Source organism: Lathyrus oleraceus, chromosome 6, assembly GCF_024323335.1.
Source record: "Lathyrus oleraceus cultivar Zhongwan6 chromosome 6, CAAS_Psat_ZW6_1.0, whole genome shotgun sequence".
NCBI lineage: Eukaryota > Viridiplantae > Streptophyta > Magnoliopsida > Fabales > Fabaceae > Lathyrus > Lathyrus oleraceus.
In genome coordinates, this window is record NC_066584.1 from 443,070,592 (window position 1) to 443,141,776 (window position 71,185).

Consider the following 71,185-nt stretch of genomic DNA (forward strand, 5'->3'; position numbering starts at 1 on the left):
GTATGAGATGTGTATGATGTTGTTTTGTGTTGTTACATGATGACAATATGATTAACATTGTTGTGAAATACATTATTATATGGTGATTAATTATATATTTGTTGGTGTACATTTTTGTTATTATTGATGAATAGTAATTCATAAAGGGGGATTATCATTGTGTGTCAATGCATGTTATTTATGGTCAGAAGGGGGACCATAAGCATTATTGTTGTTATTGCATTGATTTGTATGGACATGCACCATTGTGTCGTATCGTTGAAAGAGGCATGTTTGCTAGTTCAGAAGGGGGGGATCAGTGGTTTGTCCCAAGCTCAGAAAGGGGAGCTTCGAGCTCAGAATGAGGGGGTCTCATGGGCTCATAAGGGGACTCCGTTCTAGAGAGAACCAAATATTGAGTTGGTACCATATACAGAGTGTCACATTGTGTCATGAGTCGTATTCCATATACTTGCATATTATTGTGAATGAGTGTGAGATTATGGTGACATTGGTTGTGTATTAAATGTATGGCTTGTTGTATGTTTCTCTACTTTTGCATTCTTTACGCTGTTTATATTGAAGTTTATTTCTCATCCCTTTTGCTTAATCTTGTCCATCATGGGCATCTTGCAGATACTCAGGAGTAAAGTTGTTGTGTGTGGAAGATGACTTGTTGGAACAATTCTTCGTTTTTTAGTTTTAACTTTATCCCTATTTAGTGGTTCTAGTGCTCTGATCTTGTAACATAAAGAACGAGACGTTTGTTATGTTTTGAGTCAATGTTGAGATTGATGTTTTAGAGCTAATACTTTATTTGTTGAAGTTTAAATTGAAGTTGTTATAATATGATTTCTGATGCATGTTGCTAATATGTTGAAAACTGTTGTTGGGTTGTCGTTGGTGACACCTTAAGTTGTCGAATAATTCTTCTTATATAAGTTTTGGGGTTTAGGATGTTACATTAGTTGTATCAAAGCATGTCAACACTAGTTTATAACTCATAAACTACAAATATAATATTTAAAAAATATATTATAAACCGATCAATCAAAATTGAAACAAACCAATTAACTTAGTTCGATCAACGGTTCAAACCTTTTTTTTTAAAACCGATCCAATCCAAATAGATTACACCCCTAAAAACAACAACTCAACCAAAATTAATCTAATCATTAAATATTCATTGAAAATATTGAAAGTGTTAATACAAATATTGATAAATGCGACAGGTTGTCTCGTGCTTATCTTATCTTTTAAAATTAAGAAATCTAAAAGGAGTTCAACCGAGTACGTATGTTTATAGGTTCACTTGTCATGCTTAGGTCTCATAAAATATTGGAAGTCATTTTAACAAATAAATTGTCTCATTTTGTCTACTACTATTATTTTTATTCAGGAAAGATACGTTTCCCTTTTCGGTAGGGGTGGCAAAACGGGCCCAACCCGCTGGTCATGTCCGTTTTGTCCGCACTTTAGTGCAGGACGGATCAAAGATTTAGGCATTCATCATATAATGTGTCTGTTCCGTCCCACTTCGTTTTTGTCGCAGACTTTTGTGAGCATGTCCGCTTACATAATTTTTTGCATTTTTAGACTTAAAAAGCGCAATGCCCGCGGACTTTCCCGTCCCGTCCTCACTTTTTGTGGGGTGGGCCTAAGTTTTAGACACACATTAACCCCATTTTTTTTGGACTTTTGCGAGACGGACATGCCCGTTTGCCACCTCATCGTATGATCTTCCCTTCTCCCCTTTAATAAACTAGTCTAACAACAAAAATCTAACACATGTGAAAGAAGAAGAAAAACATTACATGTTCATTTCATTATAATCAAACTTTTAATATAAATTTTTGTTTTACCTTTTATTATATAAATATAAAGAGAAACAAAATAAAATGAAAATCTTTAAAAACTATTATCTCTACTCCTTTATACATAAGACGATTTATTTTTCAAATTCATTAAATCATTAATATATTTAACCGATTTATAGATTAAATATATTAATTATTCAATCAATTTAAAAAATAAATTATCTCTTAAAAATAGGAAAGAATGTATTAAATAATAAAATATAAATACTTAGGAGGGCGTTTGTTTCTTGGATAGCTGGAATATTTTTCATTTTCATATTTATTTCAAATTTTAATAAATTATACCAAATAACTTTTTATTCCCAGAAACTTATTTTTCGCTTGATTTTGCCATTTTTTATTCCCATGTTATTTCACACTTGGTTTTGTCATTTATTATTTCCATATTATAGGTTTGGAATCTTATTCCATGGAATAAAAAATAACCATCCATAATTCCTCACACCCACATATTTTACATCATTTATTTTATGAGACATAAATAATTTATTAAAAATAAACATTAAATAAATAAATAACTTTAAAACTACATAAAGGCTTATTATTTTTAAACTTTAATCATTGTTAAGGAATTAGTTAGCATTTGCAAAAAAAAAAATTAAGGTGAGTAAATAATATTTGATGATACATAGTTAATAAAGGAGAAATTAGTATTAATTTGAACTGATTTAATATAACCCTAAATATGAATCAACAAATGATTTATGACTTTAGCCCTATAACAGAAAAAAATAAAATGTAACAACATATTCTCAAATAAATATTAAAGAGAAGAAAGAAGCATATTTAACAACATATTCTCAAAAAACCATCTTCTGTTCCAATAAGAAACAATCGAGAGAAAGGAAGTATACTGATACTTGATAATGCCGATAAGCTTCTCATTCCATTATCAGAAACATAGAGTTTCTGGGGGATAATGTGATGCTGCCCATCCTGTGTCATGAAACCACATAATCATCACCAAAATTTTGAGAAATCAATATCATCATTCAACAATGACATCAAGAACAAAGGAATGCAAGCCTACAAGGCTGTTAACACATGCAACTGAATTTGGAAACTGAGCTTTACCACATCTTGGTAAGAAATTTTCAGTATTCCTTTGGTATATAATTCTTAAAAAAATTTACTTCCACTGCTCTCTCCAAATTTTAAAATAACATAAAAAGCGATGTGTCATGATTTCACTGTGTTAATATATTATCTCCACATTGCCGTAGGTTGCCTTCATCAAAGCCTCCAAAATTTCACTGTGTTACGTGTCAAGGGATGAATTTAGTTCCACGTTATTGCCCGGAGATATAGCATGTGAGGTGTTTATAAAACTTGGACAATTCTCAGCTCACAAGCCGATTTTGTAAGATTGAGTTAAGTCAATCCAAATTCTAAAAGGTATTAAGAGTCAATCCTAGATCAGTTGTTGGCCTTCCACATCCCTCAGACTTCAAACTCATTGGGCCTAAGTGTGAGTGTGTGTGTTGGAAATTGTCTTCACCGCGGTCTGCCCCTAGACGCCTAACCACGACATTTAGGCTGTCTTTGCTGCAACCTCCAACACCTTCACTGTGTTGTGTGTGAGGGGGTGGATTAGTACCCCATTGTCTAGAGAAATGGTTTGTGTAGTGTTTATAAAACTTGGCAATCCTCGCCTTACAAGCCGATTTTGTAAAGTTGAATAGACCAATCCAAATTTTAAGATTATATAAGAGTTTAATTTTAAGATTATATAAGAGTTTATCCTATACCTGTTGTTGGGTTTCCCGCATCTTACACGCTTCAGGCTCATTGGACTCGAACCCAAGGGGTGTATTGGAAATTTCGCATTCATTCAGCCCATAACCGCCTAATTGCGGAAATTAGGTTACCTTCATTGAAACCTCCAACACTTTCATTGTGTTGGTGCGAAGGAATTTAGTCTTACATTACCTAGAGATATGGTTTGTGTAGTGTCTATAGAATTTGGAGAGCATTCAACTTAAAAGCCGGTTTTGAAATGATGAATTAGGTCCGATTTCATATCTAAAAGCTTTTGTTGCAACCTCCAACACACTGTGTTGGGTGTAAAAGAGTGGATTTAGCCCCATATTGCCTAGAGATATACAGTGTTTATAAAATTTGGATAACACTCACCTTACAAGTCAGTTTTGAAAGGATGATGTCATATTTTATATCTAAAAGCTTTTGTTACAATCTCCAACACTCTCATGTGTAAAAGAGTGGATTAGCCTCATGTTGCCTAGAGATATGGCTTGTGTAGTGTTTATAATGCTTGTGTATCATAGAGTATTCTAGCTCTGTCAGGTTTCCACATCGTCCATGCTTGAGGCTCAGTGGGGATGAGAGTGAGGGGGTGTTGGAAATTCAGCCTTCATTGCTGTCTCTAGCCACCCAATTACATTTAGGCTATCTTCATTGCAAACTCCAACACCTTAATTGTGCTGGGTGTGAAGGGATTTAGCCCCACATTGTCTAGAGATATGGCTTGTGTAATGTTTATTAGGTCGTCCTCACCTTACAAGCTAGTTTTGTAAGGATGAGTAATATATCAAAGAGCTTTGGTTGCAGTCTCCAACACCTAACTTTAATGTGTTTAGTGTGAAAGAGTGGACTTAGCCCCCACATTGCCTACAAATATGGCACGTGTATTGTTTATAATGTTTGGACAGCTCTCGCCTTACAAGTCGATTTTATAAGGTTGAGTTAGACTTATCCCAAATGCTAAAAAATAGTTATTTTGACATTTATAATTAGGTGCTAGACATGCAAAATATACAAACCCTCTCTAATTCCTATCCACATCACGCTAGTAGCCTCCAAAAAAGAAATACATACCATTTCATTGGTAGACTTAGACAAGGAAAGAAGCCCAATCCTATTCCGGGAAATTGAAATAACGTCTTGGCCCCAAATGGAGAAACTGGATATGCCATCTGAATGACCTCTGAAAATAATGGGTTGTGACGGTAAATTCCTGCATGAGTAATAAAGAGATGAGCTACAGGATATATCTATATCCAGAAATCAGAAAGAAAGCATGTCATTTTCATTTAGGTTCTTCTTTCAGAATGCATCTTCGAATAACATGTACTATATACCAAGCAAAATGAAGGACTCAAAAGCATGAAAACATACAAGAGTGTAGATCAAACAAGATTTTTTTTAATCATTTTAATTACTAGGAAATTAAAGATTTTCCTAGAGTGCAAGTATATGCATCTACATCTTGTAAAACATTCTTACTGAGGAGATTAAAAAGGGGATAAGATAGGAACAGGTATGAGTACAGATGCACTTACATTCTTAAGTCCCAGACTCGTAAAGTTCTATCCAGAGAGCTGGAAATGAGTAGATGTTCTTCAGGTGATGCCAACTGTAAACAAAGACATTGATGAAGCTGTGAGTAAAATCAAATTGTGTAGTCCTTAATATTTTGAAATTTGAACTTAACTGATACCTTCGTCACATATCCGTCATGAGCACGCCATGAAGAAATAACATTTCCACTCTTTGCATCAAATAATTTACAGTGACCAGAGCTTAGTCCAGTTGCAATTAAAGATGGTGAGTTGGAAATTCCACCTGCTTGAGTCTTGTTAGAACCAGAGGAACAAATGGCAGAAATAAGCGAATGAAAGCTAGGTTCATTAGATTCCCCCCTCCAGATATGAAGCTTTTGACCTCGAGCAACATCAATGAACCTGTACAATACAGCAAAAAATTTAAGTTGAAGGGCATCAACATATTTTCTAATTTGTATCCGATTGAAATGGAGATTAAAACAGAATTAATTCACCTGAGAGAACCATTTCCAGTGCCAACTACGAGAGTTTCAGCAGAGTCCAACAGATGCATACAAGTATAAAGACTTGAATCAAATGCGCTAGACAACATTCCATTTGATAGAGTATTCAAATTAAGGACATTTGCCTGGTCACTGCTAACTTTTGGTACAGATGTTGGATGGCTCGTGGGATGGCCAGATTCAGTTTCGGATTCGGCAAATACAGATATTTGCTTTCCTGTTTGACTATTCCAAATATGAATTGTGCCATCACAAGATGCCACTCTTCCACTAGATGATAAAATGCAAATATCGTTCACAACCTAAAATTTGAGATGAGTAACAAGTATCATATTCATAGGAAATGTTGCTGTAGAATAATGAAATTGGAAAGCTATTTGAAGCAGAAAAAACATGTAAGCATAACTCAACTCAAGGTCAAGAGTAATTGTCATTGGCTATACTAATAGTTGTATTTTATTTCACTAGTACCTAATACATCAAATTATACCACAGCCCCTTTTGTTTAAAACCTTCATCCATCACGCTTCACTTTGTAGTTATTATATTCAATACCACAGATGAAAAAACCTATAAGCATCGCTCAACTTAGGGTCAAGGGTAACTGTTACGATTGGCTATACTATCGGTTGTATTTTACTGATCTAGTTCCTAATACATCAAATTATACCACAGCCCATTTTGTTTAAAATCATCATCTATGATGCTTCGCTTTGTAGTTAGCATATCGATACCATAGTTGAAACTTGACAGTACTGAATAGCTCTCTGCTGTAGAAATATATAAATACTACAGGGATGTAGAATTACTTCTGCATGGTTGAAGAGTTTTATATTCAGAAAGAATGAAGAAACAAACCTCCTCGTGGCCATAATAGCCGGACAGACAGTCCGTTCGGCTCAATTCCCACTTCAGAACAGTTCCTTTATATCCTTGGCCAATTCCAGCAGTAAAAATGGTAGATTCATCCTGATGTACCGCCATAGACCTCACTGCTCCATGATGTGCACGTATAGAGTGGATTACAGATGCTCTGATCTTCCAAGGAAGATCATCTTTTTGGATCCCCACCCGCCCAAGAAATGAAGGCCCATCCCAGATGGTGGCTGGACTAGGGAACCAAAACCATGGTTCAAGGTTCACTTGGTTTGGCGTTCCTTCTTGCATTACTACTGGGCTATGATGAACTTTGAATGATCTTCTCTGAATCAAATTTTTGGCACCTCTACTACCCTGGGATTGTGGAATTGACCAGCCAACCCCATTAAGCAACAACTTTGCGGGATTGTATTCAGATGCGAGTCCCTGGCAAATTGCAGGTCTTCTAGCAATGTTATTTTCTGAGCCATTTCTTGATGATTCTCCTGCATATTCCCACTGAACCACAACAGGTTTAGAAAGAACAAAAAAGAAAGACGTACACAAGGCTATGCAACAGAAATTATCGCATCAACAAAAACTCTTATATGGGATGAAGAAAAAACAAATGTAAAGCAAGATACCTTCCAGTTATGACGGCGTAGAAGTAACTGTTCAAGAAGCAACCATGTAGCACAACATTGACGAAGCTTCTCAATCCCAAGAAGAGACGCAAACAAGGTATAGAGAAGCAACCTGCATATTACCCATTAAAATTTATGCATACTAAGAAAATAAAGGAAGAAAATAAGGCAAATAAATCATGCATAGTTTGAAATAAAACAAAGTTGGAAATGGGCCTAGGATGACATGAATATTTATAGTAGAGAATTAGTTTCACTTTGACGACATCGTATAACTCCAATTTCTCATTCCCTTAAATTTACAAAATTAAGGACCTATCCATCCGATTTAATGACCTTTTGCAATACCCGGCCTAATGTGGAAAACAGCACAACTCTCTGGTTTCAGGTGAATTTGTAGAGTATGTGACTTTTTGGATTAAAAAACATGTCATTGATGTGTGTTTTCAAGGCTGAGCTCTAATACATTAAGTACTGCTCCTATGCTTCTCAAATTAAGAGTTATTTTGACGACAGTTGGAACACTAGAACATGCAATATCAGGTAGTAATGTGCATAACCTTAGTAAATTAGGATGAAATTGCAGCTGGGTTGAGATACCAGGGTAGAGTAGTTAAATGATGCTTATGGTGATTGTATGTAGGGCATGAGGATATTTAAGGAATACTGATTCTATATATACAGTGATATTCAAAGAAGGGTCATGGTAATGAGTACTCCAAGGGCATTGTTTAAGGAATCTAAAAAAGGAAAATGTGTTTTGGAATACAAGTCAAATACCTCTAAAAAAGGAAAATGTGTTTTGGAATAAGCCAAGGGAATGTATTATATTATATTTCATTTAGTTAAGCCTATTAAGAAATACATTTAATTTTGTATTCGGTGTTATGAATATGGATTATGACCATTAGTCCTAACAGAAAAAAGATCAAAAGAAAAGCAAAGAATGGAGTATGTGTCTTGTTCAGACACTAAGCTTTGAATTTTGTTAAGACGGAAGAGATCTTGGTTTATAGAAAATAACAACCCAAGAAGGTAAAGATTCAAAGCTAAAACACCAATAATAAAGAAAACAGTCCCGCATATAATACAAAGATTCCCACCACCTACATCTAACAAATAGATTTTCCTAGCCACACATATTGTCTTTGTCTATCCGCTCTAGCATTTTGGGGAGGTAGGTGGTGGGAATCTTCGTATTATATTTATGCGGGATAGCGTGCCTTTCACTATAAAGAGGGGCTTAGTACAACTGACTTTTAGAACTTGATATTAACAACTAATATGACTCAAAATAAACCTAATCATTTATGTTTATCCTATAATCTTAGTCTGACTTCCTTTCCGTTCCCTTTTATTACATACCATTTTCTCCACTTTTTTACCTAGAGTTATTTTAGTTTTGCATTAAATAGCCAAGGAAAGTGATTTCTCCCAGCATAAAACCAACTCCAGAATTCAGTTTTGAGTCTTATGACACTCACACAAGATCCATACGACTCTCAATTTGGAAGTCCCCTCCAATTTTTAATTTGGAAACCTTGAAGTTTCTGCCGACAGTAGTCGAACCTTTAGAAATTTCCTGGGAGAAAGCAAGCTCATCAAATAGTTCTTTAAGTTTTGGAAGAATATGCAATGCCGTCAAATCTGCTCCCATCCGCTGACAAATTCCAAAGAGAGTACTAGCAGCAACCTGACAACAGAAGGCAACTAAGAATTATTTAACAATTTAAGTAAAGCATTTGAAGAATAACTTCGGAAAATGGCACAACATTCACAAACAATTTGGAAGAAGTGCTATATAGTGTGTTAATCTATTTTAGTGCAATGCTCAGTTTCAAAACCTGTAAGCCAAGGCACAACCCTGAATCATTGATACACCATAATAACTATTCATCTTGATCATTCTAATTAAAACAAGGCAGAAAAGAAAATCCTAGCATATTCATGTAAAACTGTAAATCCATAGTGACTTGTGATTGAAAAGAAAAACACCCTTGGTTAAGGGTAAAGCTTAGATGTCTGTTAAAGCCAATGGATCCAAGAAAAGGGTGACAGATTCAAAACAAACCAATGAAGAATTTGAAGAACCTGAAGCACAGCAAATTCCATATGTTTCTGCATAAGAACCCCAATGTGTATGCCACTTATGTCCTGTGTATTCATAATGCATTCAACAATTAGTTTTTGTAAATATATATAGTCAATTAAAGCATTTTGAAGCGAAAAGAGAATAAAAAACATACTTCAAGCAGCTCCTTTACAATGACTTCTTCTGACAAGAAAGCTACAAGGCCATCTATAGTCATCATACAATCAATAAGTGCTAAAGCACTCCAACTCTGGACAGGATCAGGCTTATTCATGCATGACACATCAATGAAGGACCGAACAACATTTTTTAGTAATGGTAGCATCTGTTTAATAATAAACGTTTCCCCAAAAATACCCCCTGAGAAGTCAAAAAATGAAAGGGGATTAAAACTGAAGATCTCAGTAACAAAATATGGAAAAATATGAAAATCAATTAGTTAAGAATACCGATTCTGACCAGCACATCAATGCCATCTACACACAGTCCTTTCCCAAAGCAGTGAACAAGAGGCAAGATAGTCTGATTCAATAATATAAGGTTAATAAAACAATAACGATTGCACCTATGTGGGGGTGCATGTATGTGGACATCGGAAAACATACTACTGAAGGTTGTTGCAAAACTAAAATTACCTGATGGATGGTAATTGGTACGCCAATCTCTTCACTGGAGCCAATTAGAAGCACCGAAGCAGATGCAGCTGAATTTTTATCCGGAGAAATATACAAGTTTGATAAGACCAATGGGTGAATAGTTTCCAGATATGCTTGTTTACCAACTCGGTTCCATATTTCACGTACAAATGAATCTTGTAAAAGGGAAACCTTTAAATGTAAATAACCTGTGTTCTGCAAAAAGATGTCTAAATATAAAGTCTGAAGAATTTTTCAAAAAAATAAAATAAAAGCTAGAAAAGACATCTGCAGACTAAATAAAAGTCACAATGAAATTAGCAACTAGCCTGTAAAATTTTCTGTATGGTTGGTAGTATTAATGTTTTCACTGCTTGTGCTGTTAGGCATTTTATCAATTCCTTCAGTAATATATATGCCCATTCAGCTTCAGTATCACTCACAGCATTCAGTATAAGTGGTAGGCAATAAGTAGCACACATTTCAGTTGCGAATGCACCCACTTGCCTGAGAGCTCCCTGCTTTGCAAGATTCGCAGCAAAACGAAGGCGAGATTCATCTCTAGCAACAAGCTGAAGTGGAGCAAGAAACAAGTAGGAGGACTTGATTGTTTTTGGAAAATAAGGTGATTCCAGAAGAATTTTGGCCGATGGCCTCCTATATAGAAAAAAAGTTACATTTCAATAACCTGATAGAAAAAACAAGCCCAGAAAAAGCATACCTAATAGGACAAACACATGCATTCAGTTGCAGAATGCAGATGTGCGCGTGTACGCTGATACCTCATCCAATCCTTTTGGATGCATGCTTCAACGAGTATTCTAACATGAGGAGGTAGTTCCTGCAGAAATCCCGGTAATGTTCCATCCTCCAAGTATATTTCCAATGAGATTGAATCAAAGAGCGGCCTGCAAAGATGAAGTTCTGCCAAGAGACAACCGACAGAAAATATGTCCCTTGCAATATCTTCAGAGGCAAGTCTTGAAGACGACAACTTCTGCCTCCAGAGAAGCAAGTCTGGATATCCTGAGGAGCCTTCATCTTCCTCTTTCATATGTTGAAGAAAGGATATATGATTCATTTTATACGGCACCCAGTAATTTCTGTCAATCAAAGATACATCACTTATATTTTTATTAAATGTCCCTGCTGTTGGATCTCCCAGTGATGAGATGTTCTTTCTTTTCATCTGACTTAATGGGTAACGGTAACAAGCATTCAAATGCCTAGCATGTTCTGAAAATGCAGATGCTTGTTCCAGTTCTTGTAGATAAGCAGTTTCGGATAGAAGAGATGTCTCTCGCTGCATTTCATTTGTTTGGGTCAAAACTTTGGCATATTTATTGGACCCATTACGTGTTATTCTGGCAGTGGCGTGACGAATGGGATGTGGTCGCATAAAGAGCTGACGACGTCCAGTTGATCTCGGTATAGTGGATTCTGATTGAGTAAGCATAACATTCTTAGCAACAATTGCAGCCTGGCCAGACATTTTGTACCCAAAGATTATATCTATCCAGTGATGGAGTTGAAATGACACCCTATTACTTTCCAATGCATCACGATGCAATTTAATGAAATCCTCGGGGCTCTCTGCCCAAGAAGGTATAGCCAAATCAGTCATACCATCATGTATCGACCTAAAAATTTGGCCATCACAATAAAACTCTGGAATGCATTCATCGGGCGTCCATTGATAGAGCCTCTGCATTGAAGAAGGATATTCATTAGGTTCATACACTGAACGAACAGCCATCCGAAGAACACTCAAAGGCAACCTTCTTGCTTTATAGCTGCACACGGCCAATTCCGACAGACATTCATCTGATACATGATGAGGGATTTCAGACGTTGAATAGGTGAAATCCAACTGTTCATCACCTTTAGCCAAGCGCCATTTGCTCTTGCTTAAGTCTCGCCACCCTGCATCACAATTATCATCCGGTTTTGAGCTAAAATCAACAACCCAAGGCATTACGGGATGAAATGTATGGTCCCCCCACCTTCTTCCAGCTAATCTGTTTAAGATGAGTAAATACTCAAAATTACTTAGCTCTCCTCTCCACCACTGATGAAAGCTGGAATGCCAATCAATTTGTGCAGAAAGCTTTAGATCAGCATAAAGGTCATTAGAGTGACAGCTACCATTACTACAACCAACTTTTGCAGGTTTTGAATTAACACTCTCACTCTCTTGCAAAGTTAAATTAGATTCCAATACAGGTTCATTCCATAATCTCAGCCAAGACCATAATGAGTCCGTCAACATAATATTGGACGGGCATATATTACCATGGGAAACCCCTAAACCATGCATGTACAATAAGGCCGAGAGTAGCTGATACATAAGAAATCTTCTATTCCAATCAGACTTTATTGCATTGGGGTTAAAATGAAGAATAGTTTCCAAGTTGTATGGAGTCTTCGGAAGCACTATGTTAGTATAGTCAGACGCTTTTAGAATTGTGAGTACAGGAGCTATATTTGGATGCCTCAAAGTGCCTGGAAAGGTGTGTTCTTCAAATGATGGAAACCCAATTAAACTAAGGAAATTCATACTGTCCCGCCCAGATGCTTTCCCATCAATGAAAAGACCCAGTGATTCTAACACGTGACATTCAGTTAACCCGGACAAGAAATCATTGGCAGCCTCTTGAAGTACAGAAAAGGAACACTTGTCAACACGAGCGTTCGGGGCAAGCGAAGCGATTGTCCTCAAGCAAGAAACCCTTCCAGAATGATTACAAGTCATATTCCTAGACGGATCTTTTCCAGTTTCAGACTCATCAGATAAAGAAAATCCATTTCCACCATTAACTATATCATTGTACTGGTCACAACCATTATCGTGATCATCACTCCTAGTGCTTTCACTACTATCCAAAATATATTCATTTCTGCAAACAGTACAAGAGTTTATTACTTATAAGTAATAACCAACCGTTAATTAATCTCACAACAATAAAGCTAAACAATAAATAAAACATCAATATTTTATTATAACTTATTGTAAATAATAATTTTCTTAGTTACTTTTATATTATAGTATGTGGCCCGTTAAACAAAGTTTATTAGATCTAGAATTTGCTTCGTTTAAACAGATTAGATATTGTATTGTTACATAGCATCAAAATATATTAGAAACACTTTTCTACATGGTATTAAGTCTATCCATGATCGGTTAAACCACCTGCTATCAGGTTTTTGTTATTGAGATGTTCAATCTTGAACGTGATTGGGACGTCCAATCTTGAAGGATGTGTTAAGAGTCTCACATTGGACAATGTTTGTAAGTGAGAGCAATTATCACCTACAAGCTGGTTTTTCAAGGTTGAGTTAATCCCAACCCATGTTCTAAGATAATATGAGAGTCTACCGATTTGGATCACCCACCATTTATATCCATGCACCAAGCTAAATAGTCTGAAGCGTGTGGGGATGTTAAGAGTACACATTGGATGAGAGATGACCCGAACCTATGTTTATAAGTGGAGGACAATCATCATCTTACAAATAAGTTTTATAATATAAGGAATGAGTTAGGCTCAACCCAAATTTTGAAATGATATCAGAGTTTATCCATACCATACTCCGTTGGACCACCTGCTATCAGATTTCCGCTAGTAGGTCCTAGATCAAGATGTGAGCAGATGTGTTAAGATTCTCAAATTAAATAAGAGATGGTCTTACTAAGTGGGGGCAATCCTCACTTTATAAGTAATATTGTAAGGTTGAGTTGCAACTCGAATTCCAAGATAACTACTATACAAGAACGCATAAAATCACAAACAAATCAAAAGACATCTCAAATAGTAAGTCACAAAACCATTAAGTTTGAACTAAACTAAAAAGTGCAATTAACGGGAAAAAAACACAGTAAATGTATTAAAAAAAAAGAGCATGAAACTTACACATAATTGGTAAAACAAGTGTTCTCACGACAAGACATGTACTGCAATATAAATTGACCACTTGAAGATTCACCCTCTGCTGAACCAGCAATCTAATTTCCAAAACCCAAAACATAAGAAAATCAAAAAATAAAATTGATTCGAAAATGAAAAACTAGAGAAAGAGAGAAAGATACATCGAGAATAGCTGAGGATCCGAAAGGAAAAGGATAATCGGAAATGGCATGATTGAAGACGAGTTGATCGGAGAAGTCCGAGTTGATTCGAAGTTGGAGGCACTCGAAGCACTCGCTTTCGCCCTTCATTGAATCAATTAACTGAGTCAACTCGGCGATTTTCTCATGCTATGGTTATTTGTTCTTCTCCAATAGCACAATTTGACAGCAATTACTGATCTAGCCTTTTGTATTTTTGTTGATTAAGAGGAAAGAAAGGTATCGCTCACTCTCCACACTGTTCTGTGCGAAATTACACCTAACAGTCTAAGCTGAACACATCATGGTTGAGGGAGTGGGTTTCACCCTTTCATAGTTTGCAACTTGGGCAAGTAGTAATTTTTTAAGTGACTTTTTATACTTTTAATATCTAAAACAAAGTCATATTAAGAGAAAGAAATAACTAAAATAAGAATCTATGAAAAGTTATTTAAACCAAATTTTTATTTTAAATTTAAAAAATATATAATTGTGTTTTAATAAAAAATTTATTGGAGATGCAGGGGATCGAACCCTGTACCTCTCGCATGCAAAGCGAGCGCTCTACCATTTGAGCTACATCCCTATATAAATGCAATTTTAAATTAAATATATTTAGATAAACTTAACATATTTTGAAAATTATCATGTTTCTTCATTTGAGTACCGTAAATTTTCTATTTTTCTTCTCTTGGACACAAATTCAAATATTAAGTGTATACATCCCTGATTATGATTATGATAAGAAGATTATCTCAAGAGATAATTGTTGAAAAAATCAACATAATTAGGTAGCTAATTATCAGAAGCAACAAAATATGTTCAATTTTGCTTAAATGTACTTCCAATCATGAGTCATAAAGTACACACGATAGACGTTGTACATTTTATCTTTGATTTTTTTACGGAATTCTCAGTGTTCGATTATATCCTATAGACATTGTTACCCTAACCTTTGTCGTGAAATCTGCATTTCCTTCTTTTTGTCATTGGGGCCTAACTTTATGGGTGAATCACCTAAGTTAATATGTGACATATTATTTTTACGAAAACTATAAACAAATGTATGGTTTTATTAAAGAATAATACTTTTAGATATGACATGGTGTTTATATACTTTTTTTGTTTGCGGATTCTTAGATACTCGGCTTTCAACCGTTGGATTCACAAGATTTTCACTTTCTTGAATCGGTTGAGCGTGTGGTTTTATAGTTAAGGACTTGAAATAGTTCCTTTCTAACCTTTTTCATCTTTTCTTCCTTTCCTCTTTGATTTCTCTAACTTCTCTTTTAGGATCAAAACATCATGGTTTCCATAATGATTTAGTTTATGTTTTATCGCATAACAACTTTTATCCAGTTATCTTTATATATTATATTTATATACTAGTGAATTTTAATTTTTTTTGTTTCGAAATTAATGGGAATGAAATAACCTCAACCTTTCACGCAAAGTGAGATGGTGGTTAGATGAGTATTTTTCTCGTACTCACCCTTTCTCTTTATGTGGACAAGTAGAAAGTAGTCATAAAAATCAAGTATCAACTTGTTGGTCTGGTCGTGAACCCCAAGATGGTCGGGCAATATAGTTATGTGAACTTAGATGACTTGGGGACACACTCAGCTTACTCTGAGTTGAGCAGTTTGTCTCTATATCTTCCATTAGTGAATGTGGGCACTCTAAAGACTATGCAGTTAATGCTCTTTCGATCTCTGATAGGATCTGCAATTTGGATTTTGGATATTTATTTCCCCATGTTCACCGTAGTACTTAAGGAGATGGGGATTTTTCTTCCTTTAATTTCATTTGAATTGAATATCTTGCACCACCTTGTTGTAGTGCATTTTTGCTTAGTTATGTATGTGTAAGTATACACAATTAAACTAATAATAGGTGATAAGAAAGACATTGATTCTACAAGGAATTGGATTAAACATTTAGATAAATAATACCAAAGTTTTTTTAAGTAATGCATGATAAATGTTATAAAAAAATAATGTGTGATATGTTATGAAATCAGAAAAGTTTATAAAGTAATGCAAAGAGTTAACATCGAGCATGGAAATATTTTGGACAATGATTCATTTCATGAATTCTTCTAATGTTTGTATATGATGTGTGGTGTTGTGTCAGATGAGATCATAACTAAACTTTGTAGTACTTTTAAACATTGCAAAAGTATGTAATAAGTACCTATAAAGATTATGTGTAAGTCTCACCATACCACCAATACACTTTAAGTAAAATTTATTCTATTTACCCTTATGACCCATATTCGCTACTTTACAATATTATTTATTTAAATATATTTTTAAATGATAGTGTAACCTAGATTTTTTTTATCTAACTCTAACATAACACATGAACTAAACATTACACATCATCATGTTCATTAACATTCAAAAAACTATAATTCCATGAGATTTCACATTATCCAACCTACAAGATTTAAATAATTTTGAGAAAAGTAAATACAACATATTGAAATCCCAAGTTTCACATTTTCAAAAAGTGATAATGAAAATGATAAACCTAAGAAAGCATTTTAATCCCTTGCAATCACTCAACTGGAAGTGACATGAGGTATCGCGCCTTTCAGTATTAGATTCCTTCACAACTGACTTGGTGAAGGAAAAATGATATGGATACTCTAATTTCTTGTTCTTCTTTTATGGGTAATTTTCTACCTTCAAACCTTGGTTTATTTTCGACGTGGGTTCTATATATGGTAGGATATTTCTTATTGTAAAAAAAAGCTTCATTTTTTGTCCTCGGGCTCTTACAAATTATCCATAAACATGCCCCAAGAATAAAGCATATTATCTATGATAATAAATTTACTAGGATAGTACAATGCACATGAGAGACATCACAACATTTTTCCATGTTTTATCAATTCTTATCCTTAAACATGATAGATAACTCATCCTTATACTGATTTACTAAAATATTATCAATTTTAATGCTAACTTCAAATATCATAGCAAAAACTAGAATCTTCTAACTTAAAATCTAATAGAGATCAACATTTCATATTTGCCATGACAATGTTCATCAAACTTTTGTTTGTTTTTGTTTATTTAAAATATTTATATTTAAAAATAAGTAAAAGAAAATAAAAATCCAACATGGCATTAAAAAAATAATCAAAGAGAAATGCCAACTAAGGAGTCCACATCATATTTAGAAACATAAAAAAAACATCTTCCCTTAACTTAAAAGAACCACCTTAGACTCTAAAATCGGACCCCCTATTCATTAAACATGTTCTTCTATGTATAAGAAATTATGAATATTTGCAACTGTGTCACGTCTTGCCCTAGCCACATCATGATTTATCATTTAAAACACTTTCATGATTGGGCAGAGAGTTGAGATTGAGTTTTTGTGCTTTGGGCATAAAGCTTGGATTGCTTCATTGTCTTGTGATCGGTCCATTTTGGCCTTTTGCCGTTGAATCATCTTGTTCTAAGGTTTTGGTACTTTGGATTTGCACGTCTTGGGTAGGTTTCTCTAATTTTCCCATGTTCTTTGTGTTCCATCCTGCTCCTTGCTTCTTCATATGACTTTCACGGTAAAACACTTAAAATTGTTTGGTTAGGATGATTTCCACATAATTTGGTCTTTTCCACGAATCTTCAATTCTTTATGAAAACCTTCAAAACAAAACAAAAATGCATTTATAATAAAATTGATCAAAAAATAGAAAATTTAGGTACTAAAAACATAATGTGACAAATTCTCATAAATGAGCCTAATGTACTACTCGGAGATACCACCTATTGCTCCTCTAATTTTTGGTACACGAACTTTATTCATTATTTTTGTTCTTTTTCTACACTTTTCTCTTTTCTCTTTTCCCCTTCCCTAAACTTAACCTTAAAACAAGTTTTTCCATAATCTAAAACAAAGTAACTAGCCTATGTACTAAACACTTTTCAGACTCCTAGAGTTATGAAAAGGGTCATCACTAAAAGCTTTATTAGTGTTACGAAGTAGTCCCTTAACTAACATTTTGTTATCTGAAATGATCATTTTCGTTAGGTTTTGTATAAAAAAATGTTAAGTTTTGTCTTGCTGGACATTTAGAATCTGACCTTGAATTTGTTAAATTTATTTTAATTTAAAATTTTGAAATAAAAAAGGAAATGAAGTTGAAACGTATTAGGGCATAATTTGTGTGAGAGAAACATCATTTGCATTCTGAAACTGAAATGATAGTTGTTCCTTGCTCTTTTGAGAAACATCAATCTCATCTTTGGAGTTGAAACGTATTTTGAAGGCCAAACGAAAGTGTGACGAAGAATAAAGTTGATCCCTAGCTCCGGTGAAGGCAAAACTAAGACGATTTGTAGTGAACTAACGTTTGAAAAAGAAACCCTAAGGTACAACATCTCAACCGTAAGTTCAAAAAATGTAAACTTTTTTCTTTAGCCATCTTAGTACTATTTTCTATCTTATATAGCTTTAATAGATCATGGAGAAGAGGTCTCAATGTATTGTACATCATTCTGGTGAGTTTTCTAAGGAGTTTGCTAATTTTACCAAGTCGGATTATGAAGGGTTAGAGATAATTTGAGATGTTGATCCTGATTTTTAGAGTTATTTTGAAATTTTGGGCAAGTTAAAAAATTTAGGTTATCCAATTGTAGATAAGCTTTGGTATTACGATGGAACGAATGTTAATGACATTGTTCTGTTGGAAGATGATAAGGGAACTAACAGGATAAAAACAATTGTAATGATGACTGAGACATACCATTCATATGCTACTCATCCTATTTCAGAACCATACATTATTGATAAACATATACTTTCACTAGAATACCCAATTCCCATTGTGTTTTAAGATGTTATGGATGAAGGAGTCAACTTGAATGAAGTCCCCACCATGTCTGAAAATATTATGGATGAAGGATACAACTTGGATAAGGGGACAACTGTGGTGGAAGAGATTGTGGGTGATGAGGGGGCCACTGAGCTTGAAGTGAATGTGGGTGATGAGGGGACAATTGATATGGAAAGAGATGTGGATGAAGAGGGAGCACTTATATGGAAGAGAATGTGGGTAATGAGGGGGCCACTTAGGTTGAAGAGAATGTGGGTGATAAGGGGACCATTGAGGGACTAAACTATAACCAAGGCAATGTGGAAATAGAGGGGACCAATGAGGGAGTAAATTGTAACCAGGAAGAAGTTCATGGAGTTGACTATAAGAAAGGCCATGTTGAAATGGATGGGACCGATGAGGGATTAAATTATAACTAGAAATAAGTTGAAGGAGTTAATTGTAACCAAGGAGATGTGGAAACTGAGGGAAGTGAAGATAATGCTTTGAATGTCAACTTTGAAGACTCGGAAAATGATATAGGAATTGATAGAGAGATAGTAGTTTATGATGAAAACCAAGTGAAAAGAAAGGGAAAAGGCAAGGCAAAAGGACAGGGGAGAGGAAAAGGCAAGGGGGGAAAAGGCAATGCTAAAGGAAATGGAAAAGGTGAGGCTAAAAGCAATGTTGGGAGACCAAATAAACAAAGGGGAAGGATCATGTGAAGGGAGTGGTTCACTTGATGAAGTGAATGAAGATGGGATCTTAAAGGAAAATTTTAGAGGATTAAGTGACATTGATGAATATGATAGTGATGAGTTACCTTATGAGTATGATAATGAAGATTATGGGATTTTAAAGGATGATTTTGTAACCTTCAAGCTTCCAAAAAGAATGGAAAACTAGAAGTGGGAAATGGGTATTTATTTTGTAAAAAAATGATGAATTTAAAAATGCAATAAGAACCTGTGTTATACATTTTGGAAGGAACTTGAAATTTAAGAAAAATGATATAAAAAAAGGATGAGAATGATATGCAAGAAAGGTTGACCATTGGAGGCATATTATGCAAATATACAAGGTGAAAAGACTTGGCAATTGAGAAAAATAATGGACAAGCATACATGTAGTAGGGACTGCAAGGTTAGGTTCCTTAATTCCAAGTGGTTAGGCAAAAAGATTCAAAGCAATGTTAGAGAGAAATCAAATTTGAAGTTGAGTGGTATTATGGAGAAGACACATGAAAAATGGAATGTAGGGATCAACAAAACGCTTGCATATATACCAAAGATACTTGTTGTTGATATTGTGGATGGTTCATTTAGGGAGAAATATAGAAGAATTAATGATTATGGCCATGAACTATTAAGGGTAAACCCTAGATCAACTATTAAAGTTGCAAGTCAACCATTTCAAGGTGAATGGGAAAGCAACGAACACCCTGAAAGGTCAAAGGAATCACAAAAAACAAACAATTGTATTGTGATGTAATATGATTATATTGTGTTTTCTACATGATAGATCTATATGATTAAAGAGGCTTACGATTATGTCTTGCAATGTCATGCATGAAGGATCAACACTTAGAACTTGATGATTTTATGCCTAACTATTATAAAAAGGAACGTTATGAAGCTTGTTATGCGCCGGTTCTTTATTTAGTTAATGGGGAAACTTTGTGGACAAGAACTGGTGTGTTGTTGATCTACAACCACCACCCATAAAGTGACAACATGGTAGGCCAAAGATGAGTCACATTTGAAACGAGTAAGATATGGAATAAAATGCAGTTGTTGCCATATGGATGGTCACAACAAGGCCACATGTAAACTCCAATCACCACAAGCAACTCCAAGTCAGCCACCACAAACACCTTCAAGTGAGCTAGCTCAAGCAACTCCAAGTCAGCCACCACAAGCATCTTCAAGTCAACCACCACAACAAGTAACTCTAAATCAGACATCATAAGCACCTTTAAGTCAACCACCACAAACAACTTCAACTCAGCCACCACCAAAAACGAAAAGAACACTTCAAAAGGGGGGAACACATGTGTTCAATTCAACCATGATTTATGATTTCTGTTTGTTACTTTTGTTATGATGTTTTGGAATGTAACCATATTATATGAATGTTATGTAATTTTGCATTATGAATCATAATGCCATTTTGAATTATATGGCTTATAATGTCATTTTGAACTGATGTAATTTTGTTACTCCTTATTTAAATGATATGGCTTATGATGCCATTTTGAATTTTTGATATCACTATTGTTTATCATAATGCCGTTATTGAAATATATGGCTAGTTATTATGTTACCGTTATCACTATTGAAATGAAATGGCTTATAATGCAATTATTGAAATGTTACACCAATATAATGAACTTTATTTACTTATCATAACATTATGCAGAGTATAATGAACACATGACAAATATAAAATTCAACAAAAATGTTACACTATGCAGAGTATTATTGAAATGTTACATAAATAAACCCATGACAGATACATAATTCAACCCAATTTACATAGATAAACCAGTATAATTTATACAATTTTTTTATCATAACAAATTGCTTATCATAATATTAAACCAATAAAAGTGTTACATAGATAAACTCATGATATATACAAAATTCAACCCAACTAAATTACATTGATAAACTCATGACAACACATTGCATTACCCTAAGCTTAAAATCTCTACCAACATCCCAACCTATTTGAAATACATTGTTATAAACACAAGGTTAAACCTTAAAGCACAAAATCCCAACCACAATGGACATTTTCAACCATCCTTTAGTGTGGAGAACCTGATTCTTCAATTTTAAAATTTTCTTCTTTTGCCTTTCAATCTTCAAATCACTTTCATCAACTATTTTATCACCTAACCACTTACAGAAATTATCGCCCTATAGAACCCCAAAATTTACTCCCATAATTCCCACTGTTCATATCACTAATAGTACGAAGAACACTTTCATCTTGGCAAAAAAACTCCACCCTCATGTTTCTACAAAATACATATCTAGTTGTCCCAAAGATTTGATTGTTTGACATTGAAGCATTGTTTGCATTCTTTGACATTGGTGAAGCAAATGAAAGAAAACGCAGCAAGAAGAAAACAATTTGGAAGATGAAAAGGATTTGAAAACGAAAGCAAGATGATGAAAAGGATTTGAAAACGAAAGCTGGAAGAGAAGGTGAAGATTCAATCCTTAAAATCAAAAACGAAATATGCAATATGAAAAATCAACCCTATAGTACAAATATAACACAGATGTTGAGTCAACAAGTTACATATGCCTACTTGTCATGCCACGTAGACCCTACTTAACGTTTTTTTGACAAAAACTAATGGAAATGACCATTTTAGGTAACAGGAGGATGTTAGTTAAGGGACTACTTCATAATGCTTTTTAGAAGGGACTAAAGCAAAACATTTAATTAAGTTAAGGAACATGATGACTAATTATGTCTTGATTTTACCATGAAAATTAATTCTAACTAAAAATTATATAATTTATAGCTTTTAGTATTAAACATAAACATAATTTTTTTTTGTAATTAGTAAGAGACCCGTGCGAAGAGACCCGTGCGAAGAGACCCGTGCATCGGTTAATATGATGGAAAAAATCATGATATATTAAATAGTAAAAAATATGAACAAAAAATTTAATGAAAATTTAATAGAATTTAAATTAATAAAGTAAAATTATAATTTATAAAAAACATGACAATATTGTTGTTTAATTAAAAAATAAATAAAGACAATAAACATAGAGAGATTAGTATTTTTGTTGTATCATTAACTTTATTAAAAAATAAGAAAAGTATTATATTTATTATAATTTAATGTTTATTAAATAATATTTTTATAATTGATTAAGTTATAATGTGGAAATAAAAGGCATTTATCATAATTATTATTTGACATAAATGACATTTATCACAATTAGTATTCTTAATATTATTTTTATTTAACTTATGTGTTAATTTGTTTGTCCCACAATAATTGGGCCAAATGATTCATTAACCATCGACAGACCCACCGCAAACAATTACCTTATAGTTCAAAACATAACATCATAGTTCAAAACTCGATTCGATAATTAAATCGTTGAACTAGGTTCATGAACTAAATAAGTTGAATATGAACAAAAAACTAAGTTTATAACTAAATGATCTGAACTTGAACTATGTATAGTTTGAGTCGTTAGGTTCATGAATCAACTCGATTATATATATATAATTAAAAACATAAGATTTGGAGTAAGTACTTTCTAAATCATCAGAGCAAAACAACAAAGTTGGAAACATGTTCAACCATATCTCAATTTCTTGTTCAAGCACGTAGAAATTGCGGTATTTGTTCAATGTGAAAGTTGTGATTTTGTTGGTTGCACTATCGTGATTCGGTTTCTTAAAGATCTTTCTCTAGCCTTTTTTGTCTGTTTATTACTGTATAGTTTTTGTCTTGTGAAAAAACGACATGCAGAAGATGATCATATTTGTTTGTCGTTAAATATTTTGGAAAGTTGTCTTTTTTATTTTGTTTTTTGAGGAATGTCATCGTCATATGGGTATTACTAGTATGATAATGTTATTCACTTTTTTGTCATTGCAGTTCTTCATATGATGACTGGGAATCCGTATTGGAGACAATATCATTTATACGGGACAGTTAGATAGTCCATCTATAAATAATGAACTTTTTAAATATGATGGGGTCGTGAGTGAGCATGTTAAAGATGATGAGGTTATGAATAAACATGTTAAGAATGATGGGGTAGTTAATGAACTTGTTAAAGATGATGTGGTTGTAAATGAACTTGTTAAAGATGATGGGACCGTGAATGAAGTTTTTAAAGATGATAGAGCCATGAATGAACTTGAGGATGATGGTAATATAAGTGAACAATTTATTTGGAAGAGCAACGTAACTAATCCAAAAAAGAAAGCGAAAAATGTCTTATACTACTTTTTCCAATATTACATGTTGTATTGTAATCTTTTCCATTTTTGTTATGATAATTATGTGGCTTTTAATTTTTTCCAGCATTTTCTTAGATCCATATTAAGAAAAATGTCTTGGGGCTAAGCAAAAAGAGAATAAGTTGGCTGATTTGAAAGCTGGAAACACTTACGATTTTGTGTGATTCATAAGGCTAAACGATATTTAGACAAAAAAATCATTGGGCATGCATGTTATGAATCCGTAAAAAGGAAGAAACTTAGATATGAAGATATGTTGCTTTTAGAATTCATTGTTTTTCAAGGATGATGTATGTCCACTTGCGGACGCGTTGATGTGTGGTGTTGATTGATCAAATCAGATGCTATGTAGAAGGAAGGTGTTAGTTCTGATGGACGTCTGCGCATAACTAACATTTTCCTTCTACGCAATACCCAGTTTGATCAACCAACACCACACATCAACGCCTCCACAAGTGGACATACATCACCCTTGAAAAACAAGGAATTTTAAAAGTCACATCCCCAAGCCTAAGCTTCTTACTTTTTGTGAATTCATACATTCCACGCCAATGGACTTCTCGACAACATTTTATTCTATTTAGCCATATGAATCATACAACCGCGAGTTTTTTCTTCTACCAAATCAACCATCTTAATATCTTTTTCTTAACCCTAAGACATTTTCTTGATATGGATCTATGAATATGGGAAAATATTGCAAAAAAATAAAAACCATGTAGTTATCATAACGAAAATAGAAAAGATTACAACACAATATGTAATATTAGAAAAAGTAGCAATACCAAGACATTTTTCGCTTTCTTTTTTGAATGCATCTTCATTAAAAAGTTCATTTTTGAGCACATCATCCTTAACAAGTTCATTAACGACCTCTTCATCCTTAACATGTTCATTCAATGGCCCATACATGTTCATTCAATGGCCCATCATATTTAATAAATCCATTCACAACCCCGTCATCTTTAACAAGTTTATTCCGTGTAGATGGATCAGCCAACTGCCCAAATTTATTCTTTGTAGATGGACCATCTAACTGCCCTCGTACAAATGATATTTCTAAAAAACCAAGATAAAAAAAGAGATAATTTTCGAAAACATTTAACAACAAACAAACATGTTCATCTTTACATGTCATTTTTTTACAAAGACAAAAATTCTACAGCAATAAACAGATAAAAAAAGCAAGAGAAAGATCTTGATGAAATTGAATCACTACGACCAACAAAATCACAACTTTCACATTGAACAAAGATCACAACTTTCACATTGAATAAAGATAACGATATAACAAAATTACTAATCTCTTTATATTTGTTGTCTTTATTTCTTTTTTAATTCAACAATTATAAATTTCCATTCTACTTTTTATATATTTAACTTAAATTCTATTGACTTTTCATTAAAGTTTTTGTCCATATTTTTTACTATTTAATATATTATGATTTTTTTCATCATATTAACCGACCCGTACGAATCTAAAATTTATTTAAAATTCAAAGTTAGAAATATTTTATTTAAAAGTAGATTTACACTCTCTAAACTATATATCTCCTTTTTCATCATCCAACAAAACACAATGCATATCCTTTGTTTGGAGTGATGGAATATGACAAGGTATCCAATGAAATTATTTTTTTATAGATTAGTTAAACTCAAATGAAAGTAGTTTTTATTCCATTTCTTCAATTAGAGGGAAAATGATAAAAATAACTTTGTCCCGTTTTAAATCATCCAAAGAATGGAGTCAAACCTCCTACTTCGCTAGTTCGTTATGTTGGTTTTTAAAATATTCAAATATAGCATAAATTTCATCTCCTATTCTTTCCTCTACTCCCCTCAACTCAACCCTCTTTCAAATTTAACATTAAAGCACAAGAGTATCATTTTGCATAACATTAATCTCACACGATTTAAAAACGTTGGAATACAAAAACCTTGTTGTATGGAAAGTACAAGTGACCTCGGTGTCGAAAAGAGAAACAAAATGTTCACCACCAAGAATAGTATTATAATGTTTCACAGAGAAAATATGTCTATAAACCCCTAACCTTTAATTTAATTTAACTAAAAGATAGAAAGCATAATAAGATTAATTAATGAGGGACGGACTCAAACACGGTTGTAAGCCACAGATTTGCTGAAAAGGCGCCTGATGTATACGACCTGCAGTGCACTAACAGCAGCCAACAGAAGATACTCTCCCACAGTGTAGAAGATTACGCGCTTATGTGTACTCTCATTTGCTACAAACAAAACAGAGTTGAGTAAGTAAGAATGGAGGACCAATACAAGAATGGTAACAAGACTAACACGGTCGAAATTTCCAAGTAAACTACTTACTGTGGCGATGTCTTGCATCACGAGCTCTCAAGTACTTTTGTTCAGCTGTAACAGAGTCCAATGCCTCTCTCAGCTCGGCAATTTTAACATTAATTGGGTCCAAATGCTCTGCAGACCATCAAAAAATCAAGATGCAACTCAAGTAAATAGTAAATTCAACACTTCAACAAACAACTAAATATGATTGTGTAATAGTCTCTACTAAAAGAACCCGCTTTTACATAGAACAACATACCATCTTTGGCAAGATCGTGCTCAGAGGGAATATGACCGACATGGATATAGAAAGAAACAGTCTCAGGTGTCGAGTATGGATTATGGAAACAGAATTTATACATTCCATGTACTGGTGCCTTAAATTGAAACTTGTCTCCAGAGGTTCCCTTGATATCTTGGACAACATTACCACCAGGAGAAGTTACCTGCAGATAAACCACAAAAATTAGGATGTCTGAAAAGCTTGAGTTACAAAACAATTTGAAAATCCGGGCAAGTCATTCTGAACTGTCTGATTGCGAAGCAACAACAGTTTCATCAAATAGTACTGAAAGTAAATTGAAGATAAATTCTTGTAAAAGTGAGTTGAAGAATAAAATAGTATAAAAATCACGTTTAGACTCAAAAGCTACAAATCCTAGCTTCAAGTAGAATCAATTCTGGAAATCAGAATCAATTCTACTCGAGAGCAACCAAATATGTCACAATCAATTTCTACACTCACATCCAGAATCAATTCTAAGTGTTGCAACCGTGAAACCAAACATTCACTCTTTCTACAATTAAATCCTATCATCCACTACCAAACACCAGTCAACATCCTAACAAAACAACTACTGATGTTCATCTCAGCTAAGGTTCAAGCATACACAAACTTACAATAATGTTAGCAGGAGGTACTGCCAAGGACTCACCAATGATCATTCATCATAGAAGTAAATATGATAAAATAAACTTAATAATATAAACAAATTGCAACACAATCAGTTAGTATCCATTCATAATGCAGCTTAGGAAATATGCCACCAAGCCATGGCAATTCTTTTTGGTCTTTAGTTTGCTTATAGCCCTAAAAAAACAAACTTTGACACAAGAACTTCAATTTCATCTCATTATACACATAGATAATAATTGATTCACACTATATAACACAGTAAAACCCTAAAAAATCTAGAAATTAAAAAAATCATATTTTTCTTTCACCCCACAATAACTTAATAATTCAACTAATTATGAACTGAGCAACGCAACAATAACATCAAAAAATAACCTCAAAATCCAAATTGCATAGAAAAAAAACCTAAAACAAAATCAGAAAACCCATAAGAGGGAATTGAAGAATTGAGATTCAACTCACCTTGAAATCGATGCCAGGGTGATCGGAGCTCCAGAAAATATCATGGTCAACAACAACAAAATTCCCCGAAACAGTGTCCCCCTCGTAAAGCACATACTCATAGAGACATTCAACTTCATTCACTGTCACAGAAAGAGATTCAATCCGATCAACGAAGATAAACATCAAACACATCAAAACCATCCACATCTTAGCGCTTCTCTTTCCCTGATTTCGCTCCATCACTTCTCCCCCTTTTTATTTATTTAATTTGGGGTTTTTTTCTGGAATTGAAAAAAAATCGATAATTGTGTATTGCAGATCTTAAAGATTGGATTTTGAGAAGGTTTTGAACCTTTCTCGTCACTGCAAGTGCAACGCAACAAAACGGCAATACTGTAGTCGTCGTGGTCTTGAAGGGGTAGCTTCGCTATGACTGGCGTCGTTTATAAGAGCTTACGTGTAAAACGCAGAGTGCCTACCACGTGCACCAGCCAATCAGAAAACAGCATACTTATTGTCTAAAAAAATTATGGATACTCACATTTAACATTTTAGTTAAACATAAAATAAAAATAATTTGACTATAACAAATTTCATCAAAATATTTTTATTTGTATAATAAAACCAGAATTTCTTTAAAAAAACACAAATATTCTTTAAGATTTGTACTTCTAATTTAAATTAATTTTTAATAAAAAAGTTAGTTTTTATAAAAGAGATTAATATTCTATTTGTTGAGATATTTAAAAAAATATATTTCATAATTACATTATCAACTAATCTAATTTAATTTAAGTGAAAAAAAAAACATTTTATTCCATCTAATCAATCTAAAATCCGATCCAAACCATATAAGTGTAGAGTGCACATAAGATGCGCGAGAGGGGGTGAATTAAGTACTTTGATTGATTTTTGGGTTTAATGAAATATTATTGTAACTTTCTGGTATGCTGATGATCAAAAAGCAGTAAAATACAAAAAAATAAAGAACACCGACGATGTATCTTGGTTCCCTCATAATCCGAGAGTACTCCAGTCCCCTTATGCAGTAAGAGATTTCACTATTTGTTCTAACCTTGTAGAAGCATAATCCTAGTCTCTGTCCACAAGTTGCTAACTAAATCAGTAAGGAACACTCCTTTATGATTTTATAAAGTAGAAAAAGAAAATAATTCTTTCTTTTTCACTCTCTTGTTTCCAATAAATATGGACATCAAGGTATACACACAAATCTAAATTTTTACAAGAAGTTTGAAGTTGAATGATGTATATCAATGACTTGAATTGATCTTCCTTTTCAAGTATACAATTCACAAGTATTCTACATAAGTGTTCAGAATAGATATGGTGAAACTTTTTGGTTGATGCAGTGAAAATGACTGCAGAAAGTTTCACTCAAAAGCTTATGACATAAGACACTTGTTTTTGAAAAATAAAAGATCGAGTTTGAATTGTAATGAAAGAGGCGAGTTTTCAAAATCTGAAACCTTAGATATGAATCATACCTGATGGATTGAGTATAATACCATGAATCAATGCCTTGATTGGTAGTTGAAATTTAGAATCCATTGTAATCAAATTCTAAACCAAGAAATACAATTGCTTTAGTGGTAACCGGTTAACACATAATCGTAACTGGTTACACCTGAAGCGTGTTTAAAAAATTTGAAAATTTCAAAGGTGTAACCGGTTACAGGTTTTGGTTAACCGGTTACATGTAACCGGTTAACAGAAACTAATTAACCAATTACACTTGATGCATTTTTGAAAAATACTTAAAGTTTCGTTATAGTAACCAGTTAACACCATTGTGTAATCGGTTACACCTGATGTGAAAATGAAAAATGCTTAAGAATGTGTCAATGCAAAAATACAAGTTATAAAAATGAGTTTTATGCATCAAGATGAAATGATTATGATAATTATGAGCACTATGGTAAAACTCTTGATTAAAATGTAACTTATACATTTAACGAAGTGATCAACCTTCAAAGTTCCAAGAATGTCTTGACAATTTTGCTTGAGATACAAGTCTTGATACCATATCTTGAGTCATAGAGCTTTTTCTCATCCTTTGATAGTGCATATGAACTAGAGATAGTAAACTCGTCTTCATCAAAACACAATGTTGGAGGAGTCTGACTTCACAAACCGAGCAGTTTTTACAAAATGACACCCAAACACATCAAATAATTTTTAATTTTTTGTGGTTTTCATTTTTTTTTATCGGTTTACGATTTTTATTTGGATCGGTTTGGATTTGAACACTCTCACTGATAGCCAGCAGAGATATGCATTTAGAGCAGATGGATGTGAAAATAACATTCTTTCATGGTAATCTAGAGGAGCAAATCTACATGGAGCAGACATAGGGTTTTAGTGATACTAGACATGATAGACTAATTTTCAAATTGAAAAGGTCTTTGTACGGCTTGAAGCATCCTCCAAGGAAATGGTACAAGCGCTTTGATTCATACACGCTCTAGATTAGCTATATAAGATGTGATTATAATTGTTGTATTTATGTGAGGAGCCTTGATGTTGGTTCTTTTATTTTCCCGTTACTTTATGTCGATGATATGTTGATTGTTGTCAACCATTTGCATGATGTAAGTCAGTTGAAGACCAAGTTGGGTAAGGAGTTTGATATGAAGGATGTAGGTGTTGCAAAGAAGATTCTTGGGATGAAAATTCACAGGGACAAATGAGCTAATAAATTATGGTTGTCTCAGAAAAGCTATATTGAAGGTGTTATGAGTAGATTTGACATGAGAAAAACAAAGCATGTGAGTACTCTATTGGCGAATCATTTAAAGCTCTATTTGGAACAATGCCCGAAGACAAACTTAGAGATTGAAGGTATGTTTAAGATTCCTTATGCATGTGCAGTTGTTTGTTTGATGAATGTTATGGTTTATACTAGTTCGAATTTGACACAAGCAGTTAGTCAAGTGTGCAAGTTCATGTCCAAGATATGGAAGTAACATTGAGAAGAAGTCAAGTGGATCCTAAGGTACTTGAAGGGTACAACAAATCATGGTATCATGTTCAACATGGAGCATGGTGTTCCATCAGTTGCGACATATGTGGATTCTAACTATGCATGTGATTTGTATGATAAAAGGTCTACAACAGATATGTATTTAGTCTTGCGGGAGGGGGACTATATGCTGGAAATCATCAGTTCAATCCATAGTAGTCATGTCTACAACTGAGATAAAAGTTGTAATATTTTATTCGTCAGCCTTAGGTTGGTTTATATAGTGAAGATACAATTATTACAATTGATTTTCTCTTTAATGGAGAATAAAGAAAAATAAAGATAGTATTAAAGATAATAAAACCGGAAATAATATATTTTCCAACATCCCCCCTCAAGTTGGTGCATAGATATTTATCATGCCCAACTTGTCTATCAAATACTTAAAAGTAGGCCTTGCCAAACTTTTGGTCAGGATATCCGCAATTTGTTGACTTGAAGTCACGAAGGGTAGACATATGATTCCCGCATCTAACTTCTCCTTTATGAAGTGTCGGTCAATCTTAATATGCTTGATTCTGTCATGTTGAACTGGATTATGAGCTATGCTAATAGCAGCTTTACTGTCAGAGTACAATTTCAATGGAAGCTCAATTTTCATCTTAAGTTCTTCTAGGACTCTAAGGATCCATAGTTCTTCACAAATACCTTGAGACATAGCTCTAAACTCGGCCTCTGCACTACTCCTTGCTATAACTCCTTGTTTCTTGCTCCTCCATGTCACAAGATTACCCCAAACATAGGTACAATATCCTGAGGTTGATCTTCTATCTATGACTGAACCTTCCCAATCGACATCGATGAAGATAGACACATTTTTTTTCACTAGTCTTCTTAAAAAATAATCCTTTTCCAGGATTTCCCTTCAAATATCTCAGTATCCTATAGATTTCCTCAAGATGTTCCTCAAAAGGAGAATGCACAAACTGACTCACTACACTAACTGAGAAAGCAATATCAGGCCGGGTGTGTGACAAATAAATCAGTTTCCAAACCAATCTCTGATATCTCCCAGTATCAACAGAAACATTACCTTATCCCCAAAGTTTAGCATTAGGATCCATAGGGGTATCTGCAGGACGACATCCACTCATTCTTATTTATTTCAACAAGTCTATAATGTATTTCAGCTATGAAACCACAGTACCATTTTTTGACCGAGCAACCTCCATATCTAGAAAATATCTCATGAATCCCAAGTCCTTGATTTCAAAGTCTATTGCAAATTTCTCTTTTACTCTTGTCATTTCCACTGTATTGTCTCTAGTAAGGAGAATATCATCAACATAAACAATTAAGACAACAACTTTTCCATCATGGGAGAATTTTGTGAACAAGGTGTGGTCAGCCTGTCCTTGGATGTATCCTTGTTTCTTCATGGACTGAGTGAATTTTTTAAACCAAGCTCTAGGAGACTAATTTAAACCATATAAAGAATTATTTAGTTTGCACACGTTTGATCCAAATTTGTTTTCAAAACCAGGAGGAATGTCCATATATACTTCTTCTTCTAGATCGCCATTAAGAAAGACATTCTTAACATCTAACTGATACAAAGGCCAATCCATGTTAGCAGCAAGAGACAAAAGAATTCTGACAGTGTTCATTTTTGCAACAGGAGCAAATGTCTCTGAGTAATCTATACCATAGGTCTGAGTAAAGCCTTTAGCCACCAAGCGGGCCTTGTACCTTTCAATTGACCCATCTGAATTATACTTCACAGTAAACACCCATTTGCATCCAACTGTCTTCTTGCCATCTGGTAGTGACGTAACACTCCAAGTTTTATTCTTTTCAAGAGCTTTCATCTCCTCAAGTACAACTTCCCTCCACTTTGGAATTTTTAGAGCAACCTGTACACTTTTTGGAATTTCTGCACTAGGCAATTTTGAAGTGAAGGCAGACATAGATGAAGACAAATTTGAATATGATATAAAATTGGACATGGGATGTTTAGTGCAAGATCTGACAGGTTTTCTAATGGCAACATGATCATCTATATCAGGATATAAAATACGACTCTCAGAAACAGAGATAGACTTACCTTTTATTTTGTTAGGAAATTGATCATTCCCCAGCTCAGATTCCTGGCAGTGTTGAGATGTGGACTTGTCCTTTCCTTTATGGTGATTTTTCACAAAAACCTTTCCTTTCCAAGTTCCGTTTCCTAATTCAAATTTGTTTTGTTGAAGTGACTCATTATTTTGTGGCATTTCAATTAGATCATCATTATCATTGTTTTCTACAAGAGAAAATGTAGGCTCAGATTCACAAGGTTCGTTACTCATGACAGGAGTAGGATCAGATAAAGAATCATGGCCATTTTCTATTGGTACAGGTGTAAAAATCTTAGAATTTTGTGATATTGGCAAATATAAGTTATTTAAAAAACTCATATCCTCAATTTGAAACGAGTCTTCGTTTGTCTCCCCCCCTTGAAGATGAGTGTCATCAAAAAAGATTTATTTTCAAAGAATGTAACATCCATAGTGACAAACATTTTCTTATTTTTTGGATCAAAATATTTATATCCTTTTTGGGTTGGGGAGTATCCAACAAAGACACATTTTATAGCACGTGGCTCAAGTTTTCCAACATTTTTATGTTCATGAACAAAGGCTGTGCAACCAAAGATTTTTAAAGTCAAATCAGTTAAAACATGAGTACTAGGAAAATATTCTTCGAAGACATTAATAGGAGTTTGAAAATTGAGAATTTTGGAGGGCATTCTGTTAATTAAATACGCAAATGTTAAAACTGCTTCGCCCCATAAATAATTTGGTACTTTATTTGAAAAAAGTAGATCTCTAGCAACCTCTAGTAAATGTCTATTTTTCCTTTCGGCCACTCCATTTTGTTGAGGAGTATTAGGACATAAACTTTGATGTACAATCCCATTTTTTAGGAAAAAATCACCCAAGATAGTGTTAAAATATTCTTTGCCATTATCACTTCTAAAGACTTGAATATTTGTTTGAAATTGATTCTGCACCATTAAAACAAAATTCTTTACAGCCTGACAACATCTGATTTCCCCTTTAACAAGTACACCCAACATACTCTTGTATGGTCATCTATAAATGTAATAAACCATTTTTGAGAGAGAGTGTACTTGTATGGTTAAGGCCTCAAACATCACTGTGTATAATAGAAAAAGGTTTTGATGGTTTATAAGGCTGTATTGAAAACTGGGAACGATGATGCTTTGAAAATTCACATACTTCACATTTAAACGAAGAAAAGTTCTTATTGTGAAATATCTTAGGAAACAAGTGTTTTAAGTAACGAAAACTAGGATGACCTAATCTTAAATGCCATACCATAATGTTGTCATATTTATTATTCAAAACAGAAAAAGACTCAAAGCAGGAACTTATTGTTTTTGAAGGTAGTTGTGATGCATATCCAATGTCAAGGTAGTAGAGTCCTTCATTCTCCTTAGCACTGCCAATCATCTTCCCTGAGCTCAAATCCTGAAAGACACAGTGAGATCGGAAAAAATTAGTTTGACAATTTATATCTTGGGCTAATTTACTGACGAATATTAAATTACAAGATAAATTTGGAACATGAAGGACATTTTTAAGAGTTAACATTGGAGACAACACAACTGACCCTTTACCTGCAATGGCTGAAAAAGAGTCATCTGCGACTTTTATTTTTTGATTACCTGCACATGGACCATATGAAGAGAACATAGTAGATTCACATGTCATGTGATCGGATGCTCCTGAATCTACTATCCAAGTATGACTGGGACTGACACTAAGAAATGCAGAATTACCTTTTGTTGCTATAGAGCAAGAAGGGGTTGGAGTCTCGAGGAGTTTGTATAGTCTGTCTAGTTGCTCCGTAGTGAGTGGAAACTGAGACGGAGGAGGTTGCTGCCCTTGATCAGAATTACTAACCTGAAATGCACAAGCACTTTTCTTCTTCCAGTTAGAAGGTTTGTCTTCGAGCTTCCAACAAGTTTCACGTGTATGCCATTCGCGCTTACAGTGATCACACCAAAGAACTTTGTCTGACATTCTTCCCTCGTCAAGGTTCCTAGTAGACAGAACTGAGCCTTCAGATTCAGATTGTGGTTGGTCGCCATGGTTGGATCTAGTGTAGGCCTGTGATGAGGAAGACCACCTGTTGTTGTTATTCGCCATAAGAGGCTAAGTGGGTATGTGAATCGGGTCGAACAAAAATATGTTGAGGAAAATTTTATAGTAACCCCTAACCCAACAAAAATAGGTTGAGGAAAGCTTTACGGTAACCCCTAACCCAGTGCTCTTGATACCATATTGGAAAAAAGAGATAAAAGCTGTAATATTATATTCGTCAGCCTGAGGCTGGTTTATATAGTGAAGATACAATTATTACAATTGATTTTCTCCTTAATGGAGAATAAAGAAAAATAAAGATAGTATTAAAGATAATAAAACCGGAAATAATATATTTTCCAACAGTAGTCATGTCTACCACTGAGGCAGAATATATGGCAGTAGCTAAAGCTGCCAAAAAAGCATTGTGGCCTACAAGGTTAGTGAAAGAGTTGGGTGTTGAGCAAGGTGGAGGTTAGTTGCATTGTGATAGTCAGAGTGTTATCCATTTGGCGAACAATCGGGTGTATCATGCTAGAGCCAAGCATATTGATGTGAGGTTCCACAAGATCAGGGAGTTGGTGGCGTCTAGACAGATATTACTTCAGAAAGCTCACACTTCAGATAATGCAGTTGATATGTTGACCAAGCCAGTCATCAATGACAAGTTCAAACACTATTTGGACTTGTTATATATTTCTCAGTGTTAAGTAGGAACTACACACCCCTAGTTGCTACGATATGACATTATGCAGTTAATCTTCATAAGAGCTTGACATTCGCCAAAGTAAAAATGTGTTGAGCTTGGCTCATAGGTATCTGACCTGGGCCACACCCATCATTACCCACTACTAGTTTTTGTCACCTTCCTCCGATGGATGCAAAAACTTAGTTACGAGATCATTATCAACACATTTTTTAGAGATTTCGTCGGCGGTGGAGAATCCAACTCTTTCTGCAAAATGTATGCTCAACAAGATCACGACGTTTGATCAGCCACTACGCGGAATTGCGTCAACTTTTAGATAGTTTCTCATGTTTATGACTTCATCAATTTGTTTTTATTCATTGATTTATCATGCGGCCTTAGAAGTTTTTTATTTTATAATAAAATGAGTTGTATTACTTAGAGTACAACACGTACTCTTCCCCATACAAAATGTAACCATACATCAATTGCTTTAACATACAAATATATCAAGCGGGATAATGATATCAAACATAAAAAGATACATGTTTATGGTTTTTTAACCCTATACTTTGCCAAAACCAAGCCACCAATTTGATATTGTTGATCAAATCCTCTAAGTTACACAGCTTGTCATTGAACAAGATATAATTCCTCATTCTCCAAATATTCCACACAACTGCCAGCCAACAACCACCACTATTCCTTTTTTTCATTCTTCCCTGCAACTGATTAGAAAACATATTGAAATGTTCTGTTATTGAGTTTTCATCCACAGTCTCCATTCCCAACCAATTGTAGATTGATCTTCTTACTGATAGTGCATTGAAATAGTAAGCGGAACAGATTTTCCTCCATATCAAAATACAATACACAAGTTCTATCATGAGCACTTTGTATGATATTCCTCCTTGCCAACTGATCTCAAGTAGGTAATCTGTCTAAAAATACTCTCCACCCAAACACTTTTATTTTTCAAGGAGTATTTGTTTTCCACATTCTTCTTATGGCTCCTACCTTCTCATCTTCCAATGATAGATCCAACTTATAACTCAAGCGAGGGCCTCAAGATGGTGGAACATGGTTCATGCCTCAAGATGGTTGATCAACGGTGCTGAGCGAAAGCCCAATTCTCCTTGGTCCTAGACTGAAGGGCACCGCATGAGGCTGGTTTTACAGAGCAGTGAAAGCCCAATTCTCGTTGGTCCTATACTGAAGGGCACCGCGTGAGGCTGGGTAATCACAAGGCTACAGGTAAACTTTGATCATGCTATTGCTGATACTTTGTAGAATAGATAGCTTTTACTATTCAAATTTTTTATAGTGCATTTGGTCGCAATTATACTCCAGTTGGTTTGATATATTTGCCAACTCTTTCATATATCCTTTTAACAAACTATCTGTAAAATATCCGAAATTCTTTTATTGTGACTAAGAATTATTGTGTACTTGCAGAGAACTAGGCACTGGAATAGTGGCATACAGCCCTCTTGGCCGTGGCGTTTTTGCTGGAAAGTCAGTTGTAGAGACCTTGCCTAGTCAGAGCTTGCTGGTATGCAACTAGCAACAAGTAATACAGTTTTATGTTTGCATGAACTTGGAAATTCTCTTATAATAGTGGTAAAAGTAATAGCGATGAGAGAAGGCTCGGACGATTTGCTGAATCACATCTCTGCCGAGGGAAAGTGTCATAAATATCACTTAGTTTTATCTCTGCAGTGATTTTCTACTGAAATTTTTTCTTGTTTTTTTTAACAGAATATGCATCCCAGGTTCACGGGAGAAAATTTGGAAAAGAACAAGTGTTTCTATGAAAGAATCAATGACTTGGGTTCAAAGCAGGCATGCACTCCTTCTCAATTAGCCTTAGCATGGCTTCTACATCAGGGAAATGACATAATCCCTATCCCTGGTACTGTCATTATTTGTATTTAGGAAGAATACTTGTGTTGCTTGTTCAACACATGTGATGATTTTTTTAGCTTTCTTTATTAAATTCTTGACATGTTCTGCCAATTTATTTTTCTGGGTTTTGCTTAGTTATCTTAAAAATCACCAAAAAGCATGATAGTATTAAAACCCTTTTCTTTGTAACTTGTTTGATATGTCCCCATTAAATATCTTTTCTTGGCATAATGTACATTTCTTCATTGACAATTTGATAGTACCTAAAGTCTTGTCTATAAAGATATGAATATTGTAAGCATGAGAATAAATTGATTCTATTGACCAAGTGCTTTATGATATATTTGTTTGATACCATAGGGACTACTAAATTGAAAAACTTTGAAAACAACATTGAATCTCTGAATGTGAAGCTTACAGAAGAACAGTTGAGGGAAATTTCTGATGCAGTCCCTGTTGAGGAAATTGGTGGTAAACGAGACTATGGTAGTTTATCGCAATATATGTGGAAGTTTTCAACTACACCACACTAAAGTAATTGCATAGAGAGAAGTGCACAATCCTGTAATAAACAAGGGTTTGTCTTCCACCAGTATCCTTATATCTTCACAAGATAATGACTATAAAAGTGAATGGGAAATAAACATTTCTTTTTTTAATGCAATTTATTTATATAACTATAAGTTACATGGAAGAATTGTCCTTTCGATCTGCCTCCCTGTGCATCCATGCCATGTCCTTGCTAATGTGATTTGGAAACAAAGCATCTTGGCTAGAGCAAAATATTCTTAAAATTGAAGAGTTTTAGGTTCTTGGTTAACTAAAGATCATTCAAGACCACCAATTATCTAATGTAATCTATAGAGCAATAAAATAAGAATATGCCAGAGTAATAATAAGCAGTAAAAACAACAGTCAACAGTTGAGGTCCTGAAAGTTCCAAGTCTACAACCCCTCTTCTAACCTCAAATTGTGAGTGTATCACCTTCTGGTTCTAACTTGAGCCACGTTTGATGCTTTTACCATGTGTGTGGACAAATGAAGCCACGTGAATGAATTACCTTTTATGAGCTTTTTGCACACTACGTGGAACTTAAATATCCCTCACAATATGCTTTCCATTCTATTCTATATAAACAACCTTCTTCAATGCTTTACCTACCAAACCTTTACCATCTAAGGTGTTAGAGTTTACAAAGCCATTCTCATCCTTACAAAAGATTTGATCCATCTCTTTGGTTCTTGAGTTTTGCATTGCAACATTAAGGAACTATTATCAATGGCTGTTTCATCTTGTCAATCGATCATGTCAAGCTCTATGACCAACATTTCTACCAGATCTAGGGTGAACCAGTTTACCAACATCCCTTCTGTCTACATTCCAACCTTGAGAAGGAATGTCAGCCTCAAAGTTAGATCTATGGCTGAGGTAATTATGCTTTTTTCAAACATATTATAACCTGTAGTATTTGCTTATGTATATGTAATATGTTTATGATTTAAGAATGATTAGTTGCTAATTACTTATTACACTATTCAGGGAGAGCAGAAAGAGCAACCTAAGGTGCCTGTAGACCCAACTATACCAATTGCATCAACACCAACACCACAACCAGCCTATACTCGTCCATCAAAGGTGACCATAGTAACATATAATTGCTATTGTTTTTTCTGTTACCTTATTAATATGAAGCATAAATTTTGGTCTGTATTAAAATGACTTTTTTAACATATATAAATGATGATGAAATGGCAGATGAGCACAAAGATTTCAGATTTGATGGCATTTAGTGGGCCAGCGCCTGAAAGGATCAATGGAAGATTGGCTATGATTGGTTTTGTAGCAGCAATGGGGGTGGAGATAGCAAAAGGGCAGGGTTTGTCAGAACAATTATCTGGTGGTGGAGTTGCATGGTTCTTGGGGACAAGTGTGTTATTGTCACTTGCTTCATTGATTCCATTTTCTCAAGGTGTTAGTGTGGAGTCTAAATCTAAGAGTATTATGTCCTCTGATGCAGAGCTTTGGAATGGAAGAATTGCAATGTTAGGTTTAGTTGCTTTGGCTTTCACAGAATTTGTTAAGGGTACATCTCTTGTGTAATAGATTTCTTCAGGGACACATAAAAGGTCTATAAAATTTGTGGTTATTAGAAGCCAATCTAGGAATTATTTATGTATATTCTTATGTAGTAACTCCTTTCAGGTACTTGTTATTGCCATGTACTACAAGAGAAAGTGTAATTCAACTTTCTTTGTACTTGAAAGAGCTTCTCTAATTTCTGCATGTTAGAAAAATAAAATTTTGATATATTAAAGTTGTCATTACAATGCTGAGATAATGTTATTTAAATTATGAGAAAAATAAATCTAATAAGATTTGATTAATAAATCTTAGACTAATATTATATAGTACTATTTATATTTATTATCTGCAACATTCTCCTTCAAGTTGGTGAATCACCTAATCGAAGGTTGCAAGCAAGTTGAATGATTGTAGGGTCTAGTTATCACTTCTTTATAACCGGGTGTCCTTTGATGAAATGTTGGTCAGTTTTGATATTTTTTTCTTCATGCAAAGCAAGATTATGTGCAATGGTCAATTGAAAATTTTACCCCATCAATTATATCCATACCTCTACAATAGATTTTTTTGACCAAAGTGCTTTCATATAAATATAGTATATTTTTGAAAAATTTAGAATTTACTTCATTTCCGCTTCAAGACTTCCGGAACAGTCTTTTTACCATTGAAAACCGGAACACTAAGAGTAAGTCTTTCAGCTCACAAATAACATACCGGAACACTTTCCAGAAGACTTCTGGTTCGTTGCAGATTTGAGGCGTTGAACCGAAACTCTTTAATAAAGACTTCTAGTTTTGAAGAGTGGTTACCGGAACTCTTCGTAAAAGACTTCCGGTTTTCATTCAATTACCGGAACTCTTCGTAAAAGACTTCCGATTTTCATTCCATTACCGAAACTCTTCGTAAAAGACTTTCGATTTTCATTCAATTAGTCGGAAGTTTTTTGAAAAGTGTTCCAGAAGTGAAACTGAATTTTCAACACACCGGAACTCTTTTTAGAAGTGTTTCGATGCGTTTTTTTTTATAATTTATTTTTTATAGTGGTTCGAAGACGAGGTGCCGACGGTAGGATTCCAGACCGTAGTTTAGGACGGGGCACATCTACATCTGCAGCAAAGTCAACTGGCTATCCAGGAGGGTCGTACGATACGTCTCTTTTGGTAAAGTACGAACATCATGTTGCTCGTCATTTATGGTTTGGGGAGATAAATAAACGACGTATATTTGAAATTGAATAATATTTGAATATTTTATATTGTATTTTATAATATGTGTTTTAATTGTTTTCAGGAAAGAGGTCCGAAGAAAGAGTTGAAGGTTGTTGGACACAGACTTAAGCTGACATCGAGGGTTCCACTAGCTCTTCCACAACATATGGAGAGTTGGGTTTCTAGGTTTGGGTTATCTTCACTTCAAAGAACTAGTTTGAATAAGATAGACACAAATCTGGTATCCGCATTTGTGGAAAGATGACATCTAGAGACATCTTCATTTCACATGTTGTTTAGTGAGATGAGCATTACTTTGGATGACGTCTCTTGTATGCTTCACTTGCCCATCAGGGTGTTCTGGAGTACTCAAGATGTCACTGAAGAGGTTGTTGTTGAACTTGTTGTTGACTACTTAGAAGTTGCTTCTAGTAGGGCATATGCGACTAGAGCATATTTGTTGATATTGGTGGGTTCCACAATTTTTGTCGACAAGACCTTTACACTTGTCGAGGCAAGATATTTCTTACTGTTTACGGACTTAGATATATGTTCGGGATACAATTGGGAAGCAACTGCATTGGTTACCCTATACAGATACCTTGGAGATGCGTATATGTTCAGTTGCAATCAGCTCAGTGGATATCCTACTCTCCTACATGTGTTGTATTCATTTTATAAAGTATGTTAATTTAATTTATTATGTTTTTATATTGTAACAGTGTTGGATTCACGAGTACTTTCCAACGGTTGGAAAAAGAGGAGAGAATTGGAAACCAGCTGATAATTATGGTCTTCCTCGAGCAATGAGATAGTCATATAGGCAAGGAGTTCTGAAGGTGGATGACTTGCGACCTATTTTGGACGAGCTAACACCTGCCGACGTCATATGACGTCCATTTGAGGATCATAGAGAATGCCGTCAGTTTGATGAGTTATGTCTGTACAAGGGGTGTTTGAAGTGCTGTGACACAGTTGTTCCATACTTGCCTAACAAATGTATACGTCAGTTCAGCTACAAGCAGTATGTTTCATCCCCACCTCCTGATTGCATGATGGCTAATGATATTGATGTTGATCGGATTGGTTACCATCAGAGCGTTCTTGATGTGATTCGTCCAACAATATTGGCCACCACTTCATCTGATATAGAAGATGGATACTTGGAGTGGTATTATTGTGTTTCTCATCCTCGTTTGGTCCCGCCCCATCGTGATGAACCAAGAGAGGTGTCAGTTCCTGTTTATGAAGAAGGACCCTCTAATCCTAATTGGGCTCGTGTTTCTACATTGATTCATTGTTATCTGAGACAAGTTAATGTCGAAGAGGAAGATCCGCAGTTTGCTGATTTATTTGAAACTTTGCATATTTCTCGTTCACATTGATTTATGTATTAACTTTTAGAATTGAATGTATTAAAACTGACATAATATAATATTCATGTTTTGATTACATATTCATGCTAATATAGACGTAAGTAATTGTCAATGTTTTAGACGTCCTGCAAATTCTAACATCCAAAACGTTGTTGCTGCACAACAAAACTTCTTCCAATCTAATGTGATTGGTGGCAACGAAAACCTCTCTTTCATGTTTCCCTGATAACAATAATTAAAACATATATTTAATAAAGTGAATAAGTAAAATAATTAAAACAGTAAGTCATATAAAATAAAATACGTACATGAACCCAATGATTTTGGTTAACAAAACCAATGCAATAAATGTAGACATTTGGTGAATGTGAACTTGTCATAGGAAAAAAGTCATGCACGTATTGCCTAAAAAGAAAAGTACAACATTATAGCGATTTGCTATCAAGTAACCCATATCTGGTAGAGTCAACCATTTTTGTGGTGACTGTGAACCAAAGGATTCTATCATCAAAGATTCTCTCACTTCTGTCAACCGATTACAAAATAACTTGTCATACAAAGTTGATCTTTCCCTGTCTATTATTTCCAACTCTAAATCTCGGCGAGCTATTGACCAACCATCCTCACCATATCCATGCAATGATGCAATGACTTTAAATCCACAATTAGCATCTGATACAACATTAACTACATCTTCAATGTATGACCTAATATGATTAGGAAATTGAAGAGTGAAGTGTTTCTTTGATTGTGGTTGATTCTTGAATAATTTTAACTTCTTCTAAGTCTATGATAATTGAGATTGTCTTTGTGAAGATTGTGGTTGATTCTTTGTGAAGATTGAGATTGCCTTCTAAGTCTTATTCACTTCTCCTTTGGTTTTTAATTTCTCGGGTAGTGGACACAATGAAGTCATTGTGGGGTATGCAAGTTCACAAACCCTACTTTTTAATGCCCTTTTCCCAACAACATCTAATGACCTAAACCGTTTCCAAAATTCATCTCTTGCGCAAGTTATATTCACCTCTAATCCATCATCTGCACCTACCTCTAACTCAACTTCCATAGTTAGTTTCCTCCAATGAACATGAGCATCATCTATTGGTATCGCTATACCACCTAGTGCGTATCTTCCTAACTCACAAGCAAAAGGTAACCCATAAGATGTTCTAAGAGTACAACCACATATTTGCCTGTTAGTTCCAACGTAATCAACTCTCAATAACTCTTCAGCAATACGTCTCAAAGAAGCTCGAGATATTGAACCACGCAAATTACCATAAAATGGACTTATGTGCGCGTGCTCTAATGTTGCCCAGTTGTAACCTCAAGTTGTTATTCATGGTTTCCCAACATTTGACCATGTCACCTATACTTTTTCTTTAACACACTGAGGTAGTTTTAAGGATGTTATGATTGTGAACTTTGCTGTTTGTTGATGGTGAACATGATGTTCTGTTTTGCGTTAAAGCTTTTATTTGTTACAGATGGTTTTCCTTTATTGATTGAACCGTACTGAATGAATAATAGAGAGCTTTGTAGGGAAAAAGAAAAATACATTTGCCTTTTTTCATTACATTAGCAATAATCCGTGCAAAAATTTGGCATGTCTTCTTATGTTTTAAATAGGTTGTATTTATCCCTGTTTAATTGGGAGTTGGGACTTGATTTCATCTTGATTTCTGTACCCACTTTTTATTATTTCACTTATTGTTTGTAGTTTATTCTAAATTCCAATTGATCGATGAGCACCTTAGTGAGTTTTTTAGTAAGTAGTGTTCTGCATGGATAGATTAAAAAAACCTAAACATGTATGTTTCTTAACCAGTTAACCCTATATGCAGATTAGATTTTAAAACCAAACCACATTATTCATTTTGCATTACATATCATTTGGTTGCAACGACGGCGAAGGCTTTAGTCTCTTTGATTACACCTATTTATAAACTTAGACATACTTAAAGTTGCAATTTAAATGAATGTTCAAACCTCTTCTGTTTCTACATCCATATACAATAATGTCATAAATCAATTTGCTTTTAATGATATGTAGACCAAATGTTGTCACTTGTTCAGCAAATATATTCAGTCTTTTTGGCATATATGGTAAATAATTTGTCCTGCTACTTCACAGAAGTATAGTTGCTATTGCCATACAAGCTTTGTGGATAAAGAATCCTTCAGATATACTTATAATAAGACTTTGTTGGAATCTCTTACCCATGCGTTAAGTGTATGTTGATGGTTCTTAAAATATATAGCTTTTACTATTACAATTTGAGTTTTATTTTCATGCAACAAACAATGAATTCACTTCAGATTCAGAGGAAATATGGTCATGATTATGTCATTTCATTGATATACAAACATCAAATTGCAACAGATAACTGAGGAAAATTTTCATAAGGTCAAGTAGTTAGTTAATTTGCACAGAAAATTCTCATCTTCTTGATTATACAACTTAAATGAACGGTGGAGTCTCTTATTGATTCGTCCCACATTTGGCAATTTTATGAAAGAAATAACGCTTTATAACAGTCTGATGCAGTTGTCAGCTCGCCGAGTTGGATAGCTCCAACTGGTAACTCAAGCGAGGGCATCAAGGTGGTGGAACATGGTTCATGCTTCATTGGTCTGGGCCTGAATCTGCAAATGTAGGTCTGTCCGCTCCAAGTTGGGAGTTGATCAACGAGGCCTGAGCGAAAGCCCAATTCTCTTTGGTCCTAGACTGAAGGGCACTGCGTGAGGCTGGCTTCACAGAGCAGCGACTACTCTTGGCTTTCAACAGTGGAGGGATCACAAGCCACTGTACTTCTAGTCCAAACTGACCAGATCGCGTGATAATGGATTCAACAGTGGTGCTCCCGTTTTTCACATGCATGAGATGAGATGTGTATGGGCATGATCGAAATTGTGGTTGGTAAAAAGGTAACAATTTTCCAACAACAGTTTCTGTCCAAACCAAAACAGGGTTGAAGAATGGAGGAGAAGAGTGAGATGGAAGTCCCAAGAGTCGAACTGGGTAATCAAGGCTTACAGGTAAACTTTCATCATGCTACTGCTGATACTTTGTAGAATAGATAGCTTTTACTATTAAAATTTGGGTTTTGTTGAATGGCTTTGCCTATTTGGACAGAAACATGATAATGAAATCATGATTGGTAAGGTAACATAGTATCCAATAACTAATTATCTTTTTTACTGCAAGTCTGAGTGTTAAGAAAGGAAAACTAATGTGTTGTTGCAATGTAGTATAATTGTACCTTCTCAAAGGATATGCACACTCTTTATGACTAGTGGAAAAATAAAAATATTGATTTCTATTGTTAAAAACAAACTTATGGGTGGCTCTTTTCTTCTGTCACAAGGCATTAAAAGAACTTCCCCAGAAAGAGTGCAATTGGCTACTAAGTTTGGCGTTACTATATCTGAGTGGGATGGTTTTTGGGGTAAAAGGCACGCCTGAATATGTGAGGGAGTGCTGTGAAGCTAGTCTCAAGCGGCTTGATGTCAATTATATAGACTTATATTATCAATACCGAGTTGACACTTCAGTTCCAATTGAGGATACAGTAAGTTTTGAATGATTTTCCTCTTCTCTTGTTTATGCAATCCAATCATTCTCAACACTTAAAAATTCTAGGTGATTAAATGCTTTAACATTGATCTCTTTGTAAAAGATGGAGGAGCTCAAGCAATTGGTTAATGAAGGGAAGATAAGGTATTTTGGGTTGTCAGAGGCTAATGCTGACACTATCAAGAGAGCACACGCAGTACATCCTATTACGGCTTTACAAATGGAGTATTCCTTATGGTCTACTGACATTGAAGAAAATAATTCCACTCTGTAGGTATACAAATTGAAATATTCTCTTTTCGTAGTGCATTTGGGTGCAATTATACTCCAGTTGGTTTGATATTTTTGCAAACTCTTTCAGATATGCTTTAACATAGAATGTGTAAAATATCTAAAATTGTGACCAGGAGTTATTCTCTACTTGCAGAGAACTAGGCATTGGAATAGTGGCATACAGCCCTTTGGCCGTGGCTTTTTTTGCAGGAAAGTCACTAGTATAGACCTTGCCTAGTCAGAGCTTGCTGGTATGCAGCTAGCCACGAGCAATACAATTTTATGTTTGCATGAATTTGGAAATTTTCCTGATAATAATGGTCAAAATAACATCTATGAAAGAAGACTCAAACAATTTGTTGAATCACATCTCTGCTGAGGGAAAATGTCATAAATATAGCAGTTTTATCGCTGGAGTGATTTTTTACTGAAATATTTTCTTGTTTCTTTAAGAGATTAAGGGTCCGTTTGAAAAGGTTTTAGAAAACAGTTTTATGATTTTTTTAAATTGAAAAACAAAAAACTTGTTTGATACATTTGTTTCTCAAAACTATTTCTAAAAACACTTTCAAAATTCAGTGTTTTAAAATCTAAAAAACTGAAACTATCAAAATATATTTTGATTTTCAATTTTCAGTTTTATTTTTTAATTTTCAAACGAGGTAAGCTGGAAAAAAAATACGGTTTCATTAATCGGATTATAGTATTTACTTGCAATATTTTTTAATTGTAATATTTCACTCTCAATCTATTGTTAATCCTTATATAATTAATGAAAATTAAAATTCCCACTCTCAATTATTCTCTCTAATTAATCCTCATTAAGTGAATAATATATTTTTATACCTTAAATGAATTGTGTATATATATTCAAACCAACACTCAAATATAATTTTTATACATTAAGTGAATTGTATATTTTATCATTAATTATTAAAAATATTTTAATAAACTTAAATGTATATTAGCTTAATTTTAATATTTTCAAAAAATATATCACAATTATTTTTATTTAGTAAAATAGATTTTTAAAATATAGATTATCAAACAAGCTATATTGTCCTATTTTAAAAAAACAGTTTTTACAAATTATACTATCAAACATATTTTTTCACTTTTTAATTTTTAAAACAGTTTTCAAAAATTGAATAACCAAATGAATTCTTTTTATTTTATTTTCTCAAAAACAAATTTACAAAATAAATTTGTAAAACAGATTTTAAAAATTAAAATTGAGAAGAGATCCAAAGAGATCCTAAACATCTCAGGTACACGAGAAAATTTGGAAAAGAGCAAGTGTTTCTACGAAAGAATCAATGACTTGGGCTCAAAGCATGCACGCACTCCTTCTCAATTAGCCTTAGCATGGCTTCTACATCAGGGAAATGACATAATCCCTATCCCTGGTACTGCCATTATTTATATTTAGGAAGAATACTTGTGTTGTGTGTTCAAAATATGTGATGATTTTTTTAGCTTTCTTTATTAAGTTCTTGACATGTTCTGCCAATTTATTTTTCTGGATTTTGCTTAGTTATCTTAAAAATTACCATTCAATGAAGAAAGAAAAAGCGTGATGATATTAAAACCCTTTTCTTTGCAACTTCTTTCATATCTCTATTCAATATCTTTTTTTGGCATAATGTGCATCTTCATTGACAATTTGATAGTACCTAAAGTCTTGTCTATAAAGTATATAAATATTGTAAGCATGAGAATAAATTGATTCTATTGACCAAGTGCTTTATGATATATTTGTTTGATACCGCAGGGACTACTAAATTGAAGAACTTTGAAAACAACATTGGATCTCTGAATGTGAAGCTTACAGAAGAACAGTTAAGGGAAGTTTCTGATGCAGTCGCTGTTGAGGAAATTGCTGGTAAATGAGACTACGGTAGTTTATCGCAATATATGTGGAAGTTTTCAACTACTCCGCCAAAGTAATTGCATTGAGGGAACTGTGCAATTTAGTAGTAATAAACATTGGTTTGTATTCCACCAGTAGTATCCTTATATCTCAACAAAATAATCGCTCCAGAAGATAATGGCTGTAAAGTGAATGGGAAATAAATATTTCTTTTGTTAATGCTATTTATTTATATAAGTAAATGAGAATAAGTATAGTTAATTGCATGCCATCATAGTTGTAAGAAACATTCAGTAAACTCTACATGATTTCCCAGCTAATGTAATTTGGAAAGAAAGCATCTTGGCTAGAGCAAAAATATTGTCTGAAAACTGAAGACTTTTAGGTTCTTGGTTAATTAAGGATCATTCAGAACTACCAATTGTCTTATACAATATATCGAGCAATAGAGTATTCTAGACTATACCAAAGTAATACTACTAATAAATAGTAAAAACAACATTTGAGGTCCCGAATGTTCCAAGTTTACAACCCCTCTCTTTTAACCTCAAAATTGCGAGTGCAGCACTTTGTGGTTGTAACTGGAGCCACGTCTGTTGCTTTTAGCATGTGTGGACAAATGAAGCCACATGAATGAATTGCCTTTTATGAGCTTTTTGCCCACTACGTGGAACTTAAATATCCCTCACAATCTGCTTTCCATTCTATTCTATATAAACAACCTTCTTCAATGCTATACCTACCAAACCTTTACCATCTAAGGTGTTAGAGTTTACAAAGCCATTCTCATCCTTAGAAAATACATTGTTCTATCTCTTTGTTCTTGAGTTTTGCATTGCAACATTAAGGAACTTTTTATTATCAATGGCTGTTTCATCTTGTCAATCTATCATGTCAAGTTCTATGACCAACATTTCTAGCAGGTCTAGAGTTAACCAGTTTACCAACATCCCTTTTGTCTACATTCCAAGCCTCAGGAGGAATGTTAGCCTCAAAGTTCGATCTATGGCTGAGGTAATTATGCTTTTTCCAAACATATTTTAACCTGTAGTATTTGCTTATGTATATGTAATATGTTTGTTATTTAAGAATGATTAGTTGCTAATTACTTATTACACTGTTCAGGGAGAGCAGAAAGAGCAACCTAAGGTGCCTGTTGACCCAACTACACCAATTACACCAACACCACAACCAGCCTATACTCGTCCACCAAAGGTGACCATAGTAACACATAGTTGCTATTGTTTTTTCTGTTAGCGTATTAATGTGAAGCATAAATTTGGTCTGTATTAAAATGACTTTTTTAACATATATAAATTATGATGAAATGGCAGATGAGCACAAAGTTTTCAGATTTGATGGCATTTAGTGGGCCAGCACCTGAAAGGATCAATGGAAGATTGGCTATGATTGGTTTTGTAGCAGCAATGGGGGTGGAGATAGCAAAAGGGCAGGGTTTGTCTGAACAATTATCTGGTGGTGGAGTTTCATGGTTCTTGGGGACAAGTGTGTTGTTGTCACTTGCTTCATTGATTCCATTTTTTCAAGGGGTTAGTGTTGAGTCTAAATCTAAGAGTATTATGTCCTCAGATGCAGAGCTTTGGAATGGAAGAATTGCAATGTTAGGTTTAGTTGCTTTAGCTTTCACAGAATTTGTTAAGGGTACATCCCTTGTGTAATAGAGTTCTTCAGGGACACAGTTACAGTCTAAAGGATGGATTTGTGGTTAGAAGCCAATATAGGAAGAATTGATTCTTTATATTCTTATGATGTTACTCCTTTGAACTTCTTCATATTCCCATGTTACAAGAGAGAGTGTAATTCAACTTTCTTTATACTCAAAAGAGCTTCTCTAATTTCTGCATGTTAGAAAAATAAATTTTGATATATTTAAAATTGTCATTACAATGCTAAGATAAGGTTATTTAAATTATGAGGAAAAAAAATCTATTAGCATTTGATTAATAAATCTTAGATTAATATTATATAATACTAGTACTATTTACATTTATTATTTGCAACCATGGTTGTTGAATTGAATAATTGAAAATAAAATTGATTACAATAAATAGTGAAATCTTTTATTTTAAAAAACTTGAGTAATGCAGAAGTTTTTGGATTGAGCCAATTGTTTTATTCATGCCACTCCCACAGTAGTATATCGGATAGAGGTGCTCTAAGCCTCCTAGACTATTGTTTTGGGATATTCTCACTGAAGCCCAATGAGCCATTATTCTGAAAGAGAGAACCTAATTGACAAATGACTTACGGAAGTCTTTCTTGAAGGAGGAAATTGATTGTTGCCAAATCTCATGATTGACAAAGTTTTTTCAAGAAGTGTACAATCCTTCGCAAGAGGTGCTAGTCATAAAATTCCCTAGGAAGAATGTGAGTTGTCATTTGATGAAGGATAGGTTGAAGAAGATGCGGAAATTTACCGGATGTTTTGATATCATGGACGTTGACAATGATTTATTTACGGTCAAGTGTGAATTGCTCGTAGATAGGGAGAAATTTGTGTTAGAAGGCCCGTGGATGTTGTTTGACAATTATTTGACAGTGACTCGATGAACTCTTGACTTTGCATCTCTTATCGCAAAGATGGATAAGACTTTAGTTTGGATTCGATTTCCAGAGCTTAACTTATTATATTATGATGAAAGTGTTGTTCTTAGTTTGACATTTGTTGTGCGTACCTATGTTAAGGTAGATACTAACATCTGGAATGTAGAAAAAGGGAAGATTTATGAGAATTCACGTGGAGATTGATCTGGCCTTGTCGTTTGTCAGAAAGGTTAATGTTAAAGGCCATTGATACAATATACACTATGAAGGTCTTCACATTATTTGCTCAAGTTGTGATTGTTATGGACATAACACATGTGATTGCGGAAATACATCAATTAACCTGATGTAACCGGCCATTCTTACGGTGGCGCAACCAAGAGGTCCACCAGAATATGATGTTGTCCATGAGCATAGACTAAAGGAATTGCATCAGAAAATGGGCAATGATAGTGCCGAAATTGTAGCAAAAGAATATAGAGAAACAAATGCAATTCATGATGATTGGCTTGTGGTGTAGAGGAAAAAAATGCAACAAAATAATCAGTTATTGTCAATGGAAATCTTTATTCAATTATGCGCCTAAAGATCAGGGGAGTTCTAAAATCAAGGAAATTTATGTTTCATTAAAAGGAATAAGCCTCGACAGTAAAACTGGTGGACCTAATCAACTTGACACGATTTCCAAGAAATGACAATTTGATAAGAGTAGGCCCACCCAAATGCGTGTCATACGTCACGAAGATGAGACCCACAATCCCATCTCGATAGGCATATGGAAATAATCAATGCGTTATGGATGGGGGTGCTACTCAAGAAAAGGAAGTTGTTCGTGAAACTCCCATTGAATAGAAGTCGACTAGATAAGTTATCACGTGTCCGAGACTTGCTTTGTCACCTTTATTAACCAGACTAGTTATGTTAGGTTTCAAAGAAGTCATTGTACTCTCCTGGAGTATTTGGGGAGCCTATAATAATAAGGCTAAAAGACACATGATGAATGTGATTATAAAACACTTTCCAAAGTTTTAATCATTATGGAAACATGCAGTGGTTTTCATAAGACCAAATCCTATAGGATAGAGCTGGATATGCGAGTGTTAACTACGTGGATGCCGATGGTCAATCTGGGAGAATTTGGGTGTTAAAGCAGAATAATAGTAACATTATAATTGCAGTGCATGATGTCTTTATGAATACAACTACTATCAAGATATCATTGAGAACTTCCTCTTAATATGTAATTGGAATTTATGCTAGTTCCGTGTACACTTATCGTCTTGATCCGTGGCTCCACCTTATTGACCGAAGGAACACTATTGTTGGTCCTTGGATGTTGAGTGGATACTTTAACGACATCATTCATCTGAGTGAATAAAAAGGCGGTAATGTTAATCATTATATAACAACTACTTTGTGGAATGTCATTGATAAATGTAATTTAGTTGAAGTAGACATGATTGGTGAGAAATTCACGTGGAATATGCCTTATACTGCTAATCGAATGGTCTATCGCAAGCTGGATATGGCCCTGGTTGACGTTGCTTGGAGCATGACCTTTCTGATGTGTATGTTGATGTGTTGTGTAAATTTCATTTGGATTACAACCTCATTCTCTTTAGGTGTGGCCTTCCCATCCAAGACTACGAGCCATGTTCTTTTAGGTTTGAGGCAACTTGGATCACTCACCCATAATACTCCAACATAGTCCAAACTTGGGGGAAATCCTCATATGGCATTGTAACTTGTCTCCAAAATGTGAAACACAATTCTATCATTTTTAATAAGGAAATGTTTGGCAATATTAGTAAACAGAAGCATAACATTGAGAAGAGACTCAAGGGTATCCAACACTCTCTAGAGAGAATAGATTCGACAAGACTAGTTTATCTCCAACATGGGCTTCAATAGGAGTATGATGATATCCTTGTGAATTTAAATCCATTTCTCTAGTGCTAATGAATTTGGAAGAACTGAAGCAAGAGAATGAAGTTGTTAGGTCTCGTTTGGACAAACAAGATGACATGTTTAAGGAACAAGCTCAAACCAACACCAAAATTAAAGGACTGCTTCAAGTGATAATGTCAAGGTTGTCACCCCCAACCCAAAACTAAAACCTTTTTTTATGTTACTTTTAGTTTTTGTTTAATGTTTTTTATGCTAAATGCTTCTTTGTATCTTTATCCTTTTAATATCAATGGTAATTCCTTTTCTCGTTTCTACTATATTTTCTTTATATTTTTGATCGATGACACACAAGGAGAATAATATATGTGATTTTGATATACTTATTTTCCTTTCTAATCCCAAACATCTAACTATAACATTTTTTTTGACATCTGACTCTGATATTCTGAATGATCTGTGAACTTTGAAAAAGTTCACCAATGTTACTAAGAATTTTTAGTTAACTAGGTTATCCATAACTTAGTTTCATAAATAAGAATCATATATATGACTTTCTAACCAAACTCTCATATAAGCCAAATTCTAAAGGAATCAATATTTTCTAACCAGTCTAATATGCTTCATCAAGCTCTGATTAAACCAAGCTTAAATGCTTAACCATACTCTGGTACAAGGCATACAAGACAAATTCTTGATAACCAGGCTTTCTGATACAAAGCAAATTCTGATACAAGGAATCAATAAATTTAAATCAGAATCTCGTATAGGGAAGTTCTTACTTTCATGCTGATTGAAATTTTTTATGTATTAAAATTATTTTGAGTCTTAAACTCAGAGAGAGCTTGCGAACCTCACTCTGAAAATTTAAGTTGAGAAATATTTTTGAAAGTATAAAACTCGGGGGGGGGGGGGGGGGGGGGGGGGGGGGAGGCTTACAAGCCTCACTTTGATATGATTTTATGTGATTAAACCAAGTTAAAATTATTCATCAAAATATATGATTTTGTCATCATAAAAAAGGGGCAGATTGTAAGAACACGATTTGGTTATGCATCTGGCCTTATGTTTTGATAATAATAATATATAGATTCATAAACAAAAATTTTGTGCACTAATGGTTTTGTTAAGTTTGCAGATACTAGATATAAGTTCTGACTCTGAAGAAGTGACGTGTGACGTCATTAGACTATGAACCTAGTGCACTCTGACTCTGAGATATGCGTTATACAAATATAATTAAGCTCTAGATTATTCTACTCAACGCTTCTGAACATTGCTCATCCAAAGCTTTAGTTTATGACTCTGATAAGAGAAGCCTCTGACATTGTCAAGCTTTGAAGTCTTGCGCTCAACAACTCTAATGAACAATGTCACCAAACTATGGATCAAGACTCTGAAGACCAACATTCTGAAGACTCTCAAAACTAAGTTCTGAAGACTCTAAAGACTCTCTCTCATATAGACTTTGATTCTTCTTTTATGCATGCTTCATCAACTCTCTACCTGAAGCCCCTGAATAATTGAATATAAGATTAAAAAGTTTTACGTGAGATAATAATACACAATACAAGATCAATATTCTTTCCACTACACTGATTTTATGGGAAAGGGACTGTACTATCGTACCATTGTGTCTCCCATTTTCACAGACTGTTATGCAAGGATACAACTACATTTGTGAATTCCATTTCTACCCTTCAATGGATCATTTCATTGCCTATATAAAGGAGTCTTGGAAGAATGGAACAGTGCCAACACTAAGAGAATATCTTCTATGTGAACGTTGCATACTATGAATAATTTGAGAGAAAGGAAAACAAACACACAAGGAACTTTTGTTCATACACTTTCATTAGAAAATATTTCAGTGTGTAAATCTTTGTAATACATTTGTGTAATATGCTTTCTTAGAAGCGATATTGTAATACACTTTATTTGTCAACTTTTGAGTGTAGTTCCTTAAGAGACTAGGATAAATTCAGAATTTCTCAAGAAGACATTGACGGTTAGTCTTTGTGGTTGTAATCAAGTTTGGTTATAGTGGATTAAGTCCCTGTGATAAGGCGAAATCACCTTGACGGATGGATTGGAGGTAGCTTTGTTAACAGTGAACCAGGATAAAAATATTTGTATTCATTATTTTTATTCTAAGTTCTCTCCTTGTTGTTTTGGGTAGAAAAATAATTTCATTCTAAAAACCCAATTCAAACCCCCTTTCTTTTGTTTTCGTTACCTTCAGGAATGTCAAACAATCTCAATGTTTTTTTCTTTATCAAGTTGAGCAGGAATATGTGCAATATTATTGGACGATTTTGTTGGACTTGAGACTTCAGACACAAGAGGCAGGTGAATTGTGTGGTTCAGAAAAATATGGTTTTGAAAATCTTTGGGAAATAAAATCATTGTTTAAAAACATTTTAAATAATTCGCAGCGAAAAAAATAATTTGCAGAAAAATAAATAGTAGAAAAACAAAGAGTTAAGGGAAATAGATGAACACCATGATGTATAGAGGTTCATTCAAATAATAAAATGACTTAGTCATCTCCCAAAGAATTGATCTTAAGAGTATTCAATAAACGTTGAGAGATTTTAGTTGGAAAAGACCCACGAACCCTCTTATACAAGGAAAAGATGGTTGGCATCTAATTAAATAACACAAGGCTTCGGAAAATAGCAGTTTGAGTCTTCTCTTCCAAATGGTGAATCGAGACGGTTAGTACTTTATTCACACGTTATATTGAAGCGGTTAGCCTTATCTCCAAAAATGATGACCTTGGAGCGGTTAACCTTCAAATTCCTAAACCCTGCAAGATTTTATACGGGATGAGCTCACAAATCTTAACCTTGGTTTTATAAGGGTTGCCCAATAACCTGTGAGATTTTAATACCAGACTAATCTCTAAACTACCAAGATTCTAATTTCGGGTTGAGCTTGAACCTAATGTTGGCTTTATACTGGACTAACCAAGAACTTGATGAAAGCTTTTATATGGGTTGTACTTTCGAACCTAAACGGAGACTGAATCACATAATCCCCAAACCAAATTTTTAATAGGTTTAGATTCTAACCATAACAAATCCATAAATGGATGATATTCAGTCAAGGTGTATACAAAATATTTCCTTGGTGAATTTACAATTCCACCATTCCAGAATTACCGAATATCCTCACTCACAAAACGACTTTTCTCACAAAGGCACTATGGTTAAATATATTAGTGACAAAAAGTAAACTAAATGTTTAGAGAGAGGGAGAGAGTGAGTTATGTCAAAACACGATTCTGGATGAAATGAAATGAGGGAAAAGACCTCTATTTATAGACTAGAGGTTGCCTCAAAAAGGAATTTCAAATAAATTCATTTTATGACAATCTAATCGATTGACACATGTTTACAATCAATTAGAAGGTTCCATATAATTGTTTGTAAGTATAAAAAGAAAGGAAAGATATCTAGTCGTTGCACATCATTAAAGCATTTTCTTAATCGCCAGGGACTCAATTTTTAACTGAGCTAATCGATTGGACAAAAGTTATAATCAATCAGATAAGTCAACATTTTACCTATAACTATTTTGATAGTTCCTAACTCATCTGTCACAACTTCAAGATGCTTTTGAAGATATTTTATTTGGTAAAAAATAGTTTGAAAATATAATTTAGTGTGTGTGTGTGCTTTAGCCATGTGCTTTTACGATAAAATCCTTTTGCTTTATAATTTGTTCACTCACTAATAAATTATGAGGGTCCTTAGTACTTCAAGAATTTGCCAGAGGCTTTATCTTTTGTAGAAACTTGCTTGAGTAGCTTGAGATAAGGATGTAGTTACATTCCATTTGATTGCCATCATTATATAGTCAAGTCCATCAAAACCTAATACTTAAGTTTGCATCATTATCTGCTTATCCGTTCATGCTTGACTTATTATAAGACATTAGTTATCATCATCAAAAGTTGATGTCATTGTTAAAAGCATATCACCTGCAAAATAAGGTTTGATATTCCCCATATTTTTGATGATGATAACACATCTCTTAGGGGAGGTGGTAAAATAAAACAATACATATATATTTGGAGTGATAAAACTCCCCTTGAGAATATACTTCTCCCCCTTTATCAAAATCAAAAAGACGGGTAAAATTGCATTGCAAAGATACACATGCAAACACAGTCACTTATGTCACATAGGTAAGGGAAAAACATCACTCATATTATTACTAAGAAATTCAAATTATAAAAGGGAAATTTTTAAGAAAGGAGAAAACACAATTTGTCACATAAGTAAGTTCATATATTATCATAAGTATCATCATCCTCTTAAGATCATTTTTTCATCTCTTTCACTTCTCTTGATATGCTTTGGAAAATTTCCCAAACTTGCTTTATGTCTATGTCTTCTGTCTCTTATGTTTCTTCTTCTTCTTCTTCTTCTTCTTCCCAATTGTCCCTCAGTTCTTCATATTTTATGTTGATCTTAATGTTTCTGAGACTGGTATAATCGGTTTTGTTGCTAGACGAGATTGATTTTTCTCTTAAAGTATCAATGTTGAAAGTTATTAGTATTTTTGTAATCATTGCCCCATATGGAAGATCTGCTGAAGGTTTCTCTCTTGAGTGAGACATGTGATAAAATACTCCATCCACCCAGTTTGTTGGAATGTTTTGCATGAGGAGCCAAAAAGGGACCATATCATCTTTGATAACATAGTCGATATTGATGTTTCTTGGGAACAAGATTCTTGTCAAGAGATAGTGAAAAATTCATATTTTTGGTTTTAGTAAGATTGTTTTGAAAGGAAATTTTCTTTTCTCCATGGGATTATTTACAATATAGTTTAGGGCTACATTCCATTTGATGCTTTTGAATTCTAAGGGTTTTTCAGATTTGTAGGATGGTTCCTAGGAAGGTATTTCAAACATTCTTCCAAACCATTCTCTATGGATTATTATCTTCACATTTTCACTGACTAACCATACTTATAGCATATGCAATATCGAGTCTAGTGTGAGACAAGTAAATTAGTTTCCCAATTAGACGTTGATACATTTCTTTATCTACTACAACATCTTCTTATGTATTACCCAATTTAAGATTTGGATTCATATGAACGCTCACAAGTTTATACACTGTTTTTCCTGTCTCTTTGAGTGAATTTGTAACATATTTTTTTGAGATATAAAATTGCCTTTTCAAAAATGTGTCACCTCGATTTCCAAGAAATACTTCATCTTTCCAATAGTTTTCATTTCAAACTCCTTGGTCAAACTCCCTAAATGCATGAATCAAAATATACATGAACCTAAGTCTTAAACATTCATTTTAGTGAGAAACTAATTTGTTATATATTTTTATTTTTATTTTTTATGTAAATAAAGTAATAAATTATATATATTATATATATATATATATATATATATATATATTATATATATATATATTATATATATATTCTTTCGGTTTCGTTATTAAATTGAGAGGTATATGATGTTAGTTTGAAAAATATAAAAAAAATAATGTTGGGGTTCGAATCCATAACAATTTAAATTAATCTTTCAATTATTTTTAAATCAATGGATAAAATTCTCATTTTTCATATCATCCTTCGTTACCTCGACATTATAACTGAAATAAAATCTATTTCACGTTCAATATGACATGTGTTATTTGGTGCAGTGGTATGCCATAATTCAAATAAACATTAATTAACTATTAAGTAAATTCAGTACCATATAATGTGATTTGGATAGAAAGCATAATTCATAGCTAGAGCTAAAATATGTCTTAAGATTGAAGTAAGAGTTTTAGGTTCTTTGGTTAACTAAGGATCACTTAGAACCACCAATTGTCATATGTAATGTATAGAGCAATAGAATATTCTAGACTATACCAAAGTAATACTAATAAAACAGTATAAGCAACCATTGAGGTCCTGAATGTACCACGTTTACAACCCCTCTTTGAACCTCAAAATTCCGTGTATAGCACTTTCTGGTTCTAACTTGACCCACGTTTGATGCTTTTACCATGTGTGGACAAATGAACCCCCGTGAACCAATTGCCCTTTAGAACCTTTTAACACACTACGTGGAATTTAAATATCCCTCACATTGTTTTCCAGTTTATTCTATATAAACAACATTCTTCAATGCTATACCTACCAACTTAACAATCTAAAGTGTAAGCATTCAGTTAGTGAGATTCATAAAGCTATTCATATCCTTCGAAATCACTTTAATTTATCTCATTTGTTAGTTTTGCATTAACATTAAGGAACTATTATCAATGGCTGTTTCATCATGTCAATCTATCATGTCAAGCTCTATGACCAACATTTCTACCAGATCTAGAGTTAACCAGTTTAGCAACATCCCTTCTGTCTACATTCCAACCTTCACAAGGAATGTTAGCCTCAAAGTTCGATCTATGGCTGAGGTAATTATGGTTTTTTCAAACATATTTTAAGGTTATATATATGTAGTATTTGCTTATGCATATGTAATATGTTTATGATTTAAGAATGATTAGTTGCTAATTACTTATTAAATTATTCAGGGAGAGCCGAAAGAGCAATCAAAGGTGCCTGTAGACCCGACTACACCAATTGCATCAACACCAACACCACAACCAGCCTACACTCGTCCACCAAAGGTGACCATAGTAACATATAATTGCTATTGTTTTTTCTGTTACCTTATTAATATGAAGCAAAGATTTTGGTCTGTATTAAAATGACTTTTTGACATATATAAATTATGATGAAATGGCAGATGAGCACAAAGTTTTCAGATTTGATGGCATTTAGTGGGCCAGCACCTGAAAGGATCAATGGAAGATTGGCTATGATTGGTTTTGTAGCAGCAATGGGGGTGGAGATAGCAAAAGGGCAGGGTTTGTCTGAACAATTATCTGGTGGTGGAGTTGCATGGTTCTTGGGGACAAGTGTGTTGTTGTCACTTGCTTCATTGATTCCATTTTCTCAAGGGGTTAGTGTGGAGTCTAAATCAAAGAGTATTATGTCCTCTGATGCAGAGCTTTGGAATGGAAGAATTGCAATGTTAGGTTTAGTTGCTTTAGCTTTCACAGAATTTGTTAAGGGTACATCCCTTGTGTAGTAAACTCGTTTGAATACGCAATCAAGGTCTATAGGATTTGTGGTTAGAATCAAATTTTGGAATTATTCATGTATATTCTTATGCAGTTACTCATTTGAGGAATTTCTTATGTACAAGCAAGAGAGTGTAATTAAACTCTCTTTATACTTAAAAAGACTTCCTTTAATATTCAACCCATAAAATTCTTGTACTTTTGGCTCATTTGTTGAATGCATGTGTTTTATTCTTTTTTTATACCATGTCTTATCATAGTTGTGTGAAACTATTTTGTTCCTATAGTATCAGGTCCAGTGCTTTGTGATTATCTGCTGCAGTAAATTGGTAAGGTGTCAGAAATGTAAGTACATTCTTAATATGTTGAATGATTGTGTGACAGTGTCCTTACACATTATAATACTACATAACTTTAAAATGGATCCGTCCTAGAATTATAGTTGATCAAAGTTGACATGATCCTAGAGACTTGAAATAGAGATGATCAGATCACACTTCAAGATATCTCCTAACATCTATCTTCCACAAGTGAACCTGCTACTTACTCATCTGCCATGAAAGACCCCAATTGACAATTTTCCCCTAATAAAAGAGCCATTAGCTGTTAATGGGTTTTTAAACTGAAGTTTTTAACCAATAGCACCATAGAATGTTATAAAGCACGCCTTGTTGCCAAGGGATTCAATCAAACAGAGGGTATAAATTATCATGAAAATTTCAGTCCAGTCATTAAAATGACTGCAATTAGGCTTCTTCTTTCTATAGCCTCTTCCAAAAATTGGCATTTACATCAGCCGGACATTAACACAACTTTTTACATGGAGATTTAGTTGAAGAAATCTATATGAAGTGTCCTATTGGCCTGAAAGTTTCCCACAGAATAAGTCTATGGACTTAAGCAAGCAAGTAGACTGTGGAATAATAAACTTACCCAAAGTTTATCTAAACTAGCTTTCCAACAATCTATATCCGATTATACTCTTTTTTGCCTAGAAGAATAATAATTATTTTACTGCAATCCTAGTCTATATTGATGATATGATTCTTGCAAGTAATGATATTGAAGAGATCAATAACAACAAACAAGTTCTGGACACTGATTTCAGCATCAAAGACCTATGATACATTCCTTGACTTCATAATAGCCAGATCATCCCAAGGCATTTCCTTAAGCCAACTAAAATATACTTTAGATATTCTCCAACAGACAGGCTTACTTGCAGCCAAACCAGCTTCCACACCTATGGATCCTACATTCCAACTGAACAATGACACTAACAAAGTTTTATCTAATCCTACAACATTCAGAAGCTTAGTAGATAAGCTTTTATATTTATTTCATTCAAGGCCTGGTATATGTTTTGTTGTATGCAGGTTAAGTCATCATTTGGCATGTCCATCTGAATCCCATCTTCAAACAACACTTAGGATCCCAAATGGTTGATTCAGTGTAAGAGTTTGAGTTACGTATGGATTAGAGTGTTCAAGGTTTTTTGGTTTCTGAGAACTCAAAAGTTTAAATGCAATGAAGCCTTGATACCTTCATGAATAGAATTAGCTTAGCATCTTATGATATGAATGTTGTCACTTTTACAACAAATACAAGTTTTGGTATATATACTAAATAATTTGTGCTGCTACTTCACATAAGTATAGTTGCTATTGCCATACAAGCTTTGTGGATAAAGGATCCTTCAGATATACTTATAATAAGACTTTGTTGGAATCTCTTACCCATGCGTTTAGTGTATGCTGATGGTTGCTTATACTATTACAAATTGACAGTGGATTCAACTCAGATCCAACAATTATTTCATCTCATTGATATTCAAAAGGCTTATATTAGTAGATTCAACTGTATTCTTTTCTTTTTGAGGAAAATTCTCATAAACTCAAGTAGTTACTAGTTAGTTTGCACAGAAAATTCTCATTTCGATGAGCATACGGTTAGGAAACTACGCAACATTTCCTCATAGTCAGATTCATGGAATAGCGATATAAATGCGGAATAATAACACACAAAGTTGCTAAGACTTTTTATTTACTGGAAAGATAAAATACACATTGTATTTAAGAATTTCTCTCACTAGTGTATTTCTCTAATTATTGAAAATGCTCTCAATGTTGGAATGAATATTGTTTTGGTTTTTACATCTTATATAGCCAAAGCATTGGATACATCATCCGTAACCCATTTATTACGGTTCCTATAAAGTAGTAAAATCTTCCATTTATTTCTAAATAATAAGAAAACAATGACCATCCAAATAATAAGGAAACAATGACTTTTTCAACAATCTCCCACTTGAAGATTGACTTCGGTCGATCTTCACATCTCGATCATGCAGCAGCCTTCTCTGGTATGTTATTCTAGCAAGCCAACTGAAGTTGAGCACAATTTCAGTTTATCAATAGTTACTACCTTTGTCAACATGTCTGATGGGTTCTTACTTCCCAGAATCTTCCTCAACGTTAGTATCTCATCCTCAAGCAGAGTTCTGATAAAGTGATAACGGAGATCGATGTGCTTCGTTCTAGAATGGAATGCTGAATTCATAGCCAAATGTATTGCACTCTGACTGTCGCTGTGCAAAAGACTCCTCTCTTGGATGAATCCCAACTCTGTCAATAATCCTTGAAGTCATATAAACTCTTTGCTAGCTTCTGTTACTGCTACATACTCAGCCTCTGTAGTGGATAGAGCAACGATCTTTTGTATCCTCGACATCCAACTAACAGTTGTAGTACCAACAATAAATATGTAACCGGTGGTACTTCTTCGATGATCAACTTCACCAACAAAGTCTGCATCTACATAGCCTTGTACTTTTAATTCACCTTTACTAAAGCACAAACATTTCTCCTTAGTGCCTCGTAGATACCTCAAAATCCATTTCACAGCTTCCCAATGGGCTTTACCTGGATTTGACATAAACCTGCTTACAACTCCCACTGCATGGCCAATGTCTGGCCTCGTGCATACCATTGCGTACATCAAACTTCCAATGGCTGAAGCATATGGAATCTTAGCCATCAATTCTTTTTCTTCCTCCGTCTTTGGGGTCTGGTCCTTTGATAAGCGAAAATGACTAGCTAAAGGTGTGCTAACTGGTTTGGCATTGTCCATGTTGAATCTTTGTAAAACACGATTGATGTACTCCGCCTGAAATAACTGCAAAATTCCTCTTTGCTTATCTCTCGTGATTTGCATTCCAAGAAACCTCAATATCTGGACCTGCTACTAACATATCATCGACATAAAGTAATAAAATGATATAACTTGAATGATATCTTTTGAAGAAACAACAGTGGTCAGCATTGCACTTCTGGAAACCTTCCTTGTGCATGAAGCTTTCAAACTTCCTATACCATTGTCTTGGAGCTTGTTTTAGACCATACAAGCTCTTCTTTAATCTGCACACTATTTTCTGTTTGCCTTCTTCTAAGAAACCTCTTGGTTGATGCATGTAGATCTCCTCATCTAAGTCTTCGTGAAGAAACACAGTCTTCACATCCAACTGCTCTAGGTAGAGCTTTTCACTAGCAACAATACTTAACACAGACCTGATAGTATTGAGCTTCACAACTGGCGCAAAAATTTCAGTGTAGTCAACTCCTTCTTTTTGCTGAAATCCTTTGACAACTAGTCGGGCCTTGTATCTCTTAGAGCCATCATGGTCTTCCTTCACCCGATACACCCATTTGTTGTGAAGTGCCCTTTTTCCCATAGGTAACTCAGCAAGTTCCCATGTATGATTGGAAATCAAAGACTTCATCTCGTCTTTCATAGCAAGTTCCCACTTGCTAGCATCTGTTGTCTGACATGCTTCTGCATAATCTTCAGGCTCCCCTTCATCTGTCAATAACATGTAGTCCATGTATCTCCTGTTAGGAACATGAGTTCTAGAAGTCCTTCTCAATATAGGAGTTGGATTCGGAGGCTCTGATATGCCAGGCTGCTGCTCACTGCCTTGCTCAATTGTTTCCTCTAGCTGAGGATTATCAACTATAGGACTTTCTAAGACATCGTCCACCTCTGCATAAACTGGCCCACTCAAATCTGAGTTGCTGACACATGTATTCTGTTTGTCCTTGTACATCACTCTTTCATTGAAGATTACGTCTCTACTGCGGATCATCTTTTTGTTTTCAGCATCCCATAAGCGATACCCAAACTCATCCTCACCATAACCGAGGAAAGTGCATTTCTTTGATTTGGGGTCAAGCTTGTTCCTGCCATGATCACTAATGTGCACATATGCTACACAGCCGAAAACTTTAAGATGTGAGAGTTTTACCTCTTTTCTGCTCCATACCTCTTATGGTATTCTATGCTCCAGTGGTACCGATGGACCTCAGTTGATTAAGTAAGCTGATGTGTTGACTGCCTCTGCCCAGAACTGCTTCGGTAAGCCTGACTGCACGCGTAAGCTTCTGGCTCTTTCAGTCAACGTTCGATTCATACGCTCAGCTACACCATTCTGTTGAGGCGTACCTGGCACAATCCTCTCCATTCTTATTCCGTGCTCATAGCATAACTTCTTGAACCTGGTGTCTACATATTCACCATCATTGTCAGTTCGGAGCTTTTTGATCTTCAATCCGGTCTCGTTTTCTACCATCGCTTTCCACACCTTGAAAGCCTCAAATACGTTAGACTTATATTTCAGAAAGTATACCCATACCTTTCTGGAATGATCATCAATAAAAGTCACGAAGTATTTCTTTCCACCAATAGATGAGACGGTAGTTGGACCCCAAACATCAGAGTGGACAAGCTCGAGTCTTTCCTTCTTTGGAGTTCTCCCACTTGTATGAAAGCTAACTCGTTTCTGCTTTCCAAGTATACAGTCTTCGCACATGTCAATTTCTATTGACTGAAGACCCGATAGTTTTCCATTTAAGTGCATAACCTTCATCCCCTTCTCACTCATATGGCCTAGTCTTTGATGCCATAGTTTGGAACTTTCATTTGCTGCAACTGCAATCAAATGACATGCTCCAGCTGTCTTATAAAGAGAACCACTCTTTTTACCGCGAACAAGTGTCATTGCACCTTTTGAAATCTTCCAATGATCTCCTTGGAAGATTGTTGTGTATCCATCATTGGCCAACTGGCCTATTGAGATTAAGTTCTTCGTCAGGTCAGGAATGTGTCTGACATTTTTCAACTCCCAAACAGACCCGTTCAACTTGATCTTCACTACACCTTTTCCCATAATCTCACAAGATTGTTCATTACCAAGGTAAACTTTACCGAGGTTCCTGGGAACATAATTTTCAAAGAACTGTTTCTGTGAAGTTGCATTAAAGGATGCTCCAGAGTCTAACACCCAAGACTCTTCCTTGCTCTCTAAAGAACATATCAACCCATCACCTCCTCCTGAGGTTGAAGCAATGTTTGCCTCATCTTTCTCCTCCTTGTTCTTCGGTGCACTCCTGCACTGATTTTTGTAGTGTCCGGTCTTCCCGCAATTCCAACACTCGATAGTCTTTGAGCTGTTAGAACTATGATGATTTCTGGACTTTGATCGTCTCACCTTTGATTTACTGCGTTCGCTTCCTCTAGTTGAAATTCTACCTCTTGACTTTGTATGCAATACTGAAGAGGTTGATGATTCACCCGACTCTCTTCGTCGGATCTCTTCACTGAGAACCAAATCACGTACATCATCAAATTTTAACTTGTTGCTTCCCGATGAACTACTCACAGCTGTGACTGTAGCATTCCAACTTTCTGGAAGGGAAGACAAGAGTATCAAAGCCCGTACTTCTCCATCAAAGTCGATTCCAACTGAACTCAATTGAGTTGTAATAGTGTTGAGTTCGTTCAGATGTTGCGTCGTTGATGCACCTTCTGTCATCCGTAAATTGAACAACCGCCTCATCAAATGAACTTTATTTGAGGCCGACGAATTTTCGTACATGCTGGAAAGAGAATTCATAAGATCAGCCGTAGTCTTTTCTTTTGCAATGTTGAAAGCAACATTACGAGATAACGTCAATCGAATGACTCCAAGAGCTTTTCTATCGAGAAAGGTCCAGGCACCGTCCTCCATTGCCGTTGGTTTCGTGCCCCGTTAGAGGTTCATGCATACTTGATACAAATAATCCTCTATTTGCATCTTCCAAAAGCTGAAGTCCGCACCATCGAACTTCTCAATTTTTACCTTTCCTTCGTCTGCCGCCATCGCTCCCACTCGAATCTGACTCTTCTGGATCGCTTCTAAAACGGAGAGAACTAACCAGCTCTGATCCCAGTTGTTAGGAAACTACGCAACATTTCCTCATAGTCAGATTCATGGAATAGCGATATAAATGCGGAATAATAACACACAAAGTTGCTAAGACTTTTTATTTACTGGAAAGATAAAATACACATTGTATTTAAGAATTTCTCTCACTAGTGTATTTCTCTAATTATTGAAAATGCTCTCAATGTTGGAATGAATATTGTTTTGGCTTTTACATCTTATATAGCCAAAGCATTGGATACATCATCCGTAACCCATTTATTACGGTTCCTATAAAGTAGTAAAATCTTCCATTTATTTCTAAATAATAAGAAAATAATGACCATCCAAATAATAAGGAAACAATGACTTTTTCAACACATACAACTTAAATGAAGGGTGGAGTCTCTTATTGATAAGTACCACATCGACAACTTTATGAACAAAATAATGTTTTATAAGACTCTGGTACATTGTTAAATTGTGGTTAATCTGAGGCGGTCTACTCGTGATATAAGGCCTTTTGTTCAATACCCCGCAAACAAGTATGTTTTTTTATCGATGGTGGAGAACCCAAAAGCTTTGAAGAAGTTTTGGAGGATGAGAACAAAAAGGAGAGCATTGAAGAATGTATGGGTTTATCGATTTAAGCAAGATGAGTGTACTTTTCAAAGAAGATACAAGGTTCGCTTGGTGGTAAAAGGTTTTAAACAATGGAAAAGTGTTGACTTTGGCGATATTTTTCCTCTGGCCGTGAAGATTGAATCTATTCGAGTGGTTCTTAGGTTAGCCGCTAGTCTTTATTTGGAAGTAGAGCAAATAGAGGTGAAGACGACTTTCCTTCACAGTGATCTACATGAAGAAATTTACATGGAACAACCGGATGGATTAAAAAGGACAAAAAAGATTATGTTTGCAAATTGGTAAAGAGCCTTTATGATTTAAACAAGCATCTCGTCAATGGTATCAAAAGTTCAACTCGGTGATGATTGAACATGGGTATAAGATGACCAAGACCGATCGTTGTGTGTTTTTCCAGATTTTCTCCAAAGGTAATTTCATTATTCTCTTACTTTGTGGATGATATGCTAATTGTTGAAAAGATAATTTTAAGAATTACAGAGTTGAAGAAAACTTTGAGTGAATCTTTTTCTATGAAGGATTTAGGAGAGACTCGGAAAATTCTTGATATTGAAATTGTTCGAGATCGAAATGAGAAAAAGTTGTACTTGTCATAAGAAATGTGTGTGGAGAAAGTCCTTCGACGTTTTAGTATAGATAAGGATAAAATGGTGAACATTCCACTTGCTTCTCATTTCAAGCTTAGTCATAAACTATGTCCATCTATGGATGAAGAAAAGTTGAGTATGAAGAACATTATGTACTCATCGGCCGTTGGTAGTGTGGCGTATGTTATGGTTTGTACAAGACCCGATATTGCTCATGTCGTGGGAATGGTGAATCATTATCTCTCAAATCTGGGAAAAGATCATTGGGATGCTATGAAGTGGGTGATGAGATATTTGCGTGGCTCGTCAAATTTGAAGCTAACCTTGGGATGCAAGAAACCTATGTTGGTGGGGTATACAAATTCGGATCTAGCCGGAAGCTTAGATGATCGAAAATCTACTTCGGGTATATGTCGACTTTGACGGGGGAGTCGTGGCTTGGCAATCAAAGTTAAAAAGTGTGCTGCACTCTCTACCATCGAAGCCGAGTTTATAGCCGTCGTGGAAACGTTAAAAAAGTTGTTATGGTTGAGGAAATTTGCAATGGAACTTGGTGTGAAATAAGAAAAGTATGTCTTGTTTTCTGATAATCAAAGTGCCATTCAATTATCGAAAAATTCTTCCTTTCACTCGAGGTCGAAGCATATTGATGTTCGTTATCATTGGATTCATGATGCATTAGATTCCAAGTTGATGGAGCTTGAGAAGATTCACACCGATGACAATGGTTTGGATATGTTGATGAAGGTGTTTCCTAGGGAAAGTTTGAGTTTTGTCGTACGGTATCCAGATTGGTGCTGCCTTCAAACTAATCGATCAGAGGAGTTTGTTGAATTATTCCTCCTTATTGTAATTGTATCTCTGTGTGTCTAATATGATCACACATGGTGTATATTTATATGCAAATAGGGAATATACAATAGGAAATAATATCAATTATAGTTATGACTAATTGAATATCAATCAATACTAATTGATTGATAACATATTCTTAACACTCCCCCTCAAGCCGGATCGTATATATTGTATGATCCGAGCTTGTTACAAATATAATTCACTCGAGAACCCTTGAGAGACTTGGTAAACATATCAGCCAATTGATCTTCAGATTTGACAAATTCCGTGGTTATTTCTCCCGACAGTACCTTGTCTCTTACATAGTGACAATCTATTTCTATATGCTTGGTCCGTTCATGGAAAACCGGATTGGACGCAATGTGGAGTGCCGCTTGATTGTCGCATATGAGTTTTGTGTTCTGAAGGTCACCGAACCTAAGTTCTGAGAGCAAATTCTTAAGCCAAGCAAGTTCTTTTGAGGCTGCTGCCATAGCCCGATATTCAGCTTCAGCACTAGATAATGCAACTGTGTTTTGTTTCTTGCTTCTCCATGAGATCATATTTCCTCCAATAAGAACACAATATCCAGAAGTGGATCTCCTATCCGACGGTGATCCTGCCCAATCTGCATCTGAGTAACAAGTGATTTTAGCATCACCCTTATCTTCATATAATAGGCCTTTTCCTGGTGCATTCTTTATATATCTGAGAATCCGAATAACGGCATTCCAATGAGTATCACAAGGAGCATTAAGGAATTGACTCACAATACTCACTGCAAAAGTAATATCCGGTCTGGTGACGGTAAGATAATTGAGTCTACCCACTAAACGTCGATATCTTCCCGGGTCTTTCAACAACTCCCCCTGACCCGGAAGAAGCTTGACATTGGGATCCATAGGAGTATCAATCGGACGACAGTCAAGCATACCAGTTTCAGTTAGGATGTCTAATGCATACTTACGTTGGTTAATTGCAATGCCTGATGAGGACTGTGCAACCTCAATACCTAAGAAGTATCTTAGTGGACCCAAATCTTTTGTCTGAAAGTTTTTGAAAAGATGAGTTTTGAGTCGCTGAATACCGTCTGTATCGTCTCCAGTGATAACAATGTCATCAACATAAACCACAAGAAAGATGTGTTGTCCGTTGGAAGAGTGAAGGAAGAAAACAGAATGATCTGCTTCACATCTAGTCATACCAAACTGTATCAAGGCAGAGCTGAAGCGACCAAACCAAGCACGTGGAGATTGTTTTAGCCCATAAAGAGATCGATTGAGCCGACAAACAAATCTTGAATTACCAGGAATAGTAAAACCTGGAGGTTGATCCATATACACTTCCTCCTCCAATTCTCCGTGTAAGAATGCATTTTTAATATCCAACTGATGAAGCGACCAATGATTAATAGCAGCCAATGCAAGGAAGAGACGGACTGAACTAATCTTGGCCACTGGAGAAAAGGTGTCACCATAATCAAGGCCAAATATTTGTGTGTATCCCTTGGCTACCAAACGAGCTTTAAAACGATCAATCTGACCATCTGGTCCAATTTTCACTGTATAAACCCATCGACAGCCCACTGTAGTTTTGTCTGGAGGTAAAGGAACAATGTCCCAAGTGTTATTTGAATGCAATGCAGTCATTTCTTCCACCATCGCCTGACGCCAATTGGGATCAGTCATAGCTTCACCTGTAGACTTAGGAATAGACACAGAATCCAAAGCAGACACAAAAGAAACATAGGAAGTAGATAGACGGTCATAATTTAAAGCACAAACATATTTAGGATTTGGATTATGAGATCGAATACCTTTTCGTAATGCTATTGGAAGGTCAAGTTCAGGTGACGCAGCTGGAGGAACAATTGGAGTAGGAGATGGTGCTGGTGGATCAATATCATCTCTAACTGCCGATGGACGCGTTGTGCGTCGCTGATATACCTGCAAAGGAGGTTTAATGGGTGTGGGGATGACAGAAGGGATATCTTGATCATCTAAATTACAAATCTCCTGGGAGGACGAAGAGGCAGAGAAAAAAGGAGAACCTTCAAAAAATGTTACATCGGAAGAGACAATATACCGTTGAAGTTGAGGACAAAAACAACGATATCCTTTTGTATACGTGAGTAGCCTAGAAAAATACATTTGAGAGATTTAGCGGAAAGTTTGTCTTTACCTGGATTAAGATCATGAACAAAGCATGTGCAACCAAACACACGAAGGGGAATGGGGTAGAGATCGTGTTCCGGATTCAAGATAGAGTATGGAATCTGATCTTGAAGGACCGAGGAAGGCATTCGGTTGATAAGGTGACATGCGGTGAGGAGAGCATCACCCCAAAAACGAGAGGGTACATTGTGGTGAAGAAGAAGAGTCCGTGCAGTTTCAACTAAATGACGATTCTTCCGTTCAGCAACACCGTTCTGTTGTGGTGTATGAGCACATGATGATTGGTGAATAATTCCCTGTAATGTTAAAAAAGATTGAAACTGGGATGACATATATTCACGAGCATTATCTGTGCGTAAAATTTTAATGGTATAATTAAACTGATTTTTAATTTCAGCATAAAACTCTTGGAATATACGGAAAACATCTGAACGATTTTTCATTAGAAATAACCAAGTGCATCGTGAGTAATCGTCGATGAACGTTACAAAGTAATAGTATCCTAAAGTAGACTTCACACGACTAGGACCCCAAATATCAGAGTGAACTAAAGCAAAAGGTGATGCAACACTTTTATTTACTCGTTGACAATAAGTACTACGAGTATGTTTGCCTAATTGACAGGACTGACACTCAAAAGAAGAAAGCTTAGAAAGACTAGGAACTAAAAGACGCATTTTATTTTGACTAGGGTGACCCAAACGTTGATGTGTGAGTTCTTGAGAAGCAATAGAAGCACAGGCCACCGGTGGAGAAAGATGATATAATCCTCCAGCTTCACTCCCTGCTCCAATCGTCCGTCCTGTACGTCGATCCTGGATATGAACAGAATTAGCATTAAAAAGAACTGAACAATCAAGAGTACGAATAAGCTTGTGAACAGATATTAGATTAAAGGGACAACCAGGAATGTAAAGGACAGACTCTAAAGACAAGTTTGGAAGTGGATGTGCCTGACCAAGGCCTTGAACTTTGGCTTTAGAACCATCCGCCACAGTGACAGAAGGCAAAGAATCAGAATAAGACAAATGAGATAAAAGAGATTTATTACCAGTCATATGATCAGATGCCCCAGAGTCAAGGACCCAAGGACCAAGTGAAGATGTAGAGACAAAAGCTACAGGATTACCCGACTGAGCAACAGCGGCAGATGATGATTGTTGATGGGCTGCTTTGTATTGGAGGAAATCATTGTAATCAGCGGCGGGAATAGTGACATCTTTAGTGATATCCGGTTGAGCAACAGCAGCGATCCGTGGTTGTCGTTGTTGTTCTCTTGCCTTTGTACGACAATCGGCTTCAATGTGACCGTAACGATTGCAATAGTTACAACGAATACTTTGACGTCCACCTCGTCCACCGGTTCGTCCACCACGACCGTGATAGTGGGAAGCAAGAGCAGATGATTCAGTGGGAGAGGAAGTAGGGACCGGTCCAAAAGCATGAGGTGTAGCCAAGCGTAACAATTGTTCACTAATTGCTTCATAGTTAGGAACGTTGGTACCTGATAAAATCTGATT

General features: G+C 34.9%; 6 protein-coding genes, 1 non-coding gene and 1 pseudogene across 12 annotated transcripts; 4 read left to right on the top strand and 4 right to left on the bottom strand.

Moving 5' to 3' along the window:
- Positions 1-2,488: 2,488 nt before the first annotated feature.
- On the bottom strand, positions 2,489-14,341 carry LOC127098400 (protein GFS12). Of its 3 annotated transcripts, XM_051036987.1 has the most exons (18): positions 13,978-14,018; positions 13,802-13,893; positions 13,476-13,520; positions 13,284-13,366; positions 10,673-12,787; positions 10,220-10,547; positions 9,891-10,106; positions 9,705-9,777; positions 9,410-9,615; positions 9,255-9,317; positions 8,648-8,856; positions 7,164-7,275; positions 6,520-7,038; positions 5,653-5,963; positions 5,314-5,557; positions 5,156-5,229; positions 4,692-4,830; positions 2,489-2,792 (listed from the first exon to the last, which is right to left on the bottom strand). In XM_051036987.1, the coding sequence occupies exons 5-18, from the start codon at positions 12,640-12,642 to the stop codon at positions 2,643-2,645; spliced, it is 4,614 nt and encodes a 1,537-aa protein (XP_050892944.1). In that variant the 5' UTR covers positions 12,643-12,787; positions 13,284-13,366; positions 13,476-13,520; positions 13,802-13,893; positions 13,978-14,018; the 3' UTR covers positions 2,489-2,642. The 3 variants fall into 3 exon arrangements, with proteins under 3 accessions (XP_050892944.1, XP_050892945.1, XP_050892943.1); XM_051036988.1 differs by lacking the exon at positions 13,284-13,366 and having other exon boundaries at positions 13,978-14,020; XM_051036986.1 differs by lacking the exons at positions 13,284-13,366; positions 13,476-13,520 and having other exon boundaries at positions 13,978-14,341.
- A 167-nt stretch (positions 14,342-14,508) lies between these two features.
- Positions 14,509-14,581, bottom strand: TRNAA-UGC (transfer RNA alanine (anticodon UGC)). Its single transcript has one exon. It is a non-coding gene; the product is annotated as a tRNA-Ala (tRNA).
- An 11,113-nt stretch (positions 14,582-25,694) lies between these two features.
- LOC127098401 (transmembrane emp24 domain-containing protein p24beta3) lies at positions 25,695-27,985 on the bottom strand. The gene is made up of 4 exons (XM_051036989.1): positions 27,525-27,985; positions 26,406-26,592; positions 26,171-26,278; positions 25,695-26,073 (listed from the first exon to the last, which is right to left on the bottom strand). The coding sequence occupies exons 1-4, from the start codon at positions 27,744-27,746 to the stop codon at positions 25,940-25,942; spliced, it is 651 nt and encodes a 216-aa protein (XP_050892946.1). The 5' UTR covers positions 27,747-27,985; the 3' UTR covers positions 25,695-25,939.
- Positions 27,986-31,676: 3,691 nt separating this feature from the next.
- Positions 31,677-34,700, bottom strand: LOC127096154 (uncharacterized). Its single transcript, XM_051034761.1, has 7 exons — positions 34,331-34,700; positions 34,125-34,216; positions 33,867-34,019; positions 33,659-33,766; positions 33,362-33,532; positions 32,049-32,894; positions 31,677-31,961 (listed from the first exon to the last, which is right to left on the bottom strand). Exons 1-7 carry the CDS (start codon positions 34,698-34,700, stop codon positions 31,677-31,679), a joined length of 2,025 nt encoding a protein of 674 aa, XP_050890718.1.
- A 305-nt stretch (positions 34,701-35,005) lies between these two features.
- Positions 35,006-38,161, top strand: LOC127096156 (perakine reductase). Its single transcript, XM_051034762.1, has 4 exons — positions 35,006-35,073; positions 36,778-36,874; positions 37,081-37,234; positions 37,588-38,161. Exons 1-4 carry the CDS (start codon positions 35,006-35,008, stop codon positions 37,758-37,760), a joined length of 492 nt encoding a protein of 163 aa, XP_050890719.1. The 3' UTR covers positions 37,761-38,161.
- A 196-nt stretch (positions 38,162-38,357) lies between these two features.
- On the top strand, positions 38,358-49,470 carry LOC127098405 (early light-induced protein, chloroplastic-like). Of its 4 annotated transcripts, none has more exons than XM_051036994.1 (4): positions 38,358-38,656; positions 38,768-38,863; positions 38,984-39,275; positions 49,241-49,470. In XM_051036994.1, exons 1-4 carry the CDS (start codon positions 38,507-38,509, stop codon positions 49,291-49,293), a joined length of 591 nt encoding a protein of 196 aa, XP_050892951.1. In that variant the 5' UTR covers positions 38,358-38,506; the 3' UTR covers positions 49,294-49,470. The 4 variants fall into 4 exon arrangements, with proteins under 4 accessions (XP_050892951.1, XP_050892952.1, XP_050892954.1 ...); XM_051036995.1 differs by having other exon boundaries at positions 38,984-39,197; positions 49,163-49,470; XM_051036997.1 differs by lacking the exons at positions 38,768-38,863; positions 38,984-39,275 and adding an exon at positions 48,740-48,829 and having other exon boundaries at positions 38,368-38,656; positions 48,949-49,470.
- On the top strand, positions 44,434-48,208 carry LOC127098402 (perakine reductase-like; annotated as a pseudogene).
- Positions 49,471-58,215: 8,745 nt separating the features above from the next.
- On the top strand, positions 58,216-59,391 carry LOC127098404 (early light-induced protein, chloroplastic-like). Its single transcript, XM_051036993.1, has 3 exons — positions 58,216-58,521; positions 58,642-58,737; positions 58,857-59,391. Exons 1-3 carry the CDS (start codon positions 58,372-58,374, stop codon positions 59,199-59,201), a joined length of 591 nt encoding a protein of 196 aa, XP_050892950.1. The 5' UTR covers positions 58,216-58,371; the 3' UTR covers positions 59,202-59,391.
- The last annotated feature ends 11,794 nt before the right edge of the window (positions 59,392-71,185 follow it).

What these genes read in the sequence shown, in the direction of transcription:
- LOC127098400 (XM_051036986.1), bottom strand. Translation starts at nt 14,106, where the DNA reads ATGAAGGGCGAAAGCGAGTGCTTCGAGTGCCTCCAACTTCGAATCAAC. An exon ending in ATCCAAAAGGATTGGATGAG is followed by an intron (nt 10,548 to 10,672) that starts GTATCAGCGTAC and finishes TTTTCTATATAG; the next exon opens with GAGGCCATCGGCCAAAATTC. An exon ending in TACGCCGTCATAACTGGAAG is followed by an intron (nt 7,039 to 7,163) that starts GTATCTTGCTTT and finishes GTTGTGGTTCAG; the next exon opens with TGGGAATATGCAGGAGAATC.
- LOC127098401 (XM_051036989.1), bottom strand. Translation starts at nt 27,746, where the DNA reads ATGGAGCGAAATCAGGGAAAGAGAAGCGCTAAGATGTGGATGGTTTTG. An exon ending in ACCCTGGCATCGATTTCAAG is followed by an intron (nt 26,593 to 27,524) that starts GTGAGTTGAATC and finishes GTTTATCTGCAG; the next exon opens with GTAACTTCTCCTGGTGGTAA. An exon ending in GCACGATCTTGCCAAAGATG is followed by an intron (nt 26,279 to 26,405) that starts GTATGTTGTTCT and finishes GATGGTCTGCAG; the next exon opens with AGCATTTGGACCCAATTAAT.
- LOC127098405 (XM_051036994.1), top strand. Translation starts at nt 38,507, where the DNA reads ATGGCTGTTTCATCTTGTCAATCGATCATGTCAAGCTCTATGACCAAC. An exon ending in AAGTTAGATCTATGGCTGAG is followed by an intron (nt 38,657 to 38,767) that starts GTAATTATGCTT and finishes TACACTATTCAG; the next exon opens with GGAGAGCAGAAAGAGCAACC. An exon ending in TGGAAGAATTGCAATGTTAG is followed by an intron (nt 39,276 to 49,240) that starts GTTTAGTTGCTT and finishes TTGCAATGTTAG; the next exon opens with GTTTAGTTGCTTTAGCTTTC.
- LOC127096154 (XM_051034761.1), bottom strand. Translation starts at nt 34,700, where the DNA reads ATGGCGAATAACAACAACAGGTGGTCTTCCTCATCACAGGCCTACACT. An exon ending in TTGCTCTATAGCAACAAAAG is followed by an intron (nt 34,217 to 34,330) that starts GTAATTCTGCAT and finishes GTCCATGTGCAG; the next exon opens with GTAATCAAAAAATAAAAGTC. An exon ending in CAATGTTAACTCTTAAAAAT is followed by an intron (nt 34,020 to 34,124) that starts GTCCTTCATGTT and finishes TGTGTCTTTCAG; the next exon opens with GATTTGAGCTCAGGGAAGAT.
- LOC127098404 (XM_051036993.1), top strand. Translation starts at nt 58,372, where the DNA reads ATGGCTGTTTCATCATGTCAATCTATCATGTCAAGCTCTATGACCAAC. An exon ending in AAGTTCGATCTATGGCTGAG is followed by an intron (nt 58,522 to 58,641) that starts GTAATTATGGTT and finishes TAAATTATTCAG; the next exon opens with GGAGAGCCGAAAGAGCAATC. An exon ending in CCTACACTCGTCCACCAAAG is followed by an intron (nt 58,738 to 58,856) that starts GTGACCATAGTA and finishes ATGAAATGGCAG; the next exon opens with ATGAGCACAAAGTTTTCAGA.
- LOC127096156 (XM_051034762.1), top strand. Translation starts at nt 35,006, where the DNA reads ATGTCTACCACTGAGGCAGAATATATGGCAGTAGCTAAAGCTGCCAAA. An exon ending in TGCCTAGTCAGAGCTTGCTG is followed by an intron (nt 36,875 to 37,080) that starts GTATGCAACTAG and finishes TTTTTTTAACAG; the next exon opens with AATATGCATCCCAGGTTCAC. An exon ending in TGACATAATCCCTATCCCTG is followed by an intron (nt 37,235 to 37,587) that starts GTACTGTCATTA and finishes TTGATACCATAG; the next exon opens with GGACTACTAAATTGAAAAAC.